The sequence below is a fragment of the Dreissena polymorpha genome, chromosome 16, assembly GCF_020536995.1.
Source record: "Dreissena polymorpha isolate Duluth1 chromosome 16, UMN_Dpol_1.0, whole genome shotgun sequence".
Classification (NCBI taxonomy): Eukaryota; Metazoa; Mollusca; class Bivalvia; order Myida; family Dreissenidae; genus Dreissena; species Dreissena polymorpha.
Window position 1 is genome coordinate 20295809 of NC_068370.1, and position 72089 is coordinate 20367897.

Below are 72089 nucleotides of genomic sequence, written 5' to 3' on the forward strand. Positions count from 1 at the left end.
GGGGAAAATCTAGATTTGATAATAAGAGAGTTGTAGCATTGATAAATAAGTTTAAAATAAAAAATAAAAATAAAGTGAAACAAGATGTGTTTGAGAAACACAATGTCCCCTATATATGACCTTGACCTTGTGAAGGATGACCTTGACCTTGTGGATGACCTTGACCTTTCACCACTCAAAATGTGCAGCTCCATGAGATACACATGCATGCCAAATATCAAGTTGCTATCTTCAATATTGCAAAAGTATTCATAAAATAAGCGATTTGGGCCACATATATTTGACCTCTGACCTTGAAAGATGACCTTGACCTTGACCTTTCACCACTCAAAATGTGCAGCTCCATGAGATACACATGCATGCCAAATATCAAGTTGCTATCTTCAATATTGCAAAAGTATTCATACAATAAGCGATTTCAGCCACATATATTTGACCTCTGACCTTGAAGGATGACCTTGACCTTAACCTTTCACCACTCAAAATGTGCAGCTCCATGAGATGCACATGCATGCCAAATATCAAGTTGCTATCTTCAATATTGCAAAAGTATTTATAAAATAAGCGATTTGGGCCACATATATTTGACCTCTGACCTTGAAGGATGACCTTGACCTTGACCTTTCACCACTCAAAATGTGCAGCTCCATGAGATACATATGCATGCCAAATATCAAGTTGCTATCTTCAATATTTCAAAAGTATTCATAAAATGAGCGATTTTGGCCACATATATTTGACCTCTGACCTTGAAGGATGACCTTGACCTTTCACCACTCAAAATGTGCAGCTTCATGAGATACACATGCATGCCAAATATGAAGTTGATATCTTCATTATAGCAAAAGTTATTGCAAAATGTTAAAGTTGGCACAAACAGACAAACAGACAGACAGGGCAAAAACAATATGTCCCCCACTACTATAGTGGGGGACATAAAAATTTTAAATATATATCAATGAAAGTGTTTAGAGTTATCATTTGAAAACCAATTTTTGTATTTTGAATCACTGTGACTGTCACCTTTGACCTAGTGACGAGAAGATCAATAGGGGTCATTGGTGAGTCATGATCAATGTAGTACAGTTAGCAATTTACATTCCAAACCTAAATTTGGTACATGTAGCTGTATATTTTAGAACCCTTTATCAGCAGTAGCATATATCCATTGTTAATGTCTTCTTTAAACACAGCCTGTTGACCAGAGCTCACACACCAACAAATTACAGCAAAATCTTATTCCTGATCCCATACATTAACGTCTTAAACAATCAATGCGTGTATCCTTCAGCATGACTCATTCCTTCCTCTCTCTCATAATCAATGTTAGGCATCAATGGGTTAATATCAAATTGAGTTGTGTGTGTTTGTTCATGTGTACTTGTAGATTTTAGAGCACATATGAACTGTAGTGTCCTAGTCTGATAACAAAATAATAATTGTATAGTGTTTTCATAGTTGACATGTTAAGATTTTAAATTACAAAACAAACAAATGAATTACATTCCATCTTGCATCGTTTCAAGGTCAGCCCACTGTTAGTCTGTCTGGAAATTGTCAATTTAGTGCTTTGTGTTTAATTACCAAAACAAACAAAAACTTTAAACCACAAACATCTTAAAAAAGATGCAATGATTATAATGCACACATGTCAGATGGATCACAAAGTTATAAGATGTTCAAAACATCTACATGATAAATTCCATTTTTGATTGATTTAATAAGAAAATTCTATCAACTTGACCATTATATTGTTTCATGATCCTAGGCGTAAGCTTTCTTAAATTATCATCCAAAAACCATTTTACTGTGTCAAGTAACCGTGACCTTGACCTAGTGACCTGAAAGTCAATACGGGTCATCTGCAAGTCATGATCAATGTACCTATGAAGTTTCATGATCCTAGGCATAGGCCTTCTTGAGTTATCATCTGGAAACCATTTTTCTAAGTTGAAACATCGTGACCTTGACCTTTGACCTAGTGACCTGAAAATCAATAGGGGTCATCTGCGAGTCATGATCAATATACCTATGAAGTTTCATCATCCTAGGCATAAGCGTTCTTGAGTAAAACAATTTTACTATTTTAGGTCACCTCAATGTACCTATGAAGTTTCATGATCCTAGGCGTAAGCGTTCTTGAGTTATCATCCGGAAACCATTTTTCTAAGTTGAGTCACTGTGACCTTGACCTTTGACCTAGTGACCTGTAAATCAATAGGGGTCATCTGCAAGTCATGATCAATATACCTATGAAGTTTCATGATCCTAAGCATAAGCGTTCTTGAGTTATCATCCGGAAACCATTTTACTATTTCGGGTCACCTTGACCTTTGACCTAGTGACCTGAAAATCAATAGGGGTCATCTGCAAGTCATGATCAATGTACCTATGAACTTTCATGATCTTAGGCATAAGCGTTCTTGAGCTTTCATCTGGAAACCATTTTACTGTTTCGGATCACCGTGACCTTGACCTTTGATCTAGTGACCTGAAAATCAATAGGGGTCATCTGTGAGTCACCATCAATGTACCTATGAAGTTTCATGATCCTAGGCATAAGTTCTTGAGTTATCATCCAGAAACAATTTTACTATTTCGGGTCACCGTGACCTTGACCTCAAAATCAATAGGGGTCATCTGTGAGTCATGATCAATGTACCTATGAAGTTTCATGATCCTAGGCGTAAGAGTTCTTGAGTAATCATCCAGAAACCATTTTGCTATTTCGGGTCACCGTGACCTTGACCTTTGACCTAGTGACCTCAAAATCAATAGGGGTCATCTGCGAGTCATGATCAATGTACCTATGAATTTTTATGATCCTAGGCCTAAGCGTTCTTGACTTATCATTCGGAAACCATCTGGTTGACAGACATACGGACCAACATGAGCAAAACAATATACCCCCTCTTCTTTGAAGGGGGGCATAAAAATGTGACTTCCATAGTGTTCTATCACAAGGTTTGACCGAAACCATTTTTGAACTCATTTCTTGTATCAAAGAAACAAATTTCTGACCAAATTGCATGAAAATTGGGCCAAAAATGTGACTTCTAGAGTGTTAACGTTTTCACTATATACATATAGAGAAAAATGCCCCGCCCACTGGCGGCCATGTTTTTTCACCGATCCGAACCATTGTCGAACTCGTCAAAGATATCAATTGAACCAATGTTTTGACCAACTTTCATGATGATTGGGCAAACATTTTGACTTCTAGAGTGTTTACAAGGTTTCTCTATAGCCAAATTGGGAAAACTGCCACTATATACATATAAAGAAAAATGCCCCGCCGACTGGCGGCCATGTTTTTTCACCGATCTGGACCAATTTCGAACTCGTCCGAGATATCAATAAAACCAATGTTTTGACCAACTTTCATGATGATTGGACAAAAATTGTGACTTCTAGAGTGTTTACAAGGTTTCTCTATAGCCAAATAAGGAAAACTGCCCCGCCCACTGGCGGCCATGTTTTTCAACAGACCGGAACCACTTTTGTACTCAATCAAGATATCATTAAGACAAACATTTTGACAAATTAACATGAAGATTGAACATAAAATGTGACTTCTACAGTGTTTACAAGGTTTTTCATTTTTTTGACCTAGTGACCTAGTTTTTGACCCGGCACAATCCAGTTTCGAACTCGGCCGAGATTTTATTGGGGCAAAGCTTCTGAACAAGTTTCATGAAGATGGGACAAGAAATGTGGCCTCTAGAGTGTTTACGAGCAAATGTTAACGGACGGACGACGGAAAAAGATCGGTCAAAAAAGCTCACCTGAGCAATCAGGTGAGCTAAAAAGCCATGTGGGAGTATCACATTTGTGTCAAATCCAAGTGTGAGTATTACATCACGTTTGTTTCAAAGCCATGTGGGTGTATTACATCACATTTGTGCCAAAGCCATGTGGGAGTATTACATCACATTTGTGCCAAAGCCAAGTGGGAGTATTACATCACGTTTGTAACAAAGCCATGTGTTTGTATTACATCACATTTGTGACAAAGCCATGTGGGTGTTTTACATCACATTTGTGTCAAAGCCATGTGGAAGTATTACATCACATTTGTTACAAATCAATGTGGGTGTACTACAACACATTGGTATCAAAGCCATGTGGGTGTACTACATCACATTTGTATCAAAACCATGTGTGTGTATTACATCACATTTGTATAAAAGCCAAGTGGGTGTACTACATCAGATTTGTATCAAAGCCTTGTGGGTGTACTACATCGAATTTATGTCAAAGCAATGTGGTAGTATTACATCACATTTGTGACAAAGCCATGTGGGGTAATTTTATCACATTTGTTACAAAGCCATGTATGTTGGTCATATACCATTGGGAAAAAGCCATGTGGGTATATTTCATCATGTTTTAGTCAAAGACATGTGGTTGTAAAAGCCACAAGAGTGTACTGTTTTACATAACGTTTGTTACAAATCCAATTTTTGTCAAGCCATTTGGAAATATGACATCGCATTTGTTACAAAGCCATTTGAGTGTACTACATCACATTTGTATCAAAACCAAGTGGGTGTACTTCATGACATTTGTATCAAAGCCATGTTTGTGTATTACATCACATTTGTTATAAAGCTATGTGGGTGTACTACATCACATTTGTATCAAAGCCATGCGGGTGTACTACATCACATTTGTGTCAAAGCCATGTGGGGTTATTTCATCAAATTTGTTTCAAAGCCATGTGGGTGTTTTACATCGAGTTTGTATCAAAGCCATGTTGGTGTATAACATCACATATGCCCCAAAGCCATGCAGGTGTATTACATCACATTTGTGACAAAGCCATGTTGCTACATCACATTATAACAAAGCAATGTGAGTGTACTACATCACATTTGTTTTAAATCGATGTTGGTATATAACATCAAATTTGTTTCAAAGCCATGTGGGTGTTTTACATCGAGTTTGTATCTAAGCCATGTTGGTGTATAACATCACATTTGCGCCAAAGCCATGCGGGTGTATTACATCACATTTGTGACAAAGCCATGTTGCGTTGGTGTATTACATCACGTTTGTGACAAAGCCATGTTGGTGTATTACATCACATTTGCGGCAAAGCCATGCAGGTGTATTACATCACATTTGCGTCAAAGCCATGCAGGTGTATTACATGACATGTGTATCAAAGCCATGCGGGTATAAAAAGCCTGACATTTGTTTCAAAGCCAAGTAGGTGTACTACATCACATTTGTAAGAAAGCCATCTGGGTGTATTACATCATATTTGTGACAAATCCATGTGGGATATTACATAAAATGTGTGTCAAACCATGTGGATGTATTTTCTTAAGTTTGTTTCAAAGCCATGTGGGTGTATTACATCACATTTGTATCAAAGCCATGTGGCAGTATTACATCACATTTGTTACAAAGCCATGTGGGGTAATTTTATCACATTTGTTACAAAGCCATGTATGTTGGTCATATACCATTGGGAAAAAGCCATGTGGGTATATTTCATCATGTTTTAGTGAAAGACATGTGGTTGTAAAAAGCCACAAGAGTGTATTGTTTTACATAACATTTTACAAATCCATATGGGTGTACCACATTTGTTACAAAGCCATGTGGGTATATTACATCACTTTTATTACAAAGCCATGTGGGTGTATTATACCACACTTGTGTAAAAGCCATATGGGTGTTACATAACGTTTGTTTCAAAGCAATATGGAATAATAACATCACATTTATGTCAAAGCAATGTGGGAGTATAACATCACGTTTGTGACAAAGCCATGCGTGTGTATTAAATCACACTTGTGTAAAAGCCATTTAGGTCTAACATCATATTTGTTTCAAAGCCATGAGGGAGTATTACATCAAGTTTGTTACAAAGACATGTGGGTGTATTAAATCACACTTGTGTCAAAGCCATTTAGGTCTAACATCATAGTTGTTTCAACGCCATGTGGGTGTATAACATCACATTTGTGTCAATGCCATGTGGGTGTATTACATCACATTTGTGTCAATGCCATGCAGGAGTATAAAATCACGTTTGTTACAAAGCAATGTGGGTGTATTACATCACATTTGTTTCAAAGCCATGTGGGAGTATTACATCACATTTGTGTCAAAGTCATGTGGGAGTACATGTACAACATCACGTTTGTGTTGTGACAAAGCCTTGTGGGGATATTACATCACGTTAAGACAAAGCCATGTGGGTGTATTGCATCACTTTTGTTACAAAGCCATGTGGGTGTATTACATCACGATTGTGACAAAGCCATGTGGATGTAATTCATCCCGTTTGTGACAAAGCCATGTGGGTGTATTACATCACATTTGGGACAAAGCAATGTGGGTGTACTACATCACATTTGTGTCAAGGCCATGTGAGAGTATTACATCTCGTTTATGACAAGGTATTGTATGAGTATTACATCACATTTGTGTAAAACCATGTGGAAATATTACATCCTTTTTGTGACAAAGCCATGTCGGTGTATTACATCAATTTTGTGACAAAGCCGTATGGTTGTATAACATCACGTTTGTGACAAAGCCATGTGGTTGGAGTACATCACCTTTTTGTCAATGCCATGTGGGTGTATTACATCAAGTTCATGTCAAAGCCATGTGGGAGAATAACATCACATTTGTGAAAAAGCCATTTTGGGTTTTTCCATCACATTTGTAAAAAGCCATGTGTGTTTCTCATATACCATTTGTGACAAAGTCGTGTGGGTATATTACATCACATTTGTGTCAAAGCCATGTGGGTGTATTACATCACATTTTTAACAAAGCCATTTGGGTTTGTTTCATCACATTTGTAAAAACCATGAGTGTTGCCCATATACCATTTGTGACAAAGCCTTAATGCTATTTTACATCACATTTGTTTGAAAGCAATGTGGGTGTATTACATTACGTTTGTACCAAAGCCACGTGGAAGTGTTACATCACATTTGTGACAAAGACATGTGGGGTTATTTCATCACATTTGTTACAAAGCCACGTGTGTTGATGATATACCATTTGTGACAAAGCTGTGTTGGTATATTACATCACATTGGTGTCAAAGCCATGTGGGTATTACATCACGTTTGTGTCAAAGCCATGTGGATGTATTACATCATGTTTCTTACAAAGACCTGTGGGTATATAACATCATGATTGTTACAAAGGTATGTTGTAGTATTACATGTACTTCACAGTTGTATCAAAGCCATGTGGGTTTTGCATCAGGCTTATGACAAAGCAATGTTGGAGTATTACATCACCTTTGCGAAAAAGCCATGTGAGTGTATTTCATCACGTTTGTGACAAAGCCATATGGTTGTATTAAATCACGTTTATGACAAACCAATGTGGTTGTATAAAATTATGTTTATGACAAAGCCATGTTTGAGTATTACATCACGTTTGTGAAAAAGCCATGAGTATGTATTACATCATATTCGCGTCAAAGCCATGTGAGTGTATTACATCATGTTTGTGTGAAAGCCATGCAGGTTTATCGCCTAACATGTGTATCAAAGCAATGTGGGTGTATTACATCACATCGTGGGTGTATTACATCACATTTGTGTCAAAGTCATGTGGGTATATTGCCTCACATTTGTATCAAAGCCGTGTGGGTGTATTGTGTCACATTTGCGTCAAAGCCATGCGGGTATATTGCCTCACATTTGTATCGAAGTCATGTAGGTGTATTACATCAAGTTTGTGTCAAAGCCATGCGGTAAATTGCCTCACATTTGTATCAAACCTTGTGGGTGTATTGCATCACATTTGCGTGAAAGCCATGCGGGTATATTGCCTCACATTTGTATGGAAGCCATGTGGGTGTATTAAATCACATTTGTTTCTAAGCCATGTGGGTGTATTACATCACGTTTGTATCAAAGCCATGTTGGAGTATTACATCGCATTTGTGACAAAGTCATATGGGGTTATTTCATTACATTAGTCAAAAAAGTCATGTGTGTTGATGGTATACTATTTGTGACAAAGCCGTGTTGTTATATTACATCACATTGGTATCAAAGCCAATTTGGTATTACATCATGTTTGTGTCAAAGCAGTGTGAGTGTATAACATCACGTTTGTGACAAAGCCATGTGGGTGTATTACACCACATATATGACACAGCCATGCGGTTGTATTACATCACGTACGTTACAATGTCATGTTTGAGTATTATATCACATTTGTGACAAACCATGTGTTTGTATTACATCACATTCTTGTCAAAGCCATAAGGGTGTATTACATCACGTTTGTGTCAAATACATGCGGGTGTATGGCCACACATGTCTATCAAAGCCATGTTGGTGTATTACCTTACATTTGTATCAAAGCCTTCTGGTTGTATTACATCACATTTGTTTCTAAGCCATGTGGAAGTATTACATCACATTTGTGACAAGTACATATGGGGTTATTTCATCACATTTGTTAGAAAGCCATGTGTGTTGATGATATACCATTTGTGACAAAGCTGTGTTGGTATATAACATCACATTGGTGTAAAAGCCATGTTGGTATTACATCATGTTTGTGTCAAAGCAATGTGGGTGTATAACATCACGTTTGTAACAAAGCCATGTGGTTGTATTACATCATGCTTGTTACAAAGCCATGTGGGTGAATTACATCACGTTTGGGACAAAGCCATTTGGGAGTATTGTATCATGTGTTTGACAAAGCCATGTGGTTGTATTACATCACGTTTGTGACAAAGTCATGTGGGAGCATAACATCTCCTTTGTGACAAAGCCATGTAAGAGTATGACATCACATTTGTGACAAAGCCATGTAAGAGTATTACATCACGTTTGTGACAAAGCCATGTTGGTGTTACATCACGTTTGTGTCAAAGCAATGTGGGTGTATTACATCACATTTGTTACAAAGCCATGTGTGTCTGTATTGCATCACATTTGTGTCAAAGCCATGTGGGTGTTACATAACATTTGTGTACAAGCTATGTTGGAGTATTACATTACATTTGTATCAAAGCCATGTGGGAGTATTACATTACGTTTGCGACAAAGCCATGTGGGAGTATTACATCACGTTTGTGACAAAGCCATGTGGGTGCATTACATATCGTTTGGGGCAAGGCCATGAGGGAGTATTACATCATATATGTGACAAAGCCATGCGGGTGTATTACATCACGTTTGTGACAAATCCATGTGAGTGTATTACATCACGTTTGTGACAAAGCCATGTGGGTGTATTACATCCATCACGTTTTTGACAAAGCCATTTGTGTGTATTACATCACCTTTGTGACAAAGCCATGTGGGTATATTACAACATGTTTGTGACAAAGTCATGTGGGTGTATTACATCACATTTGTGACAAAGCCATGTGGGTGTATTACAACATGTATGTGACAAAGTCATGTGGGTGTATTACATCACATTCATGTCAAATCCATTTGGGAGTATTATATCATGTTTTTGACAAAACCATGTGGGAGTATTACATCACATTTGTGTCAAAGCCATATGGAAGTATAACATCACGTTTGTGACAAAGCCATGTGGGAGTATTACATAATTGTTGTGACAAAGCAATGTGGGTTTATAACATCACATTTTTGTCAAAGCCATTTAGGAGTATTTCATCATATTTTTGACAAAACCATGTGGGAGTATTACATCGCATTTGTGTCAAAGCCATGTGAAAATATAACATCACCTTTGTGACAAAGCCATGTGTGTGTGTATTACATCCCATTTGTGTAAAAGCCATGTGGTTGTATTACAACACATTTGTGTTAAAGCCACGTGAGATTATTACATCTTGTTTGTGAAAAAGCCATGTGGGAGTATTGCACCACATTCGTGTCAAAGCCATGGGGAAGTATTACATCACGTTTGTGACAAAGCCATGTGAGTGTATTACATCACATTTGTGTCAAAGCCATGTGGGAGTATTACATCATGTTTGTTACAAAGCTGTGTGGGAGTATTACAACACATTTGTGTCAAAGCCATGTGGAACTATTACATCACGTTTAAGACAATCAATGTGGGTGTATTACATCACGTTTTGTGACAAAGACATGTGGGAGTATTACATCATGTTTGTGACAAAACAATGTGGTTGTATTACATCACGTTTGTTAAAAAGCCATGTGGATGTATAACATCATGTTTTCCTCAAAGCCATGTAGGTGTATAAAATCACGCTTGTTTCAAAGCCATGTGGGTGTATTACATACTTTTTGTGTCAAACCCATGTGGGTGTATTACATCACATTTGTGTAAAAGCCATGTGGAATATGTTAATGAAAAAGCCCTGTAGGGTATTACATCATGTGCCTTGTGGATGTATTACATCACGTTTGTGTCAAAGTCATGTGGCAGTATTCCTTGAGAACTACATATATCTTAACATATAATAAAAAGACAAAATGTATTAGTACACATATCTGACACAATAATTCTTAGAACAAATTGATTGATAAAAAAAATAAAGTTTGTGACAAAAATGTGTCAAAATTAGAACACCAAGCAATTCAAATAAAGTGCCCACATAATATAAAATATTTACAACTTTCCATGTGACAATTCAGTAGTTACAAAAATGAGGACATACAGCTGATATTGTCATCTCAACGTCATTTAAAAATAATTTCTACAAAAGTGGAGAACAATTCCTGACTGTCACTCTTCTTACTTTATTTAAATAGCTTCAGACTTTACACAAAATTGTTTGATAAACGATTAAATACTGATATCATCTTTATTTTAATGACAATCTTAGCATTGAAAATTAGTTAAAATATATAAATTTTACAAAAACTACTTTAATATTACACGTTATTGCGTTCCCATTAACTTTAAGATAACGAGGTTCACATGTGTATAGGATCTGACAAAAGTCGTCATTTCATACCAGATCTAATTCCTTAAGTACAGAAATGTCAGTAGTAAGCAAGTTTTATTACACACCTTCTGGTCGGTGTACGGAAGAAACCCCCTCCGGAAGAAACACCCTTCCCTAAAAACAGCATAGCGGAAGAAACCCTCTTTCACATTTTGCAGCCTCGGAAGAAACACCCTCGCTAGTTTTTCATATGTGGAATAAACCCCCTTCCATTGCAGAACAAACCCCCTTCCATAGCGGAATAAACCCCCTTCCATAGGGGAACAATCCCCCTTCCATAATGACATCAGAGGCAAAAACACAGTGCCTGCAGGAAGCCATGATGTACAATGCAAGTGAAAGAAAGTAATTTTGAGTGTTTAACAAGTGCAAGACAAGTTCCAAATACTTCTAACTAATGAAAATGTTCAAAATTTATCTTAGATGGGTACAACTTCATTTGTAAGAGCAGTAGTAAATAAAAAACATTATAGAATATAATAAAATGAAATCACTCATTTCTTTCTCAGAACTCAATTATTTTTTAATGACTTTCAAAATAAAATGAGATAATGTTTTCATAAACAATAGATTGATGTAAACATACTTAAACCTTTCCCACTTAGAAGCAAAGTGAAAATGGCTATATGCAAACAGCATAAAACCAGAACAACCTGCAAGTAACTCGCAGTCTGTTCAGGTTTTATGCTGTTTGGTGCTCATCAGTATCTAAGGTTTGGAGATGAAGCCTTAAAAGCTTGAATCTAGTAAGAAAGGTCTAAAATTAAAAATAACTTTCCTAGGGACTACAAATGCGTGAAAATATGTATCTAAGTGGTAAAGGGTTAAACATCATTTCTAGCACCTGCACTGGGAGATTTCTTGTAATTCCTGTCACACATGGAGTTTCAGTGTGTATGTCCATACACTTGCAGTCAACCACAAGAAATGTATAAAAGACAAGAATCAAGTAGATTAAAGTTTATTAACCAAATAGAGTGCAAAAGGCACAATTAATACACACGTTTCCTCAGCAACTGTATTTAAGGAAACTGTATTAAAGGAAAATTAAGTTATAATTTAACATTTTGCGTACAAAATACATGAGAAATAAATACATCCAATTGTATATTAAAAAGATATGTATTATTACAAATATCCAACAGAAAATTCTAAGAACAAAATGATTAATGATATATAAAGTTTGAACATGCCTCAGAATAAGAACACCAAGCAAGTCAAATTAAAACCCAAATTATATTATGTATATATATATATATTCACAACTTTCCATGTGCAAATTAAATGGTTACATGGTGGAGAACAATTCCTGACTGTCGCTCTTCTTATTTTATTATAATAGCTTCAGACTTTACACATCATTATTTGATAAACGGAACTGACTTTTTATTCATCGAACGTTTTTTGCCCATACTTATTGTTTATCTTGAAGTGACATGTTCACTGCTAAATTTCTATGATGGCCTTTTGTTCAAGTTGTGAACACACTACAAACAGTATCACCAACATTCTATATGTAAGTCACTGATCAGGATTGCACGCTCTTCAATTGTAAAATTTATTATAATTTAGTTAAAAAAAATGATGACATACGTGGAAGTATGGACATGATGTGGAACTTCACTTCAATAGAAAAGCTGTGCAACTTGCAGATCTCCAAATAAAAAGACATACATTTATTTATCTTTTGTTATTACACATGATATCATTTTGCAATGATTCATATGTTTGATGTGAAGGTATGCTTTATTTGTGCTGAAATCCAAATAAGTGAATATGTATCAATGTTATTCAAAGAACGAACATTGAATAATTAGGGACCAATATCATCTTTATTTTAATGATATTAGTATTATATATGGTGACAAACAGTTACCTTATGTAAATTTTACAACTACTTTTATATTACAGATGTTTGTGCATTCCCATTGACTTTAAGATAACGATGTTCGACTGAGTACAGGATCTGACGCAAGACGTCATTTCATACCAGATCTAATTCCTTAAGTACAGAAATGTCAGTAGTAAGAAAGTGTTATTACACACTTTCTGGTCTCCTTAAATAAAACATGTCATGTGTTTAAATAAAACAATGCGTTCTTCTTTTAATTTCCAATTGTTTGTGAATATTGGCAGTTGTGTACCGAGATGATGCCATTTGTTTAAAATAATGTCAGTTAAAAACATGTAGCTAATGAAAATGCTCAAAATATATTCTATATATGTAGGCCAACTTTATTTGTAATGAAAGTTTAACATGGAAAAAGTATAGAATATGATAACATGAAATCACACATCACAAGACACTATTTTCTTATGCCTTTACTGATAAAGTGTGAGGTTTTCATGGTAACATAAGCAACAGATTGATGTAAAAATATTTACAACAATTTTTGGCATTATGAAAATGAGAAAAGAAATGCCTTTGTTCTCTAAAATAATTTTATATCCTAATCGTGGAATCATTAATTTCTTTTAATGGCACCATTGACATGGGGATGATCTTTCAAATTGCCATTTATATGTCCATTACTACCATTTGCTACATGTTCGCTGCCATTTGCATATCTTGTGGAAAGGCTATCAGTCTTTTTCCTGTGCTGACAATGGCTCTTCTTCTTGATGTAGGACTGAACATAGAAGTTGCCGAAGAGGACCAGCATGAGCACCATGTATCCCATGAGCATGTACTGACCCCACAGGGGGAAGTCACAGCCTGACATGTACGTGTACACAGTATGGGACAACGTGATCACAAACTGAACCTGCAATACAAAGGTAAATCACGTAAAACTAAAGCTATTGATACATAGGATTACTACCCCCTATACCCCTTTGACCAGATGTACACAAATACATATTGTGTGCAAATTTGCAAATTACTACAATTCATGTGGGAGATCAATTTAGAGAGGTACAAAGGTATTTAATGTGATGAACACACAAACTCTTCACTCACGTTTACTCCTTTCAAATATGAAATATAAAATGTCTTAAAAACTGAAACAATAACATTTTAGTTCAAAAGACAAAGATAATTTCCACAAGACTGTTTAAATTTTTATATTGACAAAAAGTTATATAATATTCCATATAGCTCAACCTGACTTAGCAGTCACCCATGAGCAACGGCCACCTGCCTACAGCCGTCAATCTTGATACCCCATCTCCCTGGCAAAACTGAGAATAACGGTCACCTGCATATAAGGGCTAACCGCCCATTCTGACACAATAGCAATTGTTACTAGCAGTTCTGACACTAAAGCAAACATTGCTATCAGTTTCAGACACTATAGAAAGTGCTCCTAGAAGTTCTACGTTATATATCTAATAATGCTAGAAATTATTTCACTACAGAAATGTTCCTTAGCTAGTGTTAATAGCAGTTCTTTCAAGTGTTGCTAGAGGTTTTGACACTGTAACGAGTGTTGCTAGAGGTTTTGACACTGTAACGAGTGTTGCTAGAGGTTTTGACACTGTAACGAGTGTTGCTAGAGGTTTTGACACTGTAACGAGTGTTGCTAGAGGTTTTGACACTGTAACGAGTGTTGCTAGAGGTTTTGACACTGTAACGAGTGTTGCTAGAGGTTTTGACACTGTAACGAGTGTTGCTAGAGGTTTTGACACTGTAACGAGTGTTGCTAGAGGTTTTGACACTGTAACGAGTGTTGCTAGAGGTTTTGACACTGTAACGAGTGTTGCTAGAGGTTTTGACACTGTAACGAGTGTTGCTAGAGGTTTTGACACTGTAACGAGTGTTGCTAGAGGTTTTGACACTGTAACGAGTGTTGCTAGAGGTTTTGACACTGTCACGAGTGTTGCTAGAGGTTTTGACACTGTAACGAGTGTTGCTAGAGGTTTTGACACTGTAACGAGTGTTGCTAGAGGTTTTGACACTGTAACGAGTGTTGCTAGAGGTTTTGACACTGTAACGAGTGTTGCTAGAGGTTTTGACACTGTAACGAGTGTTGCTAGAGGTTTTGACACTGTAACGAGTGTTGCTAGAGGTTTTGACACTGTAACGAGTGTTGCTAGAGGTTTTGACACTGTAACGAGTGTTGCTAGAGGTTTTGACACTGTAACGAGTGTTGCTAGAGGTTTTGACACTGTAACGAGTGTTGCTAGAGGTTTTGACACTGTAACGAGTGTTGCTAGAGGTTTTGACACTGTAACGAGTGTTGCTAGAGGTTTTGACACTGTAACGAGTGTTGCTAGAGGTTTTGACACTGTAACGAGTGTTGCTAGAGGTTTTGACACTGTAACGAGTGTTGCTAGAGGTTTTGACACTGTAACGAGTGTTGCTAGAGGTTTTGACACTGTAACGAGTGTTGCTAGAGGTTTTGACACTGTAACGAGTGTTGCTAGAGGTTTTGACACTGTAACGAGTGTTGCTAGAGGTTTTGACACTGTAACGAGTGTTGCTAGAGGTTTTGACACTGTAACGAGTGTTGCTAGAGGTTTTGACACTGTAACGAGTGTTGCTAGAGGTTTTGACACTGTAACGAGTGTTGCTAGAGGTTTTGACACTGTAACGAGTGTTGCTAGAGGTTTTGACACTGTAACGAGTGTTGCTAGAGGTTTTGACACTGTAACGAGTGTTGCTAGAGGTTTTGACACTGTAACGAGTGTTGCTAGAGGTTTTGACACTGTAACGAGTGTTGCTAGAGGTTTTGACACTGTAACGAGTGTTGCTAGAGGTTTTGACACTGTAACGAGTGTTGCTAGAGGTTTTGACACTGTAACGAGTGTTGCTAGAGGTTTTGACACTGTAACGAGTGTTGCTAGAGGTTTTGACACTGTAACGAGTGTTGCTAGAGGTTTTGACACTGTAACGAGTGTTGCTAGAGGTTTTGACACTGTAACGAGTGTTGCTAGAGGTTTTGACACTGTAACGAGTGTTGCTAGAGGTTTTGACACTGTAACGAGTGTTGCTAGAGGTTTTGACACTGTAACGAGTGTTGCTAGAGGTTTTGACACTGTAACGAGTGTTGCTAGAGGTTTTGACACTGTAACGAGTGTTGCTAGAGGTTTTGACACTGTAACGAGTGTTGCTAGAGGTTTTGACACTGTAACGAGTGTTGCTAGAGGTTTTGACACTGTAACGAGTGTTGCTAGAGGTTTTGACACTGTAACGAGTGTTGCTAGAGGTTTTGACACTGTAACGAGTGTTGCTAGAGGTTTTGACACTGTAACGAGTGTTGCTAGAGGTTTTGACACTGTAACGAGTGTTGCTAGAGGTTTTGACACTGTAACGAGTGTTGCTAGAGGTTTTGACACTGTAACGAGTGTTGCTAGCACATCTGGCACTATAGCAATTGTTGCAAGCAGTTCAAAGAATATAGCAAGAGTTGCTAGCAGTTATGATACTATTTACTATACTATTGATACTATTTAAGTGTTAATTGCAGTTTCATACGCTATTGAAAGTGTTTCTTGCAGTTCTGACACAAAAGCAAGTCTTGCTCGCAGTACTGACACTATAGCTATTGGTGCTCCCAATTCTGAAACTAATGCAAGTGATGCTAGCAGTTCTGACACAATTGCAAGTGATGCAATCAGTTCAAACACTATATTTAATGTTGCTTGCAGATCTGATACTTAAGTAAGTGTTGCTAAACGTTCTGACATAATAACAAGTGTTGCTAGCAGTTCTGACACTAAAGAAAGTGTTGCTAGCAGTTCAGACACCGTGGCAAGCATTGCTAGCAGTTCTGAACTTATAGCAAGTGTTGCTAGCAGTACTAACACTATAGCAATTGATGCTCACAGTTCTGACACTTTAGCAAGTCTTGCTAGCTGTTCTGACAATAATGCGAGTGATGCTAAAAGTTCTGACACTATACCAAGTTGCTCAAAGTTATGGCTCTATAGCAAGTGCTGATTGCATTTCTTACTCTATAGCAACTGTTGCTAGCAGGTCTAACGCTTAATTAAGCGTTCCTAGCAATTCTGAAATTATAGCAAGTTTTGCTAGCAGTTCTGATGTTATAAGAATTGTTGCAAGTTGTCGGACACAAAAGCAAGTATTTCTAAAAGTTCTGACCCTATTACAAGCATTTCTAGCAGTTCTTACACTATAGGAAGTGTTGCTAGCAGTAATGACACTATATCACATTTAGCTAGCAGTTCTGACAATATAGCAAGTGTTCCTAGCAGTTCTTACACTATCGCAAGAGTTGCAAGCAGTTCTGACACTGCAGCAAGAGTTGATAGAAGTTCTGGACACTTAAGAAAATGTTGCTAGCAGTTTCAGCCATAATTGCAAGTGTTGCTAGCAGTTCTGACACTAAAGCAAGTGTTGCTAGCAATGTCTGACACTATTGCAAGAGTTGCTAGCAGCTCTAACACTATAGCAACAGTTTCTAGCAGTTCTGAAACAATAGCAAGTGTTTCTAGCAGTTCTGACACTATAGCAACACACATTTTTAGATGTTAACGGACGACTTATAACCCAGTGATCAGGGAAAAAATGAAAAGCGCCTTTGAGCGCACATCTCGAGTATGAAAAGGGCGCTATATAAATGTGGTATAAATAAATAAAAAAAATTAGCAGTTCTGATACTATAGCAAGTGTTGCTAGCAGTTGCAGACTGACCCTATAATGAGTGTTCCTAGTTGTTGCTAGCAGTTCTAACACTACAGCAAGATTTGCTACCAGTATAGGCACTAAAGCAAGTATTGGTAGCAGTAATAACACTATAGGAAGTGTTGCTAGCACTTCAGACACTATAGCAAGAGTAGCTCAGGGCTCGAATTTAACTTTATTTTCTACTTGCAAAATATTGCGAGCAGCTTTAATACTAACTCGCAAAATCAAAAACATTCTCGCAAATTTTAGATTTATATTGAGTTCTTTTTCCCACTTTACTGTTTTCATAGAAGGATTTAATTTCCGTTTTTTTTCTAACTCAACGGTTGACTTTGCTTTATCTTTCGTATTGTTATGTTGGTCTGTGGGCAAAAAGAAACTAGTTATTTTTCGCATCGATGCCATGTCTGTTCAAGTTCAATGAACACGTGTGAATAATCGACTGTTTCAGTTCTGTGTAACAATGCCGGCCGCGTATCTGTACTATAAGGGTGTCCAGTCATTACACCCCCTGGACGTTACACCCCTGGTCTTTACACCCTCTAAGCCTGGACGTTACACCTCCCAAGATATTGATTAGATTAGAAAGGTGTAATCAACTTATGAACCACTAATTGGATTTGTCATGTAAGATGACACTGATGAGATTAATCGTTGCTCAAATTATTTAATTGAGCAGCCATCATCTAAAACATTAATTTTTATTTCACCAGAATGACTGTAATAATATGCATCTAAATCATAAATACTTTTTTTCAAGAATATACAGACGAAAAAACTTTAAGAAATAAAAATAATGATAAATAAAATACATATTTAGGATAAACAAAACACAATCTTAATTCATATACATTTATTTTTATTTCACCATAATGTAATAATATGCATCTAAATCATAAATAATTTTTTTCAAGAATAAACTGACAGAAAAAACTTTGAAAACAAAATAAAAATAATGATAAATACAATAATTATTTAGAATAAACAAAACACAATCTTAATTTATAAACATTTCTTTTTATTTCACCATAATGTTATAATATGCATCTAAACAAAGACCTATCAATATACAAAGATTGGTAACATCCATCAGACCAATAGAAATTATCGGAAATTCGAGCGGCGGAATCGAGATCTAGATCACGTGACATCAATCGAGCAGACGACGCCATTTAGAAGCCGAGTCGTTTAAACAATTGCCATCATCGTTATCGTTTTCACACCTGTCTTTATTGACTTTAAGGTTAGTATTATCGAATATCAATTAACCACCCATCGCTGTATTGTATCAATAAGTGTAAACGTCAATAATTAATCTAATTACGATGTAACTGTGCAGATAATTTGGTTATTATATCGCTATATTGAAATACAACGTAGTGGCAAGCGGGTGGGGGAAGGTTTCGCAAATCAGCTTCTTTCGACTAGTTTCCATAGTCATTTACGAGTAAGCTTAAAACAACTGAAAACTAAATAATGTCTTGAATGTATTTAACTTAATGTCTTCGCCATAAAAAGCCTTTGTTATAAATTTATATAATGTTCGTTTTTCAACTTTTTGTGAAAGAGTATTTAATATAAAAAAAACACACACACACAGTACATATCTGTTGAGTGTAAATAGAAATTAAACAAATTGCAATATTCAGTTATTTTTTGGATAACAGACAGTAATTTCAAGCATAGATATATTGAGAATGATTTATTTTTTGTTGTAAAACATATACTTGAAATTTAAGTTAATGTTCTGAAAGTTTTTTTGTAGTTGCAGTTTTGCATGCAAATACCTCAGAAATATATTTGCCGCCTTTTTGTATAACTTTGCTGTTTATGGATAGATTTGGTTCATTTTGGACTTATTTCGTTTCATGTTCATATTGCTACATTGGTAGACTAAACTCATAGCACTATATTTAGTACACACTTGAATATCTCTTCTTGTAAGACATATACTTAAATGTTTCGGACATTGAAACATTGAGACGGGAAGACTTCAAAAATAGCTTGGAAGCCTTTTTGTATAACTCTGCTATTTGTGGATAGATTTGTTTCATTTTGGACTTATTTTGTTTCATTTTCATATTGCTACATTGGTAGACTGAACTCTTAGCACTATATTTAGTACACACTTGAATATCTCTTCTTGAAAGACATATACTTAAATGTTTCGGACATGTACACATTGAGAAGGGAAGACTTCAAAATTAGCTTGGACGCCTTTTTGTATAGCTTTGCTATTTGTGGATAGATTTGGTTAATTGTAGACTTATTTTGTTTCATTTTCATATTGCTACATTGGTAGACTAAACTCATAGCACTATATTAAGTACACACTTGAATATCTCTTCTTGAAAGACATATACTTAAATGTTTCGGACATTGAAACATTGAGAAAGGAAGATTTCAAAAAAAGCATGGACGCCTTTTTGTATAACTCTGCTATTTGTGGATAGATTTGTTTCATTTTGGACTTATTTTGTTTCATTTTCATATTGCTACATTGGTAGACTGAACTCTTAGCACTATATTTAGTACACACTTGAATATCTCTTCTTGAAAGACATATACTTAAATGTTTCGGACATGTACACATTGAGAAGGGAAGACTTCAAAATTAGCTTGGACGCCTTTTTGTATAGCTTTGCTATTTGTGGATAGATTTGGTTAATTGTAGACTTATTTTGTTTCATTTTCATATTGCTACATTGTTTGACTAAACTCATAGCACTATATTTAGTACAGACTTGAATATCTCTTCTTGTAAGACATATACTTATATGTTTCGGACATTGAAACATTAAGAAGGGAAGATTTCAAAAATAGCATGGACGCCTTTTTGTATAACTCTGCTATTTGTGGATAGATTTGTTTTATTTTGAACTTATTTTGTTTCATTTTCATATTGCTACATTGGTAGACTAAACTCTTAGCACTATATTTAGTACACACTTGAATATCTCTTCTTGAAAGACATATACTTAAATGTTTCGGACATGTACACATTGAGAAGGGAAGACTTCAAAATTAGCTTGGACACCTTTTTGTATAGCTTTGCTATTTGTGGATAGATTTGGTTAATTGTAGACATATTTTGTTTCATTTTCATATTGCTACAGTGGAAGACTAAACTCGTAGCACTATATTTAGTACACACTTGAATATCTCTTTGTGTAAGACATACACTTACATGTTTCATACATTTACACATTGAGAAGGGAAGACTTCAAAAATAGCTTGGACGCCTTTTTGAATAACTTTGCTATTTGTGAATAGATTTGGTTAATTGTAGCCTTTTTTTGTTTCAGTTTCATATTGCTACATTGGTAGACTTAACTCATAGCACTTAATTTAGTGAACACTTGGATATCTCTTCTTGTATTACATATACTTAAATGTTTCGGACATGCATGCGTGTAGTGTCATCCCAGATAAGAATGGTCAGTCCGACAGGCCAATTAGGGGTGACCATTTTCGCTTTAAAACAATATTTCGATTATAAAGGACCACACTTAACGCACACGCATTAATCTCATTTTTCCCAGAGGTTTCTCTGATATTGTCATAATAAGATTGTTTTGAGCTTGTAAAATGTTTGTTTTACTTCAATATGTTTTGCTTATTAAGGACTGAAGGACTTATTTCAATAAAATCGTCTTGAGAATTTTGCGAGTATATTTTGAATAAATGTGCACTTTTACACTCTTTTTAAAGTAAACAAATAACTAAATTAAAAAAAAAAATCATTTGGCTTTGATCATTGAACCGGAAAAAAACACATCGCGTCTAATGCATAATCAGATAAATAAAACAAACGTCAGCATATGCATGTAACAACATTCGATATGGAGATAAAAAGTGGATTTAACAGGACACAATAAGAAAGATGGTCTCGCTGGTTCAGTGAACTCTGATCTTCACAAAGGTTGTAATAAAACCTTTCCAATCAAATACGCCTATTGAAGGTTTTCTTACATTGGCAATCAGCGATTAAAACGAATTTAGTCAAATAAGAAAATAAAATGTCTCTTTAAAAGTATTGTTAACAATACCAATACTAAAGTTTTATGGTGCTAAGTGAATAACAATGCATGCGTAATTTTAAATGTCGATTCAGCAGACGGTTCATCCAGTGGGTATATTTCCGATAATTTCCGATCAAACAGATATTACATGTAAATGAACTATAAAACATAAGTTTCGGACCAGGATAAAAGATCGGCCTTTGAAATGTTTACACTTTATAACAATGTTGATTTTAAATTATATGTAGTGGTTGATCCTCGTAGATTGCATTTTATGATACAATTTACTCTTTATTAAAAGCAACGCTTTGTTATATGGTACGAGCGAATCGGAGCGATAGGTCTTTGCCAAACACCGTTATGGTTTATTGAAATCTGTGTTATATTGTTTTAACCTTGGTCAATAGTAAGTTGTGTCAATTGCTTATTCATCAATAATTTAAAAGCGCAGGCCTAACCATTAAGTATTTAATAAGTAACCTTTGCTAAAAATCATGAATCGTCAGAATTTCTTCTACAATTATTACTGCAAATGTTTCTTCTGCTACTGCTGCTTTGCTGCTACAACTACTACTTCTACTATTTATAAATATTTCTTCTTATGCTTCTGCTAAACATGAAAAACAAAACTGTTTATTGTGAATAAATGAATAAGTTCTGTTCTCATTTTTGTTTAAGAGGATACTAATGTTATTATTACGATTAGTATGTGGACAATTATTATTACATGTTCATACTTCAATATCTCTCACGCATACTTTATGTTGATGAAACCATATCTGCACATATAATATGTACATTTATATGAACATTTATTTTTTGCAGGATGCCGCGGAAGAAACGCAGTAAGGGCTTTTGTACACAGAAGTACCTATGGAAAATACCTGCTCTATCGAAGAAAAAAACCCTGCTCTATCGGGATTGTCAAATGATTCATGTTCTGGCAACAGTCCAACATGTAGTAATGTTTATGTCCAAACCTGTGATGAGGGGAATACTGTGTTCGTTTAGATGATGATTCAGGGTTGCTGAATACAGGATTCATTGATAATGGTCCAGACATAATGAACCTGGAAGATGAGACGGACATTTTGAATTGTGGATTTTTGGAAGACTTTGAACAGAATGCAAATGGGAGAACGACACTAAATCATCAGGAATGTATATTGATAGGTCTTTGATCTAAATCATAAATACTTTTTTCAAGAATAAACAGACAGAAAAAGCATTGAAAATAAAATAAAAATAATGATAAATAAAAAAATATTTAGTATAAACAAAACACAACCTTAAATTTATACATTTATTTTCATTTTACCATAATGTAATAACATGCATCTAATTCATTAATACTTTTTTTTCAGCAATATCTTTATCTCAGTGTATCACATCTGTTACTTAAGTATTTTTACTATTGTAGAAACCATAGTATTTCACTTATCTATTGATATATCTATTTGATTAGCAGTGCATAAAATGCATGCAGTGTTATGTCTCTGATATTGACAATGAAGCTAATCTGCCCTTAGGCAATTTCATATCACTCAAACAAAAGGAGGTAACTTGCTATTAATTTAATAGTTACTTGTCTCCTTTCAGAGTATTAAGAGGTTTTTTTTTTCCTTTCATATTTAAAAGTTCAATTGGTCTTTAAATGAATAAGCAATCAAAGTTCTTGATTTTGCCAACAAATAATGTTTTTCAATTGTGGGTCTACTCTATAATCTTCTTTTCAATTATTTTTTTGTTTTAATAATTTTTTCTTATTATGTTTTTTATTTTTATAACAATTGAAAATAAAATATTTTTTCACTATCTTGTTTAAAAAGAATTTAAAAAATCTAGGCAAGAATACATGACAGGTAAGGTGTGACAGTTCAACAAAACACATTTTGACCAGAAAAATCCAATTTACCAACTCTGACTTATGAAATTTAATAATAATGGTGTGCAAAAACTCCTTTAATTTTAGGTGTTATTATTACACTTTGATAATTAACAAATTATTTGAAAAGATCAAAGAACAATGTTTTTCACACCAAAAAATTGTTATTTCCTTAATAAAACTATAAGTATACCAGTCTACATACAAGGTGTGCGCTTAAGCATACGGGTATTCGAACATTCTATAAATTGACCTACAGTTTAGCGTTCACGATGTCGAGCGCATTTAGCAATATTACACTTTTTTTCACTATTTCTTTACTCGCAAAAAATACTAGTGGCTTAAAACTTAACTCGCAATCAGTATTTTTCACTCGCATTTTGCGAGTGTGCTAGTGTTAATTTCGAGCCCTGTAGCTAGCTGAACAGACACTATATCAAGTGTTGCTAGCATTTCCAACAATATAGCAAGTGTTGCTAGCAGTTCTGACACTATAGCAAGTGTTGCTAGCAGTTCTGACACTATAACAAGTGCTCCTAGCTGTTCTGACACTAAAGCAAGTGTTGCTAGCACTACATACCCTATAAAAAGTGTTGCTAGCAGTTCTGACATTATATCAAGTGTTGTTAGCAGTTGCGACCCTATAGAAAGTGTTGCTAGCAGTTCTGACACTAAAGCAAGTGTTGCTAGCAGTTCTGACACTCAAGCAAGTTTTGCTAATGTTCCCCACACTAGAACAAGAGTTTAAGTCAGGCAGACACTATTCCAAGTGTTCCTAGCATTTCTGACACTATAGCAAAAGTTTCTAGCATTTCTGACACTATGGCATATTTTGCTTGCTGTCCCAGACACTAAAGCAATTGTCAATAGCAGTTTGGAGTCTTTAGCAAGTGTTGCTACAGGTTCAAGACATTTTAGCATTTGTTGCTTGCAGTTTCAGACACTAAAACAAGTGTTGCTACCAGTTTAAGACATTAAAGCAATTGTTGCCAGCAGTTTCAGACACTATACGGTTCTGACACTATAGCAAGTGTCACTGGCAACCAACCGGGACATTGCATATCACCTCTACAACTGTACTCACCAACTGAAAAGTGGTGATGTATTTCTTCCACCAAAGTTTGTCCCGCAGTGCAGGTATGACAGCAAGACCGTAGTACAAGTACATCACTACGTGCACCAGACAGTTGAGACAGGCACTAAACCAGGCTGCATTAAAAAAAACATTCCTCACAACTCTAAAATGGCTTCAACTGAAAAGTAAGCATGTTATCCTTCACAAGCAAATTGTATAGATATTTATTATGTTACTTTATATAATATTTAAAACATGTTAAATCATGTTAACATGAATATCTTCACAAATCTCCTTTGGAAAAGCTGAACATTGGCTGTCCATTAAAACCTGTCTTGACTGATTGGCATAGGGGCAGTCCAATGATATGGTTTTTATAGGTGTTTGCTTTACACTGTAACATATTATGTTTGCAAGACCATTCCTGATCTTCTGCACTGTTGTGCTATGAACATTTATAAGCAGGTGTCAATCAACATGCTTACATAAATCAAGTGGGATGTTAATCTGTACAAGGTCCTCACTGGTGTTCCTTGTATTAGAATTTTACATAAAAAGCTTTCATTTACCAACAAATAACTTAATAAATAATTTTGACAAATAGTTATACATATTGTTCGTAAAACAAGGCCATGGTGCCCTAAATCACTCACTTGAAAAGGTACATCAAATTGCTCCCAAGTGTGAGTGTGAGCTGGTACTTACTATGGCACCAAAGTCAGAGTGTGTGCTGGTACTTACTGTGACCCCCAAGTGTGAGTGTGTGCTGGTACTTACTATGGCCCCAAAGTTGGATTGCGTACTGGTACTTACTGTGGCTTCCAAGTGTGTGTGTGTGATTGTACTTACTGTGGCCTCCAATTGTGAGTGTGTGCTGGTACTTACTGTGGCTCCCAAGTGTGAGTGTGTGCTGGTACTTACTGTGGCTCCCAAGTGTGAGAGTGTGCTTGTACTTACTGTCGCTCCCAATTATTAGTGTGAGCTTGTACCTACTATGGCCCCAAAGTGTGTATGCTGGCACTTACTGTGACCCCCAAGTGTAAGTGTGTGCTTGTACTTACTTTGGCCCCCAAGTGTGAAAGTGTGCTGGTACTTACTGTGGGCTCAAAGTGTGTGTGCTGGTAATTACTGTGGCCCCAAATTGTCACTGTGTGCTTGTGGTTACTGTGGCTCCCAAGTGTGAGTGTGTACAAATACTTACTGTGGTTCTGACTGTGGTCCCCAACCCTGAGTGCCTGTTGGTACTTACTGCTGCACTTAGTTGAGATTGTGTGCTGGTACTTACTGTGAGTGTGTGCTATAAACTGTGGTCTCAAAGTCTGAGTAGTTGCTGGTACTTACATTGGCCCCCAGGGATAAAGGTCTGGACCCACCACCAGATGTTGAGCATTGTGGAGTGATGGAACAAATGCAGAAAGGTCACCTGGCTGTCTTTCTTGCGCATAATCATAAGCACTGTGTCCAGAAGCTCTATGGCCTTGGAGATGGTATAGTACCATAGTATATTTGCCACCTGTCAACAGAGATGGCATAGTATAACAGCACATTTGCCATCTGATAACTGAGATCACATAGTACCACATCAAATGGGCCACCTGTCAACTGATATCTCATAATACCACAGCACATTGGTCACCTGTCAACAGAGATTGCATTGTGTCACAGTCATTGGCCACCTGTTAACAGAGATTGCATAGTACCATAGCACATTGGCAACCTGTCAAAAGAGAGATTGCATAGTACCACAGCACATTGGCCACCTATCAACAGAGATCCCATACTACAGCACATTGGCAACCTGTCAACAGAGATCGCAAAGTACCACAGCACATCGTCCACCTGTCAACAAAGATCGCATAGTACCACAGAACATTGGCCACAAGTCAACGGAGAGTGCACAGCACATTGGCCAGCTGTCAAAAAGATCACATAGTACCACGGCACATTGGTAACCTGTCAACAGGCAAGAGATTGCATAGTACCACAGCACATTGGCCACCCTTCAACAGAGATTGCATAGCACCACAGCATATTGCCTACCTGTCAAAAGGCAAGAGATTAAATAGTACCACAACACATCCGTCACCTGTCAACAGAGATTGCATAGTACCACAGCACATTGGCAACCTGTCATCAGAGATTGAATTGTTCTACATTTCATTGGCCACCTGTCAACAAAGATCACATAGTATCACAGCATTGTGTCTACCTGTCACAGGGTTGTCATTATGATTGTAAACAAAGGATTTTTTTGGAAAAGTAACCGATTCGGCCGGGTGTCAAGGGGGCCACCTAGGCCCCCTTGTAGGTCCAGGGCAAGGCCCTGGTAGGGAGGTCAGGTGGGCGAAGCCCTCCGACCGAAAACGAATTATAGACATTTTAGGGACAAAATACTGCTATTCTCAGAGCATAAAAAGTTAAAATGAGGTCTAAAAAGAATAGCGAATTTTAAGATTTTCACATTTTTAGTATACTGTACAATGTAAAAACATATTATATTGATAGATCTTTGCATGTTCCAATAATATCCATTACCCGATAATCCAGTATTATTACGATTTCTTTTTTTAAAACCAAATTACGCCCAATGTTGACGATGAATGTCGTCCGCCATTTAGTGCAAGTGCATATACAAATTGAATTGTGGGATTAGGAAATTCCGATTGAACATGCGTGAATCACGTGACGCGATTTGAGAGCATTGAGAACCGTTTATATTTAGTAATAACGACAAGTCAAACAGTCAATCTAAACTGTTACATGTACGGTACCTCCTTTCAGAAAAGTTTGCGAAAGTGAAAGTGGATTTCTGAAAATAAAAACGCGCCTTTCTTTAAATTTTACCGAGTACTTTTCATTCCGGATCGTGGTATAACTTGTCAGATCATTCATGCATGTAGACCTATATGTATGCATAGTTTGGCAATCTCAAAACACGTTAGTTACCTACTTATTACATTATGTGTTATGACCATTTGTATAACAAAATGCATTATTTAATTAAAGTATTTTCAAATGCGTATAATTAAATGTGTTATCCGAAATCATTTTCAGATTTCATTATTCATGGAAAATTAAGAAAATTCTAGCAACAGAGACACATTTCTCGTGTTTTTCATGTACAGATTAAAATCATGCCAAAGTTAGACTTCATGTATAACATCACGTCATTCTTCCTTGGAGAAAGCGTGGACTTTAATATTTAGATGCTGAATAACAACTTCGTAGCGCAGAGGTCGCATGGTAGAAAATCAGAGAGCATTTTTTAATATGATTTTTTTAATATGTGGAAACTTTTTCTCTAACTAAAAAAACTAGTTAATTACGCTCTACAGTGCAGCATTTGTTGAGATACGGTCAGTAATAATCTGTCAAATGTACAGCTATTTGATACAATTTCACGTGGAGTCGGCGTGTATTCGGCTGCCCGAGCGCTGATTGGTTGACGTTCTTACCAAGAAGAATTTGATTGACAGCTGAAAAAAATCAATATTGGCCACTCGCTGAGAAATTCATTGAAAACAGTAGCTCTTAGGCGGAGTTAATGGACTGACTGAATGACCGGGCGTCGCTCTACTATAGTACGTTTATTCCTCGTCAATTATTTTAGGTTTGCATGATACAAACTTCCGATCGCAATTTTAAAGATTCGGGAAAAACAACCGATTTTCTGGCGATTTTAACCGATGAGTTCGATCGGCAATCGGTTAATAATGACAACCCTGTGTCAACAGGCAAGAGAGTGCATAGTACCATAGCACATTGGCCATCTGTCAACAGAGATTGCATAGTACCACATCACAATGGCCACCTGTCAACAGAGATCGCATAGTACCACAGCACATTGGCCACCTGTCAAAAGAGATCACATATTACTACAACACAATGGCCACCTGTCAACAGAGATCGCATAGTACCACAGCACATTAACCACCTTTCAACAGAGATCACACGGTACCACAGCATATTGGCCATCTGTCAAAAGAGATCACATATTAGAACATCACAATGGCCACCTGTCAACAGAGATCGCATAGTACCACAGCACAATGGCCATCTTTCAACAGAGATCACACAGAACCACAGCATATTGGCCACCTGTCAAAAGAGATCACATATTAGAACATCACCATGGCCACCTGTCAACAGAGATCGCAAAGTACCACAGCACAATGGCCACCTTTCAACAGAGGTCACACAGAACCACAGCACATTGGCCACCTGTCAAAAGAGATCACATATTACCACAGCACAACGGCCACCTGTCAACAGAGATTGCATAGTACCACAGCACATTAACCACCTTTCAACAGAGATCACACAGAACCACAGCACATTGGCCACCTGTCAAAAGAGATCACATAGTACCATAGCACAATGGCCAACTGTCAACAGCCAATCAGGTTGTTACCTCTGCTGACTCTAGAGCAGTCTAGAGTACCCGCCTCAGTATGTAACCTAAAACTCTTGTGGGAAGCATATTAATTAAACAATCAAAACACACTTTAAATGCATGAGTGTTATTGTAAACCCTTACCCTTTGTTCAAGAGGGTTCTTCCAAGTATTTTCATTGTATGGAGAACAGAGCCATTTATAGCCGGCAGCAGAAGTACTCAACAGTAACTGCAATAGATTTGGTACATTCACAACAATAATGACAAATCATTATTATGTCATATTTTTATAACCAGTAAAATTTTAAGTTACTAAAGACTGAAGTTCAAGCCCTAAGTCAGATCAGAAACAATGTTTTTTTTCATCTTAATTAATGTTTATTCTTGTATAGCATTTTCACTCTTGTCGTCTCTGCTTTATCATGATGAATGTACAGACAATAAGCCTAGGTATTACCAACCTGAACACAATAAGCATTGATAAAACATGAACTGTTCTTAACTGTGAACATGATTGTGATAAGAAATCTTGGCCAACCACAAGACATCCCATGTAACACTTTAAAATGAAAATACATACAAACAAAAGGTTAAAATGAACCAGCACGTAAGAAGGTAAATAAACTAGAGCTTTGTCACAGACGTGACGAATACCCCCACATGAAGAGCGGATGAAAAGTACTTGAAATAGGGAACACCATGCTGAATGTGTAAAACGCACTAAGTGACCCTGTGACCTAGTTTTTGGCCCGGCATGGCCCATGTTCGAACATGGCATAGAGATCATCTAGATAAAACTTCTGAACAAGTTTGGTGAAGAGCGGATGATAAGTACTTGAAATAGAGAGCGGACACCATACTGAATGTGTAAAATCTATATAAAACTTCTGACCAACTTTGGTGAAGATCGGAAGTAAACTACTTCAATTAGAGAGCAGTCACCATGCTCAATGTTTAAAACACACTAAGTGATCCCGTGACCTAGCTTTTGACCTGGCAAGGCCCATGTTTGAACTTGGCCTTAAGATCATCTGGATAAAACTTCTGACCAAGTTGGGTGAAGATTGGATGAAAACTACTTGAAGTAGAGAGCCGACAACATGCTGAATGTTTAAAACGCACTAAGTGACCCCGTGATCTAGTTTTTGACCCATCATGACCCATATTCAAACTTGACCTAGACTTGACCTAGACTTCTGACCAAGTTTGGTTTAGATCAGATGAAAACAACTTGAATTAGAGAGTGGACACTTAATACCCACCGACCAAAAGACAGACAGACCGACAGACAAGTTCACTCCTATATACCCCCCTAAACTTTGTTTGTGGGGGTAAATAAATGTAACTCAGAATGAATATAGAGGATAATAGGTCGGTGCCAAATAAAGCGAAGTTTATTTTGCAAGGCTTAGAAAATCTGAACCAGGAGCTTTGGCGATTAGTTCAGATTTTCGGGCCAAGCAAAATAAACTTCGCTTTTTTCGGCACCGACCTAGTATTCGATTTATCCCATCAATTTTTTTAGTCATCAATTATTTCTTTACAAATAGAATAGGAAAGTAGAACTACATGGATAATCCCAAAGTTATTTTAAGCAAACATTGTTTTATTATTTTATTCGTCCTGAGTCTAATATATTACAAAAAGATCAGTCACTAACCTGTTTTTCTATTTATCATACCTCTATGTCCCCGATTTTAAAGAAATAATGAAAAAAAATACTAAAAAACTGCAGCTTTAGCAGGAAAGAATATGACTTTTGTCGTTTGACTTGTTAATAATGACATCATGAGTACGGGCACTTAATATTTGTAAAAAATGTTTTTTTGCTTTTTGTGTTGCATTTTGTGTTTAAAATATATTACATCTTGGTATCAAATTGTTTGTTTTGTTGAATCTGATTCGATTTTACTAAAATGATTACTTTACAGTTGATTCCGAGTAATATGACTATAAGAGTCCGCCGCGCGTGACAGCTATACATAAAAAAAAAAAGCGTATGATGTGCATCAGACATATTGACTTAGCTGATTACGTCATTTGCTGTAAACAGCGGCGTGTGAAGTGGTTCATGTGCCATTTACCAACCGAAAATTTGCTTTACATGATTCTCCTTGGGGTGAAATATTTACTCTACCCCTCGACTTTTACTGTTATTGTTTGCATATACTGTTATCATAATTTCAGATAATTTTTATAAATACTAAACGTTTTGACATCATCTATTTCAATTTACTTGAAACACATGATGTCATTTCTAATAAAGCACATTAGAAAGGAACTCAAACATATTTAAAGCTGTCCATCTACCAGTTATTGATAATCAACAAGATTAAGTGCCCACATGAATGCATGGATACCAATTGCTGAAAACTTGACCAGATGATCTAGTTTTTTACCACACTTGACCCAGATTCAAACCTGATTTTTATATTTTCAAGATAAACACTCTTTAAGCAAGTTTCATCAAACGAGTCAAAATTTTGACCCTAGAGTGGTAACAATTTTTTCAGGTTTGACATTGTGACTTTGTGATGAAATGTTTTTGACCCAGATTCAAAATTTGGTCTAGAAATTGTCATGATAAACATTCTGACATTTTTGAAAGGCCTGACCGAGGTTCAACTGCGGTCTAGAAAATGTCAAGATAAATATTCTGACAATGTTTTAGCATGATTGAGTCAAAACTATGGACTATAGAGTGGTAAAAGGTTTATCTAACATTTGACATGGTGACTTGGCCTGCATATAGTCCAGATAAACATTTTTGCCCATTTTAGTCAATATTGGAATACAAATTTGGCCTATAGAATGGTAAAAAGCTAAAAGTTGACGACGCACACCACATACTGCATTTAGATGGACGCTGACACAATAGCTAACATTTAGCTTTTCATTCTCACGTGAACTAAAAACCTAAAACAACATCAGAAAGTGAAGATGAATAACCTTTGATTCACACCGGTTTTGAAATCTATGTAAATTTCAAGATTTTGCATTTCATTTGATTCAGTTTATAATGTTAAATCAAAATCTTTAACCATCTTATGATAACCTATAGAATGAAGCTTAAAGCTTTAAAAAAAATTGATCTGTTTATCCAAGTGTTATGGAAATGTCAACAATGTCTGTGCAAATATTTGCCCAGCAATTAATCCATGCATACACCTACGCAGTCAATGAGTGCTTGATAAGGTTTTGACAGGTTATCACACATTTTATAAAGGCATTGAATACCAACAAAAAATAAATCTATGATCTAAACAGACATCACATGGATTTGGCAATTTTTATGAACATTTAATGTTATTATGTGTTCTGTTTGTGCATTTTTATATAAGACCCTACAACATTTTAAATAAATGCCATTGCCCACTATATTTATTGTAAATGAATGCTACAACATAAAATGGGCTTCCTAGCTGCTCAGACTGGTGTGCCTTAGTCAATGACCTAACATCAGGCATCATGTGCCTTAGTCAATGACTTACCAACAGGCATCATGTGCCTTAGTCAATGACCTACCAACAGGCATCAAGTGCCTTAGTCAATGACCTACCAACAGGCATCATGTGCCTTAGTCAATGGCCTAACAACAGGCATCATGTGCCTTAGTCAATGACCTACCAACAGGCATCATGTGCCTTAGTCAATGACCTACCAACAGGCATCATGTGCCTTAGTCAATGACCTACCAACAGGCATCATGTGCCTAAGTCAATGACCTACCAACAGGCATCATGTGCCTTAGTCAATGACCTACCAACAGGCATCATGTGCCTTAGTCAATGACCTACCAACAGGCATCGTGTGCCTTAGTCAATGACCTACCAACAGGCATCATGTGCCTTAGTCAATGACCTACCAACAGGCATCATGTGCCTTAGTCAATGACCTACCAACAGGCATCATGTGCCTTAGTCAATGACCTACAAACAGGCATTAAGTGCCTTAGTCAATGACCTACCAACAGGCATCATGTGCCTTAGTCAATGACCTACCAACAGGCATCAAGTGCCTTAGTCAATGACCTACCAACAGGCATCATGTGCCTTAGTCAATGACCTACCAACAGGCATCAAGTGCCTTAGTCAATGACCTACCAACAGGCATCATGTGCCTTAGTCAATGACCTACCAACAGGCATCATGTGCCTTAGTCAATGACCTACCAACAGGCATCATGTGCCTTAGTCAATGACCTACCAACAGGCATAAAGTGCCTTAGTCAATGACCTACCAACAGGCATCAAGTGCCTTAGTCAATGACCTACCAACAGGCATCATGTGCCTTAGTCAATGACCTACCAACAGGCATCATGTGCCTTAGTCAATGACCTACCAGGCATCAAGTGCTCATCTGTTGTAGTTACCAATTACGTATTCTTGCACACACATCTTTATTTAAAAATTCAATTTATTAAAAACAAGAGCTGTGTTCGTGAAACACAATGCCCCCTACTGCGCCGCTTCGAAGCCATATATTTGACCTTTGACCCTGAAGGATGACCTTGACCTTTAACCACTCAAAATGTGCAGCTCCATGAGATACACATGCGTGCAAAATATCAAGTTGCTATCTTCAATATTGCAAAATTTGACCTTGACCTTGAAGGATGACCTTGACCTTTCACCACTCAAAATGTGCAGCTCCATGAGATACGCATGCATGCCAAATATCGAGATGCTATCTTCAATATTGCAATATTTGACCTTTGACCTTGAAGGATGACCTTGGCCTTTCACCACTCAAAATCTGCAGGTCCATGAGATACACATGAATGCCAAATATCAAGTTGCTATCTTCAATATTGAAAATTTTTGACCTTTGACCTTGACCTTGAAGGATGTCATTGACTTTGACATTTCACCACTCAAAATGTGCAGCTCCATGAGATACGCATGCATGCCAAATATCTAGTTGCTATCTTCAATATTGCAAAATTTGACCTTTGACCTTGACCTTGAAGGATGACCTTGACCCATCACCACTCAAAATGTGCAGCTCCATGAGAAATGCATGAATGCCAAATATTGAGTTGCTATTTTCAATATTGCAATATTTGACCTTTGACCTTGACCTTGAAGGATGACCTTGACCTTTCACCACTCAAAATGTGCAGCTCCATGAGATACACATGCATGCCAAATATCAAGTTGCTATCTTCAATATTGCAAAAGTTATGGGCAATGTTAAAGTTTTCGGACAGACGGACTGACGGACGGACAGACTGACTGACAATCAGACAGACGGACAGACTGACAGACAGTTCAAAAACTATATGCCACCCTTCGGAGGCATAAAAAAGTTATGGCGAATGTTCGTTTTCGGACGGATGGATGCCATATATTTGACCTTTGACCTTGAAGGATGACCTTGACCTTGACCTTTCACCTTTCAAAATGTGCAGCTCCATGAGATACACATGCATGCCAAATATCAAGTTGCTATCTTCAATATTGAACAAGTTATGGCCAATGTAAAAGTTTTTGGACGGACAGACAGACCCCATATATTTGACATATGACCTTGAAGGATGACCATGACCTTCATCTTTCACCACTGAAAATGTGCAGCTCCATGAGATACACATGCATGCCAAATATCAAGTTGCTATCTTCAATATTGAAAAAGTTATGGCCAATGTTAAAGTTTTCGGACGGATGGACAGACGCCATATATTAGACATTTGACCTTGAAGGATGACCTTGACCTTCACCTTTCACCACTCAAAATGTCCATGAGATACACATGCATGCCAAATATCAAGTTGCTATCTTCAATATTGAAAAAGTTATGGCCAATGTTAAAGTTTTCAGACAGACGGACAGACGCCATATATTTGACATTTGACCTTAGAGGATGACCTTGACCTTCACCTTTCACCACTCAAAATGTGCAGCTCCATGAGATGCACATGCATGCCAAATATCAAGTTGCTATCTTCAATATTGAAAAAGTTATGATCATTAAAGTTTTCGGACGGACGGACAGACTGACATACTGACGGACAGTTCAACTGCTATATGCCACCCTACCGGGGGCATAAAAATGAAATCATCCTGCTAAATTGCAATTGCTTGTTATAGGGTTTGGAAAGTGGTCTTAATTTATGAAATTGAATACAAGTTGAATATTCTGTAAAAGTTACAGAGATATTTACTTGTTGCACACAATCCTGACTTTCATAATGATGCTAAATTGCAGAACACAGGAATTGTTCTTGAGCTGTGAAAGTTTATACAGTTTATAAAAACAATCGAACACATATAGTTTTTTTTAATGTCAATGGTATTGTTGCACTCACAATCAACCTGAATTTGCTTTTGCTAAGTAACAAAAGCATAAAAGCATAATTCTGCTAAATTGCAGGTCAAAGTTATAGGCCTTGGTCAGGGACCACCTTCAATGACCACAAACACACGTGTTATTTTTTTTTTGAATACATGTATCTGTAGTAGAAACAGAGATATCCATATAAAGTTATAGCAAACATACCTTAACAAAAAAGTGAGTATTACAGCTCAAACTATTTGATGATACTATGGTTTGTATTTTCGACATTGTTTGGAGATAAATACAAGTACAGACAAAATATATAGTCAAGTATTATTAAACTAAATATGCAAATCTGTCTGTCTCAGTTCCTCCAAGCCTATCGAGTCACCTGTACGGGTCTTACCTCTACAAACATGTACACTGACATGATGACAAGGCCGATGTTGTACACAACCATGAAAGTCTGCAGGGAGAAGGGTTTGCGGTCACGCATCAAGCGAGGCCCCAACCACATCACAAAGCCCAGGTAGGCGGCAGTGAGCAACCAGACTGGCACAGGGTTACTGAACAGCATGAACCAGTCCTTGGTACGCGGATCTAAAACACACACATCAAAATCAAGTTAACATTTAAGGTTCAATTCATGTTACATATCATTATATTAACTAATTAAAAGGTGCGAAAAAAGATATACCTTTGGCTTTTTTTAAAGCCTTTGTAAAACATGTTCGATTCTACTAACAGTCTAACAATATGTAGATAAAAAGACCATCACCTGTCAACAGTAAAATATGCAAACAATCATATGTCTACAGTCATATAGTATACATACTATCACATGTCTACAGTTATATAGTATACAGACTAAAACCTGTCTACAGTCATATAGTATACAGACTAAAACCTGTCTACAGTCATAAAGTATACAGACTATCACCTGTCTACGGCCATATAGTATACAGACTATCATCTGTCTACAGTCATATAGTATACAGACTATCACCTGTCTAAAGTTTTATAGTATACAGACTATCATCTGTCTACAGTCATATAGCATACAGACTATCATCTGTCTACGGCTATATAGTATACATACTATCATCTGTCTAAGGTCATATATTATATACACTATCATCTGTATACGGCCATATAGTATACAGACTATCATCTGTCTACAGTCATAAAGTATATAGACTATCACCTGTCTACAGTCATATAGTATACAGACTATCAACTGTCTACAGTCATATAGTATATAGACTATCACCTGTCTACAGTTATATAGTATACAGACTATCACCTGTCTACAGTCATATAGTATACAGACTATCATCTGTCTACAGTCATATAGTATATAGACTATCACCTGTCTACAGTCATACAGTATACAGACTATCACCTGTCTACAGTCATATAGTATTATATACAGACAATCACCTGTGTACGGCCATATAGTATACAGACTGTCACATGTCTAAAGTTATAAAGTATACAGACTAAAACCTGTCTACAGTCATATAGTATACAGACTATCTATCACCTGTCTACGGACATATAGTATACAGATAAAGACTATAACATGTCTACAGTCATATACTATACAGAAAATCACAGGTCTACAGTCATATAGTATACAAACTATCATCTGTCTACAGTCATATGGTATACAGACTATCAGCTGTCTACAGTCATATGGTATACAAACTATCATCTGTCTACAGTCATATAGTATACAGACTATCACCTGTCCACAGTCATATGGTATACAGTCTATCATATGTCTACAGTCATATGGTATATAGACTACCATATTTCTACAGTCATAAAGTACTAGTATACAGTCTATCACCTGTCTACAGTCATATGGTATATAGACTATCATATGTCTACAGTCATATAGTATACAGACTATCACCTGTCTACAGTCATTAAGTACATAGACTATCACATGTCGACTGTCATATGGTATATAGACTATCACATGTCTACAGTCATATAGTATATAGACTATCACCTGTCTACAGTCATATAGTATTATATACAGACTATCATATGTCTACAGTCATATAGTATACAGACAATCACCTGTATACAGTCATACAGAATACAGACTTTAAACTTGTATAGACAAATTCTCTGACTTTTTCTTCCCTACAGGTATATTTTCACACATGTGAAATTGTTTGTTTGAATATGAAAAAGTTATTCAGTGTTTTTTTATTGATGCACACTATGATTGTCTGAAGATTTTTTGTTTGGTAACAGTTAAAGATTGTGAAACATCAAGGCCGGTTTAAATAGACAGATATTTACAGTTTTCATCATATCACCATTCTTACTTTCTATTATAAAAGTATTTAGTGAACACACACTGTATTGTGTCCTAAGAATTTACAATGAAAAGTTCTGGTATTAAAATATTACTTTAACACAACACCTTTGAACAATATTGTTGTCATCATGAAAATATATATGTAGGTTACAAATGATGGTAGTTACCTGCATATTTGCGGTGAACATCATTAATTACTTCCATCACTTCAGTGAGTCCTGGCACACCCATGTCTGCTGAAATGAGCAACTTTATAGTTGAGCATAAGCTATTGTGGTACGGGAGGCGGAAAACGACAACGGGCGAGGCATGGTATGGTATTGCGCAAGGGGGGGTTAGAGGGTTAAGGTTAGGGTTAGGGTTAGTGTTAGGGGTCGGGTTAGGGTTTGGGTTAGCCTAAACCCAACCCTAACTCTAACCCGACCCCTAATCCTAACCCTTACCCTAACCCTTTTTTGGGGTTATCACCCCTGACCATGCCTCGCCCGTTGTAGTTTTCCGCCTCCCATTGTGGTACACTCTGTATCAATTTCAACACAAGGTGCAGGATCAACTGGGTTCAAAGGGGTTTACAGACGGGCTGGACAGAATGAAAAAAGTGCATAAAAGACAGTTTTTCTTGCAATTTGTGTTGTTATATTAAGATTTAAGAATACATATTATTGAATAGCCCTGAAATCGGTGCAAAAATTTACGTTGCGCGCAGCATAACCGTGTTTATGAATTAATTTCATTTCACATTTTCAGCCAAGAACACAGGCTTAATAAATAAAGTCATTTTGATGTTTTCACATTGCCATAAGCCACATAAAAAATGTCTTTTATTGAATAGTTGAAACTCTTCGGATATATTGTTTTAAAAAGTTATTTGAAAAAAGCTCAACTTACAAGTGTGTTTACATACATGAACACCCATTTGTGAACCCCATAAAGTAATGCGATCATGCACCCTGCATCAGCAATATGAACAAGCACTACCAAAGGATTTCAAGATCTCAAGTCAAACAGAAGTGAATAACATACTGTCCTAGTTAAATTTCCACTAAGGCCCATCTGGCTTTTGTAAAACATGGAATGATTGTTAAAATAAGCATTTTACCAAATAATTGACAATAACAGGTTGCATGTGCATAGGAACTGTCAAGGATGAACATGAGTACCACTGAAACACTAAATTAAGGTAGCGCACCTCTAATGATTTCCCGCGATTTCTTCGAAGGTTGAAGAGCCTACTATTAGGTGCCGTAGCCTAGTGGTTAAGGCGATAGACTAGAAATCTTTTGGGATATTCCCGCGCAGGTTCGAATCCTGCCGACGACGTATACTTTTTTGCGACGCGTTTTATTTAATTTCTAACGTAATTTGATTTAATATGGCATATAAGCTATATTTTTTGTTAAATATGTTGCAATTTTTATGCACATTCTTCAATTATTAAAATTAAAACAACGTTATGGCGAAATTGGGTGATTTACTGTTGAAAATATGAACCATGCATGTTGCATTTTTATTTTTATTTCAAAAAGTAAACGGTAAATCTGTCTAGTTCTTGGTATTTTTGCTGTATATAGTGTTTCTATAAAAACTAAGTTTAAAATATGACTTAATTGATACTATTTTGAATTTTATGACACTTTGTTTTTAACCGACCCAATTTTTACTTGGCTGAAATCACTTACATTTCATGGCGCTCTTCCATAGATAAAAATTTGTAAAAAATAAATGTCTGTAAAAGAATACTTATTTCATCTTGTTTAAACTTTAAACACCTTTACAACATCTGTACACACCAACTGCATGCCCATATTTGGAAATTTGAATGAATTATGGAACTTTTATATACCCCAGGGGTGAAAATAAACTGGACAAAAGCCGAGCGTGGGGGTGGTTTTGAAAAAATCTGTATATTTTTTTTAAAAGCATGGAAAGCCTACCTACAAATGTGCATGTAGTTCAGTGAAATGATGCTGATTAAGAAAATAATTAATTAGATTATATTTGGATATGTGCCCATTAGAGGTGCGCTACCTTAAGCAAAACATCTGAAAATGTCAAAAGATAAATCGATGGCTTTTTTTGGTCAAATTTGGAGCAAAATTGTGTCTTTTTTTCCAAATATATTTAAGTATGTTTTTAACAAATTACTACCTAAAATTCCCAAATTTAAGTTTGTTTGTTTTTTATAAATCATAATGTTCAGTATAATTATGTACAACAACACATTGATACACATGAAAAATAGCACACTGATTGACATGTACTACAACACATTGATTGACATGTACTACAACACATTGATTGACGTGTAATACTGCACATTGATTGACATGTACTAAAAACATTGATTGACATGTCCTACAACATGTTGATTGACATGTCCTACAACACATTGATTGACATGTACTATCGCACATTGATTGAAATGTACTACAACACATTGATATACATGTACTACAACACATTGATTGACATGTACTACAACATATTGATGGACATGTATTACACACATTGATTGAAATGTACTACAACACATTGATTGACATGTACTAAAACACATTGATTGACATGTACTACAACACTTTGATTGACATGTACTATGACACATTGATTGACATGTATTATTGCACATTAGGGCTGTCACGATTCACCGGTATACCGGTATATCGCGGTGCATGTTGTGAAAAAAATCGCACCGCGGTACGGCGTTGCCGCACCGGTTTTTTTTTTAAATATTATTATTATATTAGCACAGATATAAATACATTACATACTTATTTTGATATAGATATCGTTTTGAAAAATGTAGAAGCGGTTCAAAAGGGCTAAATAAATAATCCGTTAATATCCAGGTCAAGCAAGCGCTTCCACTTGTAGATGTTTAACTTTCACGTTTAAAATACGGCGATGTATGGGTCCGTACCTTTTTTGGAATTAGGGACAGATTTCCTTTGCAAATAAGTTCATAATTATCCAAAAGATGTTTATTCTATTTCTTATTTTCTTTCTTTAGTATATCGATCGTTCAAAGCATGGCACTTCCGAATCATGTTATCTTAAGATTCTGAATAAGTCGAGGAAGAGTCAGAACACTACGGATTTTCAATACTGGGCCCGCTGACTCCGCATTTTGAACATGCCCATGAAGCGTTCGATTTACACAGATCGTAGTCACAGCTATTGTAAACAACATGGCGGACATTTTAGAAAAAGACGCGAACAATAACAATGACTACTTCTATCAAGTTTATTACAGTTTCTTTTACAGTTTGTAGTCATACTATGATACTAGTGTTTTCTGATTATTGAGTTTAATAAAGTTTGTAAAACTTGTTATTCTGCTGTTTTCTTCACAGATACATATTCTGTAAAATATCGCGGTACGTACCGCGATACAGTGTTGCCGTACCACGATATACCGCGGTACGCTCACGGCGTATCGTGACAGCCCTATTGCACATTGATTGAAATGTACTACAACACATTGATAGACATGTACTACAACATATTGATAGACATGTACTATAACATTGATTGACATGTACTACAGCACATTGATTGACATGTACTACAACACATTGATTGACATGTACTACAGCACATTGATTCACATGTACAATGTAGGCTTGTACTTTAGAACATGGATTCACATTTACTAAAGAAAATGAATTGTCAAGGACTACATCAAATTGATACTATAGCATATTTATAGATCTGTATTCTAGCACAATCATTGACAGATACTTTATTAAATTGTTTCACATTTAATAAAACACACTTAGTCATTGACTTGCACTGTAGCACAATAATTCTCATTTACTATAGCAACTTGATTGACATTTTGTCTAGAACAGTGTTGCACATTTACAATAGGACAGTGATTGACATGTCCTCTAACAAAGTGATTTAGAGTACTCTAAAATAATAATTTACATATACACTAGCACATTGATTAACATGCATGCAAGTACAGTGATTGATATGTACATTTAGTAACATAAGCACAGTGATTTACATATACCTTATCACAGTAATGTACTTGTTTACTAGAACAGTGATTGGTATTCAATACTAGCACAGTGATTTAAATATCACTATAAATAAGTGATTATTTACATGCATGCTAGTACAGTGATTGATATGTACACTAGCACGGTGATTTACTTGTTTACTAGAACAGTGACTGTGATTGATATGTACTAGCACAGTGATTTACATATCACTATAGACAAGTGATTTACATGCATGAAAGTACAGTGATTGGTATGTACACTAGCACAGTGATTTACATAAAGGCTAGCACAGTTATTTACTTTTGTACTAGAACAGTGATTGGTATGTACACTAGCACAGTGATTTACATATCACTACAGACAAGTGATTTACATGCATGCTAGTACAGTGATTGATATGTAAACTAGCACAGTGATTTACATATACGCTAGCACAGTAATAAACTTGTTTACTAGAAAAGTGATTGGTATGTACACTAGTACATTGATTTACATATATGATAGTACTGCAATTTTCTTGTTTACTAGAACAGTGATTGGTATGTACACTAGCACAGTGATTTTCATATTCGCTAGCACAGTAATAAACTTGTTTACTAGAACAGTGATTGCTATGTACACTAGCACAGTGATTTAAATATATCTTAGCACAGTAATTTACTTGTTTACTAGAACAGTGATTGGTATGTAAACTAGCACAGTGATTTACATATCACTATAGACAAGTCATTTACATGCATGCTAGTACAGTGATTGATATGTGTACACTAGCACAGTGATTTACATATCACTTACAAAAGCTAGTCAAGGAATTAATGCCAGTCGCAGGCTGATAGATATTCTAAATGGAGTCCATGTCTAGTTACCAGTTACTGCTACCAATGAACATTACATATTACATGAATTGATCATAGATAATATAAAGTAATGTCTTTATCAGGCATCTGGCCCATAGTTCGCCTTAAAGTATATCATCAATGCAGGCTGGTACGTACGTAAAATATAGCCAATGTAATAACAACTATCCCATTTACAAACATTTAATAAAAATTGACGAGTTTACAATTTACTCAAATTGTGCTTTTATTGAGTGATCAAATCTAATACCCCGCAAGTGTGATACGAATGTCGCTAAAGTGTACGCTACATGCATGACATGACCAGTGTATTCAGTGTCACTAAATAAATACTCTCCCACACTCTCCGTTTAAATTTGTTAAACAGACCATGGGTATTTGGTTCAATTTAAATTAAACCCGAAATTACACACACACAATTTACATAGCGCAATATTGTACATAGTAACGTAAAACAATACGAATCGGGATGGCTAGTTACATGTATGAACAAGGGACAAAATTGTCACAAAACCAGGTTTTCATTGTGAAAAAAAAATCTGATAAAGGGAGAAAACTCAAACTGAACTTTTGAAATGACCAAAAAAAATTAACCCCCTTTGTAATTTTTTTTTTTTTAAATCTATTTTTAGTCGTGGCGACCTTGACATTGGAGATATTGACGTGATTCTTTCGTGGGACACACCGTCCCATGATGGTGAACAAATGTGCCAAATGATTTTAAAATCTCACAATGAATGACATAGTTATGGCCAGGACAAGCTCATTTATGGCCATTTTTGACCTTTGAACTCAAAATGTGACCTTGACCTTGGAGATATCGACGTAATTATTTCGCGCGACACACCGTCCAATGATGGTGAACAAATGTGCCAAATGATTTTAAAATCTGACAATGAACGACATAGTTATGGCCCGGACAAGCTTATTCCGCCAGCCCGCCAGCCCGCCCGCATTCGCCAATCTAATAACCAGTTTTTTCCTTCGGAAAACCTGGTTAAAAAAGGGTTTCCTGCCAACAGTAGCTATAGTGGTTAAAATACTAACTTCAACTCGAATAGTAAATAGTTTATGGATACTTCTATGTTTCTTCGCTTGTATATAGCTTTGACACCAAAATGTACTCGCAATATTCAAGATACATCGCCATGAGTCATGACGTTGGATTTTCTTCATGTCACCACTGTGCCTCTAATAAATGTTTTGTCATGAAACAATTCAAATGGATTTATTAGTTCTATTACGGGCCCTTATTTTTTATCGTCGATAAAAAGTAGGGCATTGTAAAGTACAACAATGCATATAAAGTGTTAATGTATCCAAGCTGGAGAGTGGTGTCACGGTTTAAACATAAGCAATCTGACGTAAAGCCGTATTTCTTAAAATACCCGGTATTGTAGTGATCGGACACTGTGATTTCAGCACAACATAGCACATACATGTGTTGTGAAAACAATTAGACGATAAAGGTGGATTCTGCACAAAGGTACAAATGAAAAGGTTTATGAAACGTATTAATTATATTAAAGCTTGAAGTTAGATCTAGATGAGTCACGATGTATTCCAATAAAACCTGCAAACTCCAATCATAATATTAATACATAATGTATACATAGCAACACACAGACTGCATTTACATCCGAGATACCGGTAGATTGATTCATTCACAACATGCTGACTACTCGGATCACCACAGTCTAGTCAGACGATATCGATCTACCAACTAACATTCCCCTTCCCCATCATCGATAACAACGATCATATACGGACTAATATTTTCACACAATTAATACATACAGTTCAACTGCTCAGTCTTTAAAAATAAGTAAAGAGAATACTTAACCAATTATAAATATCCCTGTATTTCAGACTGTAACACACGATTTTCACAGACACACTACCGGCATACAGCCCACATGTGTTTAACATGCACATCGACCGACAGTTATAAACCAATGAAAGCCGCACAGTGGTATTGACTTTCGCTTTGCGATCTAATTTTGTACTCTATGCAGGTTAAAAGGTCGTGCCCAAGTCGACAGGGGAACAAGTTGGTACATGTGGTATGTGATGTGAACCACAGGTGATTAACGTGAGGCTATGAAATTGAAAACCTCATTTTGAATGATCAATTATCATATCATAACGAAAAATAAACTATATATATATATTTGATAGTGAACTTTTTTTTCAGAAAAGTTGATTTTTCGTTATAATATTATTATTTATCATTCAAAATGATGTTTTCACTAATTAATATCATAGCCACACGCTAACCACCTGTGCTTCGAACGGACATTGCCAAAATGCGTTAAATTCTGCTGTTAAAAAATGCTCGTTTAAAGAAATTTAATTTATTTATAGATGATATTGGCCTTTAAACCTATTTATTTTGGCTTGATTCCACCGAAAGCCTCTGGCTTATTTTAGACGCTCTCGAGTCCGTTTCCTGGACATAGAACCAGTTCTTGGTGCCTTTGGGGGAAATCTAAAGAACGCCCCCACAGTGGGAACGAATCCGTGCCCTCCCGGTCGCTAGGCGGACACCATATCCATTACGCCACGGCCACGGCCTTTGCTGTAGGGAGACCGATGCTACACGTGACACTTCGTCATTTAAAGCGAGATTCTACGATTTTTTTATATGTGTTAAATTGTTATATATTAATAAAATAGGTTACAATAACACAAAATAGGCAAGAAAAATTATATATTGAAGACGAATTTCATAAAATGCAGCAAAGATAAATTAGCGCCCCGGGCCGATTGTGACGAAGATATTTCGTACATATTTTCCTTCAATAACCGAAGCATTCGACGTTTTAGTTAGTGTTCGTGTGTCGTATGAATAGATATTATTGCAGGAATTTTAAATGAACCGTTAAATTAAATTTAGATTCACATCGTACATGCATGATTTACATGCTGGCGAATTCGACTGTACAGACATTATCGATTTCAGAATTAAATATCTGGCTTATTTCGCATTTTTGGACACATGTTCTTCTTAACTTGTATGTTAATTTATATTGAAATATATGTTTACTAAGTTTTTCACACATTTTATATACATTAATAAATATTTGACAAAATCGTATAATCTGGTTTACATTTGTGTAAGGTTATTTTGAAGTTATTTTTAGACAGGTAACTTCAAGCCGGTTTATGGCCAAATTCACGGTGTATATGCATATCGGTGGCCTCTCTGTCAATATGCAGCCTCTCTGTTCATTCACGGCTGCCTCTCTGTTATATACAAGAAAACGGATGATCGACATTCACAAAACAGGTAAGAAAATATATAATTAAAACCCGTAAACACATTTGTGCATAAAAAGAGAAGATCCATGAGTTGAAGCATATATCCAGCTAAATGTTCACAGTATTCCGCAAGTCAAAACACTTATCACAACCTCTATCGAAGATGGAATGATGACGAGGCTGGTGGAACAATCGTGCATACATGCCACTTTGATGACTTTTTAACATAGCTTTTCCCTAATATGTCAAATATCTAGTGTCATTGATAGCATCTTTATGATCAAATCCTTACGTTCAATGTACGCTATATAGTAATTTTCATCAATTTTACTTAAAAAATGCCTACTTTCGCTTTCGTTGTTGCACGGGAAGCCTCTCGATCGGCTCACTTTTCTGGCACGGGTAGCCTATCAAGTCGTCGATTGGCACTGGCATGGGAACACTCGCCATTACATTTTTAGGCCGAATAGCCGTTCCCTGCAACAATGGGAATGGTGTATTTTAAGCGTCGCAATGATAAAATGATTATCTTTATCATTAAATAAATTTATTTAAACTGTCATAATATTCAAGTTCAATATTTTGACACCAGAATTGTCAGTTTCACAATAGTTAAAAGAAATATGCCATGTGTAGGCAATATTATCTGCAGTATTTTGTTCTTCTAAAATCCAGCGCGATATGCGACACTCAAATCTTGATTGTCGCATGTCGACTTTAAATGTCGAATGTCATATCGTGCGTCGCTTAAATGTCGTGCGTCAACCATGAATGTCGACACGCGACAATCTACTTGGCACTATCCGGATTCCGTTTTTAACACGTGTTAAAATTATTGATAGTAAAAATTTAAAATGCCAGAATATTGTATGTAAATATCACTTTTAACGTAATTATTTGGACTAACGCTATCGGCTTCATATTTGTGGTATCTTTATGTACATGTATAAATCCGTCAGTAATGAAAATCGCGTTGATAAATTGCTGAAATAATGAACACATATTGGTGCCACGTGTTTACAGTACATAATGCAAAAACCAAATATTCGTTAAAGGGGCCTTTTCACAGATTTTGGCATTTTTTAACTTATTCATTAAATGCTTTATATCGATAAATGTAAACATTGGATCGTAAAAGCTCCAGTAAAAAATCAAGAATAAAATTTAAAAAAGGAAAAGAACATTGCCCGGACCAGGTTTCGAACCAGTGACCCCTGGAGTCCTGCCAGAGTCCTGAAGTAAAAACGCTTTAGCCTACTGAGCTATTCCGCCGAGTACACATATGTGTAGTATTTTATACCTTATATAAGCAATCTTCGTAGTTTCACAAAATTTAACGACAAAAACAGAACTCTCCAAATTATTCAATCGTTTCGCGTTGCAACGCTTTATAATTTTTAGGTTTTAAAATCGTCAAAACATGCATATAATTGCTATATTAGACCATGGTTAATGTTCAGCATTACTGTTTCCTCACAAATATCATAACTAAAACGAAAATTTGCGAATCTGAAACAACTTTTTTCAATTTTGTCAATTTACCAAAGCGTGAAAAGATCCCTTTAAAATGCCACGAGTTCATGGATTTTCTCGTCCAAGTCAAGTAACTTGTCGCCGGCTAGCCTCAGATTTTCAAAAGGGCCCATTTTAAAACTTCCTTTTAAAACGGCTTTTTACAAGTTGATGAACCAGTCAATAAGTATCCCTGTCGATTGACTCGGACTAGTTGCTTCCTGGTTCACTGAGCCCTGGTATCAACGTTAATTCATTTGATATCAATGTTATCTTTCAATTTTGGCCAATAGCCAAAAGCACAAAATTGTGTTCATAAATATTCAAAAATGAAATATTTACAGCTAAAAAAGGGCACAATAAAAGATTAATTTTTGTAAAAGTCTAGCCTATAATAAGTCATATCCACTCGAGAAGAGAACTTTGATATATCATGCGGTTTAGTTTGATCTAATTTGCAATACTTGTTCAAATATTGACGTTTATTAACAAGAAATGCAATGGAGAGGGTTCCCATGCCAGTGTCAATCGACGACTAGATAGGCTACCCGTGCCAGAAAAGTGAGCCGATCGAGAGGCTTCCCGTGCCACAACGAAAGCGAAAGTAGGCATTTTTTAAGTAAAATTGATGAAAATTACTATATAGCGTACATTGAACGTAAGGATTTGATCATAAAGCTGCTATCAATGACACTAGATATTTGACATATTAGGGAAAAGCTATGTTAAAAAGTCATCAAAGTGGCATGTATGCACGATTGTTCCACCAACCTCGTCATCATTCCATCATCGATAGAGGTTGTGATATGTGTTTGGACCTGCGAAATACTGTGAACATCTAGCTTCAACTCATGGACCTCCTCTTTTTATGCACAAATGTGTTTACGGGTTTCAATTTTATATTTTCTTACCTGTTTTGTGAATGCCGATCGTCCATTTTCTTGTATATAACAGAGAGGCAGCCGAGAATGAACAGAGAGGCAGCATTTTGACAGAGAGGCCACCGATATGAATCTACACCGTGAAATTTGACATTCTACCTGTTAATGCAACAATGACATTTGAAGCACACGTGGCACGTCGTCCTTTGATGGTTTTTATTTTTGACAGATAAAAAAACCATCCAAGTATGGAACAGTTAAGGATAAAACATGATTTTTAAAGCTGTTAATGGCAAAGTGTTACACGCGACACATCGTCTTAAAGGGATCTTTTCACGCTTTGGTAAATTGACAAAATTGAAAAAAGTTGTTTCAGATTCGTAAGTTTTCGTTTTAGTTATGATATTTGTGAGGAAACAGTAATACTGAACATTAACCATGCTCTAATATAGCCATTATATGCATCTTTTGACGATTTTAAAACCTAAAAATTATAAAGCGTTGCAACGCGAAACGATTGAATAATTTGGAGAGTTCTGTTTTTGTCGTTAAATTTTGTGAAACTACGAAGATTGCCTATATAAGGTATAAAATACGTCAATAATGTGTACTCGGCGGAATAGCTCAGTAGGTCAAAGCGTTTTTACTTCAGGACTCTGGCAGGACTCCAGAGGTCACTGGTTCGAAACCTGCTCCGGGCAATGTTCTTTTCCTTTTTTTAATTTTTTTCTTGATTTTTTACTGGAGCTTTTATGATCCAATGTTTACATTTATCAATATAAAGCATTTAATGAATAAGTTAAAAAATGCCAAAATCTGTGAAAAGGCCCCTTTAAGGTTATTATCATTTGTGCCAGGTTATTTAAACAAGAAATATCTATATAAAAAGATATTCGGCGTTTATCCTGACTTTAAAATAAACGTAGAAAAAATACTTTTCTAACTTATTAAATAAAATAACAAAGGTTTAAGTATTGTTGTGTGTATTTTTCACTAAAAACCGCATGCCCACCGCATCAAATGGCTGATATGAAGTGCGCGTATATATAAAACCACATAATATTTTTTAGATACAAATTTACTATTTATATTTGATTAATACGCAGTTTTCTTTCCACACATGCAAATAACACTGTTACACCCGAGATATGCGATCATTGGTCTTAATGCATATGTGGCCAGCGAAATACAAGCCCAGCATAAGCACTGGCGCAGTCTGATCATGGGCTACGCTATCCGTATAAAAAAAACAGCACGCAAGGTTTCGTTGTATCTCCCGGGTATCATTTCAAGTGTCCATATCCTGTTCAGACTGCGCTGATGCGCCGGCTGAACTAGAGCTACGCTGGCAGCATATTGTATAAGTACAATTTTCGCATTGCGCAGGTCTTTAAAAATCTTATTGCGTCTTGTAAATGGAACATCAAACCACAATACTTTCTTGTAGAAAATTAAAGTCACATTGTATTAATTATAGCAAACTGGCAAATGACGGTAGCCTGTCATCGCAGAAAAGACTTTAAGACAGACTGACACATGTGTGTCTAGATAATTAAATGATTTCCCTTCTATCATGGACACTAAACTATTTCGGTAGTTTTGTCTCACAATGAACACAAATGACATTAACCGATAGGTTTATTCATTTTTCCCTAAAATTCGTGGTATTTGATATCTTTGAAGCAATACTGTATTATCAACATAAGGAGTTTATTGATATAGAGAATACTAGGTTAGCGTTGAATACAGAGAAGTTGAGGCTCTGTTGCGAGGCTTAGAACGCCGGAAGCGCGAGCCTTGGCGAGCGCTTTCGGTGTTCGAGCCGAGCAACATAAACTTCTCTGTATTCAACGCTAATCCTAGTATTCTATTTATCCCATTTGATTTTTTTCAACGTGACATTTAACATAAATATATCTAATAACCTTAACAATAATTTTAATTCAGTCATAAAAGCGCTTAAAATCTAACAAATACATGTAGCCATGCGTAGTGATATACATGTATTTGTTCTGGTACGCAAAATAGTCTTTAAAAAATTCACACACAAACTGTAAAACAAGTAAAAATATCACCATATGCCTACAATCAATTTTACGCAGTATGCGAATTTTAACACATTACGACCGCGAAAAGAAGATTTTACTTTACTATAATTCATTTTATTTTCGAAAGAAAATGATCAAAATCCAATATGGCGGCGATTGCTCCTGACAAAATGCTGTCGATGTCAACATACATGTACACCATTGACGACCTAGTTCTGGCTAACATAACTTTAAATGTCGCTTTTTATGATTTTTGACTGGCGCGATTTTGTACAGGTCTGTCAATACTAAATAAACTGTACGCTGAAGTTTCTTTAGCTATCGAAGACCTTGACAATTTTGACGAGTAAACAGACAATTGCAGCGACTGACACTTTATTTGACAAAATATACAGCATAATGAGGACAGACTATTTTTGAATTTGCAATAAAGTACAAGAAGATGAATGCTTTTTATTTCATCTTGATATCATGCGTTATAACAGAGTTATGGCACTTTGAAATATCCAATTTTTGTAAATTTTCCGGACAACAGTCTTTTACCACTTTTTAGCTCATAAGCTATAAAAATTGAGTGCTAAAATGAGCAAAATTCTTTGGAAAACCCAATATTATTCATTTAAAATGATATAAATGATGCAATATATTGTTAATATTATATACAGACAATAAAACAAATACTGATGACTAGATTTGTCTGTTTAACCTAAGGCTGAAACACGGGCTGTTTGTAAAACACGCATGTTTCAAAAATGGGCTGTCAGTTGTAGTGGCAGCCATTGTGTGAATACGTTCTTGAGTTATCATCCAGAAACCATTTGACTGTTTTGAGTCACTGTGACCTTAAACTTTGTACTAGTGACCTGAAAGTCAAAAGGTGTCATCTGCCGGTCATGGCTAATGTCCATATGAACTTTCCTGATTCCAGGCTTAAGCGTGCTTGAGTTATCATCTGGAAACTTTTTTCGGCGTAAGCTGTATTAAGCAAGCTTTTCACCCTGACTTGACCTTTGTAAGTGTCCAATAATACTCAAATAAAATTTCCCGCGGCTAGGTACGAATGAATACACTTCATTTATTCCATTGGCTGATTTGAGTATAACACCAGAACATTGGAAACATATCCGCGTCTTTGTAACACTGTTTTACTGCATGAAACAATTTTATCTCTAATGAAAAGGCTCAATAGATAGAACAGTTTTACAATCAATTTTTGACATAAATACAGTTTGTGCGTTCACCTTTTATTTTCAGAGAATTAACAGCGCAAAAGCGTTTATACTAAAGGCTATGTTGTCATATTTAGTAATTACTTGCATTGCATTTCAACCCGCGAGGTTTCGGGTCATTTCGCGGCCATTTGTGAAAGTCAGAGTTTATATACAGTTCATCACCGGAGTTCGCAGAAGGGGTTGCGATCATTGTGTTACACCGGTCTTACTGACAATAACGTAGTGACTGTAATGCATTGCATTCCAATCCGCAAGGTATCAAGGTCAGTTTGCGGTCAGTTGCAGAAATCTTTATATAAACGCCGTCTCGTAAACTTTGTGCACTTGAAGTCTGTTTTGATCAGAGAGATACTAAATAAAGATATTCGGCGATATTATTGTGGTATGTCAATCATCGATTTTTAATATGGTTTCAACATTTGCATGATAAGGACCAATTTTGATAAAATTAATTAGAAATATTTATCCATTTGGACCAGTTTATTAAGCATGAGCAGTCTTCGAATTAGCCTATAAGCCCGAAGCCCGAGTCGATTCTTGGGCCGGTCGGTCGATCCTAAATGCTAATAAAATAGCCCGATCGGTCGATTAAATATTTGAGCGTCATATCAATAACCTGATTTATACGCGTTTTTAAGAAGCACGTTTAAATTTGCTATTTAAATGCCTAAAATGACGTTTTAAAGCATGCGGCCGCCATTTTTCTAAACTGTCGTGTAAGCATCCGGGTATGTTGCTATTTAAAGTAATGATGCAATTGACGCCCAACCAAGATGAGGTTATTCAAACTGAACATGTGTAGATCACGTTCCGGGATGTTCGCGCATCGGGCACTTCGTAATGTTTTAAAATAATGACCAATCTAGAAGCGTATTTAATTTGAGAAGCGTTTTCCGAAAATGTATTTATAATTCATGAAAAATGGACAAGTAATTTTTTCAATAAAAATTAAAGAGTCTGTAAGGGATATTGTACGCATTGGGTTAAAACAAATTGATACTTATTACAGGTAGGTTTCCATGTGTTTTAATCAATTATTTTTGCGCATTAGAATAAGTTTTTTTAATGTATTATTAATAATTGTAGTACTTTCGTTTATTCTGTAATCTCGTTCTGCTACGTGACCTATTTTGCTACTTATAATCTGTTTACAAATATACAATACTTTTCACGGTTGACACATGCTTATCAAAACATCGGGAGTAAATTAAAGAAGCAGACATTGTCACTTGTAGATTGGGCAATTAACACACCCAGTGGCCTTTTGTTCTGAAGTCACATGCCGACAATTCAGAAATTCACCGGCGATTGTCCTAGTAATAATACGATAATAATCTGTTATTTTAATAGGCTGATGTATTTTTGAAGTTTTTCGGATATTTTTTAAACATGATAATAATTCGCTTTAAAATAAAACAAAACACCGGTCAAACTGATTAATGGAATCATTGAATGAGAACATGTGTAATAATAAAGTTACAATAAACAGCATAATTATCTGGTGCATTTTGTATAAAATGCATTTCAAAAGGAAACATTATACCCTTTATTACTGTAATCACATGCATCTGTTTTTACTAATGGAAGTAGATTTTCTGATTGTTAATAACTATTTTGGTGTTCCTGGCCAAAAAAGTCATAAGATTTAAATTGACCTCCTCGGGCTATTGAACATGTCTTCGGGCTATTCAAAATTCCATCGTATTAGCCCGAAGGGCTATTTGGCTAAAATATTTAGCGTGAAGACTGAGCATGAGCACAATAATTCACTATACTATAATTATGCAATTAAATAAGATTCGAGTATTGCCGGCTGACCTATATGCACTCGTTTATTTTCATGTTTCTTGTGTTTTTCTATTCTGTAAATATAGATATCTGAGTAATAATATCACATAAAGCAAAATAAGCCACGAAATCTGGCGCAACACCCCGTAATTGATTTGCTTATGATGTAGCTAAGAACTGCGCAGAAAAAAGGCATCCGCTACTTTTTATCTCATAGAGATAACTTTTGATCGTTCATAAACATCGACCACAATCAACGCCGTATATCTTTTTTAAAGATATTTCTTGTTACTGATTGAGTAACTGAGACCTTGACCTTTGACCTAGTGACAGTCATCTGCAAGTCATGATCAATGTACCTATGAACTTTCATGATCCCTAAGTGTTCTTGAGTTATCATCCGGAAATCAAGCAGCCGCTTGTTGATAGTTTCTTAATGTAAATTGGTAAAATAGATCTTTCTCCAGTTATGCTTTTGTCAAAATTGGGCATGTTTTCAAAAGGTTTAATACATTTATTTATTATGTTAAGTAATCCTTAATTGGTACAATTGGAAATTTAACTTGTTCCATCACATGTATCCAAAGATTCTTTCAAAATATAACAATTTCTTTCTATTATGATATTACTCACAAAATGAGTAACCCATTCATGTAGTCTCAGACTTTTAATCTAAATACAGCTATTCTTAATTTTAAATTTATAATAAAATAGAGGCATATCCAGAATATCATCACACTTTATTATTTGAAGGATTTTAATGTACAATATATAGTTGTTCAAGATGTTGAGCCAAAATGTATTTTTCAAGTGTAAACATATATTGTCTGCAAAGATTTTACCAGTATTAAATAAAAAGTTATTTAGAGCTCATGACAGAGGTGATTCAAAAATTTTCAATGATAACTTTTTCAATTTTAACACTCCTCCATGTTTTGGGTGCTAATTAGAATGTTGGTTTACTAAAAGATTGTAATTAATACAATCAATACAGGTTTAATTAACCTTAACATCATACCAGTTGTTTACTTGTTAAGATCCCTTTAAATAATTACCTAACAACAACATGATTTAACGCATTTTTGCAGAAATTCTTAAACATGCGGGATAAAGAGATTTTGCTCTTTTTGAGAATGTTCCCCTTTAAGACAATTAATTTATTCCACCCATATGTAAGCTATTTCTTCTTAGTATTGTTAATAGTTCAAGAATATTATCTAGACATCTGTTACTTTTGTTGTGCAGTCATCAGTTTAACCATATTGCTGAATGAAAATTTTAATCATAAAAAGTAATGACTTCTTTTGTTACAAAGTTGACAATACAAACATGAGATCAGAAAGAATTGAAATAAATAAAACTTCCCCCAGATTTGTTAAAATGTAATAACTTCTTCAACTGAAAAAAACAACATTTACACACATCCCTATTACAAATTTAATAAATTGCAAATACCATTTGCATTAATATCAAGACTCAAAATGAGTATTTACTTCGAAATACAATATATATCTGCTAATTACAAGTCTGTTCTATATTCATCTTTCAATCTAGGTTACGCATGCGCAATTAATTTCCTTCTACATTACATATAAAATAGTTCAAGTTTGATATCAATTTTTACCATTATCAAGCAATGACCCACTATATCATCATACATCATTGGAAAGATAAATGCATAGTCTTTTTAACATATGGATGTCATTAAATTCTATACGTTGTAACTCAAAATATTCACCTTAGAATAGGCACACCGGCGGTTTTGACAGCTGTGCAGGCGACCATTTTGGGCTCAAATAGTATGTCCTACTTTCATAGCCGGGAACCATCAACAGGAAAGTAGAGCACAAACATGGCTTTTTTTCTTATTGCTTACAAATATACCTTCAAATTTAAACAAAAACATTCCATTTGCAATGCATTTTACAAATCCTATGCAGCATGCACTGAACAATGTGTGCTAAGTATCAAACTGACTGCATGTAACCCTTCAAACAGGAGATATGTAACCGTGCAAACAGAAGATCCGGTTTGGGGTTATGTGACCTCTAACATTACTTCCGGGTCGCGAAATTATGTGACGCGGTGAACAAATATGGCGGCTGGCTAGAAAATGCAACATTTCGACGGACTGAGCAAAAATGAGCGAACTTTTCTACATGAACCAAGCACATCATCTGATCAATTAATGAATAATTATTCAAATGGTATATCTTCTGTGATCTTCTATCAGCATTTTACTGTAAAATTGCCGTCCAGAAAAATGAGCAAATTTTCGACGTCTGCAAGCGCCAAAATAACTGCACTTTTCTTTGTTTTCATATGCTGTAGCATGACCAACAATTTCCCTACAAAATGATACCATAATCTCATGAAAACGAGGAGAGGAACAAGAGAAAATGAATATTAAAAACCACCTCGCGGAGGTCAAAAGTCAAACGTTCAGCTTAACACGCAAAAAAGCGCCAGTTTTTGCTATCTTTCTATGCCAATTACTAAATCATAAAATTGAATTTTCATCTGATTTTTTCACCAAATGCAAGATAAATTATTTATTAAGTAAACACTATTGTGTTTATTGAAAGATACTTTGATAAATATCCATTTGTTTCACAAAGTTTAAACTACATGTTTACATTAGGTCAGAAGGGAAAACCAATATGGCGGCTATCGCTGACCTTACTAAATTACAGGGCAATACGTTTTCCGACTTCGGACGACGAATTTAAGGACGCGCAGAACGTGTTTTTTATATAATGTTATGGGTATGCCGTGTGTGATCCGATGCATCAATGGCGCCCATGCTAAAATCATTTCCCCGAGAACAGGGAACGACAAAAGTACAAACAAAACACGTAAGAACTAGTATCTTACCTTTAATTATCCTTTAAAATCCATCTTATAATCCATTTAACTCAATAATTGACGATTTTGCATCTAGGGTCTTTAATAATTATTTTAGCATAGTTAAATAAAGACCCTTATGCCATTCTATCACTTTATTCAAATGAGTTTATGAACGCGATAAACTTTCTTCGTCGTCACACGCTACGTCATGTAGACCTCTACTCTACATTACTGCTGTTCAAATGAACCGGGGCAGTTTATCTAATAATAGCCGTTGGTAAACACATTTGCAGATTTCTGCATACAAACATAATTATGTTTAAACTTGCACAATGTTTTATTTATCTATGGTAAATGCCCTTATTGTACGAGAAAATAATTTAATACATAAATACACAAAGAATGGAAAACATTCCAGTACACACCAGATAAATGAGTAGAAAATATCCGTGTACAAAATGGGACGTTCCCAATTCCAGTGTGGTGCTATTTTTACCATCTTATACTTTACACAGCTCTATGCCTAACGTGAATTAAATAGGAAAGCAAACATAGCAGATTATTCATGAACTTTGCGATATGTGTATGGCTTGTTGTACATTGTTAATATTTAAGTTAAATGTCAAAAGTATATGCTTTGGTTATAAACAATGCACATTACACGAAATAAGGAAAATGTGATCAATTGACAAATCAGATATGTCGACATACAGTACATGTAGAAAACATGTGAAATAAGTCGCGTTTATAATAAATCGTCAAAAAAATGGGGAAAATGACGCAATAAGTATGTCATTTTATGACGCCATCAATCAGCTGATTCATTATACGGATGGCGAAAAATTATGTCATATGACTAGATTTAAAGGTTGAAGGTCGTATAATTTTGAAGCTTAAGTTTTGTCGCCTTTGTTTCTTATGAAAAATCATTCAGTGGTAAAGACTAAAGTAAATATAAATAAAAAAATTACAAAACAAAAATCGTGTAATTTTATATTTTATTTCAACAGTTCTTTTGGTGAATATGTCATATATATATTTTTCTGCAAAATATGCACAATTTCTTCTAATGGGTGACCTTAAAATTCGATCTATAAACCAAACATTATCGACCTAATTTTAGCGCATATCGCATGACGTCATTTAAAAAGTAGTCCGTGCACGCGACAGGTATATTCCTCAGTGTTGAATACAAGCAAGTATATTCCACAACGTGTTATACCGTCAATGTTGCGGTGAAAATGGGATAAAATTGATTACGTCTTCTCCTGATGATTTACTGACTCAGCGTAATTGTAGCTTGGCCAAATTGTTTGTCTATGTTTTCGTATGAACATGCAGAGAGTAGTCCGCATTTATCTCCATTTAACGTGGCACATCCTATTTTACAATGTCCCGTGGATTATGCTTAAATATGCAAATGGAAATGGAGTGTTTTCATTCGCACCCCAGGAAATCTTATACTCTGTGAGCAGTGTAATACCATTGGAGCAGTGCTCGTTATTTAAGCATGAACTAACATAGGGTAAGTAAATTGGAAAAAAATAAATTGTCGAAGTCCAATTTGAAACAACTGTGTATTAACATTGATAACAAAGTAATTGGCCTACATGTAAACACATTCTTGACAAATTTTCTTAAAAGAAATAGCGAAATGTGGCTCCCTGGAGTAGAAGATCGGGCAAAATGGGCCATGTTCAGGCATTAAGTGGAAAAAAAACTGCTTTAATTTGCAAGCCACTACAAAAATTAAAGGGTTTATACAAACTTACACATGTCTGCCATAACCTCTCAGCATGGTTTATCCAGAAAACTTTTTCTTGTGGAGAAATTTGCGTTTTTAATGACCATGTTGGGAAAACATATATACCATCTGGAGAAGACCAGGAAACCTTATGTGAGCATTGACTTTATATTTTTTTGGTGACAAAATCCTAATTTCCAGCCATTTTGTTGCAATTTCTTTGCTTTGTAGAGGCATATAATAAGTGTATGTGGGCATATATAATACAAATGTACTTGTAATGCCTTATGTATTATCAATAGTGCCTTTTAAACACTCTCGTGTTTTATTTCTTTTTGCCAACACTATTTTGAAAAGAAATACTTGACTGCTTTGTCACATAAATTAATTGGTTAGGTACATAGACTGATGTCTTAATAAGTGTATATGGGGGTTGTATATATACTATTTAATTAGTCACAGTTTTAAGGTAGGTGGTAGTGATGATCGCAATCCTTACTTCATTGATTCACTTTTTAAGAGCCTTAAAAACTTGTCATTACTTAAATTATTTCAACCAGCTGACAACAACCAACTGTCATAGATAGGAGTTGGGTGGTGTAGATAGGTGGCTGTTGTTTTCAGATGGTTTGAGTAACAGGTGTTTAACTGACTACACATGAAATTTGAAGGCTGTAGGTGGAAGCAATTCAATTCTGGAGCCTATGTTAAAGTTTTCTATTAGATATCACAGTGACCTTGACCTCTGACCTAGTGACCTAAAAGACGGCGTAGTGTATATATAAAGCTCATAAGGGTGCATCAACATATGAAGTTTGAAGGTTGTATGTTCATTTGTTCAAAAGTTATTTGATAAAAATAAATCGGGACGGATAGACGGACAAACAATCGGGACGGACGTGACGTACTGGGACAGGGACGGACGGGACAAACTGCTTCCTATATAGCCCCCGAACAGAGTTTGTGGGGGTATAATAAAGGGGTGGGGCAACACTTGCATTGTGATACAATGTAATTTTAGCACAAACTGGCAAACGAGTCAGCTTTACATATCTAAAGTGGACATAACCACATTATATATCAGACAAAGGATTCAAGTTTCTGAAATGATGTTGGATGAAATGCAAATAAAATCATAGCATAAAAGTACATTTGTATGCATGTGTGCCCTAATACACTTACTATTGCCTCTACAAGCAAAGAAATTGCAACAAAATGGCTGGAAATTAGGGGTTTTGTCACTACAAAGAATAAAGTCACTGCTAAGGTGCGTTTGCTTTGATAGGTTGGTGAAAAAAACACGGTATTTCTATTTTACCAAAAAACATCTTTAACGCTAGTGATAACCCAGGAATCTATACAAACGCCGTTCGTGTGTTTACCTTGATAACTACACAGAGTGCGTTATTTACATTTGCGATTATTTACAGAATGTAAATATGAGATCCATTTTATATAAGGGATGCTATTGTATGGTTAGCACCTTCTTTTATTACTCACGAGTTCGCGTCCCTGCTAAAAAGAGTGTTTCAGCCCAGCGGAATCATAGCGAATTTAAGCAATTAGTATTCATGAGCTTGGGCAGGAGGAATTGAAAAAAATAACATGACATAGCGGGTAAACAACAAAACAAACACGCACGAGAAAATTGTATAGTTTATGTATCATGACCTATCAACAGGGGACGGGCGGTGCGTACCTTTGCCAGCTTCTTTCGGTATTAATTTATGGTGTTTGTGTGGGGTGGTACGTTAAAATGATCAGTGTGTTGGTGTGCATTTTGTTTATTAAACTGTTTGATAGATGAACAATAAGTTTAAAATGAGCTTCTTATATTAAAGCGCAAATGGGTAACTTATATTCTATGCTCGAGTGTTCGCACATGTTTTTGATTGTGTTCGCCCTAGCTACGCCCCTGTAATTCACTTACACAGTGACGGACTGGAACTTTGATCTGAATCGTCGCTTCATCATGAATTATTTATTAGTTGCCACCCATAAAATTGTCTCACTTATGTTTTTGGCGTAGCTAACCCATGTTTTCACCTTAATTGACATTTATAAATAGCCAAGAAAATGTAGAAATTTCCTGCCAGTAGGCCCGAATAAATAACTGGAATTTTCGTATTTGTCAAAAAACACATTAACTAAGCTAATTATAAAATGGTCTGCAATAACGTTAACAAGTATACAATAATTATATGAAGAACTGGTTGACTATGTTTGTTTTGTATTGTAGCGCCAATTATGGACGCTGTTGGGATAGATTAACATTTGTTCTAATATTTCCTGTCGGTATCCATGCCTGTGTGGTGTATAGTATACGTATGCACATTTGCATCGAGAGGTCCAGGATTTGATTTATGCGAGAGTAACTATTATTGTCAAAGTTTTTCGCTAGTATATATAATTTAGACTATTTCGGAAATTAAAGTGTTGCAAGTAAGTATATGTAATGAGATTAATTAATTCCCACAGTGTTAAACGCGAACCGAAGAAACGTGATTGAGGACTCAGCGTTCATGTTCGCATATATATGATTATTGATTCCTCGCTGAGAAAAATCGCAAATTAAAGAATACGATTCCGTGTCACATTCCGCACAGAAATCAACCATTGAAACGACGCGTTATTTAAATTAGTTCGCTGTCATATTTGCCGTACTTGCCGGTCACTCGACACCTTTGTCGCAATAATCGTTATCCATAATCGCGGACTGCACAGGCTAATCTGGGACTACACTTTACGCACATGCATTATGCCCAGTTTTTTCAGAACAAGACACAAATATTTATTTTACTTGTGGTTATACAAAGTTTATTTTCACCAGTAGCGAGAACATATGGTGAACATATGATTTTTCTGCAACCACTCTTTATATAAAATTCAATCATACAAAAAATCAACACATATCCTCTATATATTTCATAAAGTGACATCGTTAAAACACAAAGCCACGTCAGGCGAATACCAGATTTGTTTCTCGACAATGTTTCTTCTTACAATGATTATAAGTCAATATTCTGACAGACGTATTGTTTCCGATGTTTTGAACTCGTCGTGTAACGATCCCTTTATTACGGGAATCGTCCAAATGTAATTGGTTTCTGACCAATTACGACACACTCGGCTCTGGTGACGGGATAATGCAGACACATTTGCATGGATAATGTGCCAGACATTCTGCCGTTGAATTGGCGATCGTTTTCCTTTGTGTTATGTTCTCACGACGTTACGAATATCCAGTGTTGTACACCAAGACACAATTCATAAGAAAGATCGTTAACATGGTTCATTATTTACCAGAAAATATATTTCAAAAAGATATAAGATGGACCGGTATATCCTGACTTTCAGAGCCGCGTCATGGGAAAATGAGTATTATGGCGTTGTGGCCAGCGTAGCTCAAGCCCAATCTGCGCAAGTGTACAGCCTGATCAGGAGCTACGCTGGCCGCTATAACATCACGCAAGGCTTCAGGTCAGGGTATACTTTAAGATTTCCGTAACAAAGTCAATGTAAAAGTAATAACTTTAACACAAAATAATGTCAAACTTTTAAGCATAGAGACCCTCATAAACATATATGTTCTTAAAGAGCATTCCAAGCCGCAATAATTTAAACAATGAAAGAGAAAGGTCATGCAATAAGTAGGAAAGAATTCAACGCATCAACAGTCACTGTTTTTTCGGCCATCTTTTTACCGGCTCAGTGGTTAAACTACGGGATAGAGGTTATTAATATACTTCAAAATGTGAAAAAAACTGGAAACTTGACAGTTTTTAATGCAACATGCAATTAATTATAAGCCCATATTCACAATTTATAAACCCAAACTATAAGAGGAATTAAGTTCAGACTTTTTTTAACAAATGTCGATAAATAAATACAAACCATATTTATCTTGCGACAGATTTCAACAGAGTTAAACGCAGCGGTTCACGCACGTTCTGTGAACAAATTACATGCAACGAAATATTATAATATTTTTAATTAAGTATATTATGGAACATGTATGCTTTTCTTTTTAATATACTGACATAAAAAGACAAAGGTAAACTACTGCTACATATGCTCCTCGTTATTTATATGTTAACCTTAGCCATGATAAGCATGTTAAAACTTAAAATGCCACTTCTAAATTTGGCTACATGACAATTCTATTCAAGATTATAGTACCATAAGTCCTAATTGATCAACAACATCATAAAAACATTAAAGCTATCATACTTCTAATGCGTAATCAAAGTAGCTCCATTTTTAAGATTCGGCATAAACTAAACCTAAACGGACATAAGGGCTATTGCACAAAATTTGGAAATTATTAGTCAGTGAAAAGAGCAGCATAGTAAAAAAAGCAAGTTTGTATGTGATCTTTATTTAGTTATTATATTAATTAAATGACAAAAATCAACAAGCAAGTGCATTTGGTAAAACAATAGTTGGACATATTATACCACACTCACTCACAGACTTCCGTTGCATTATCTATTTTTCGCAGTTTGCGATTCACAAATGTTTAGTATGCACTTTATCCACACATTTGAATATAGTTCCGCTTTATCCATAAATGGATATATCTTTCGGCGATATAATTATTTTTAATCCAGAAACCCATGCGGTATCAAATACTAGTAATAAATGTTTGACGTTGAACGATCTTCCAAATAGATTATGTTCTTTCATCGAAACATTTTACTTCAAGCATTAACAATAAAGATGACGCAATCCACTAATAACGCTCGATTGGTCATTGTCGGCTCGGGTACTACTTACATGTACCCCGGGTACTCTTAAGTATACTTACATGTACCCCGGGTACGGTAAATATACTAAAACGTACCCGGAAATTTTAACGCTCAATCGGTCTTTGTCTGCTATTATTTTGAAATTAAATATGTTCACATTTATGTCAATTTTCTGTTTAATGGTCTCCATATTATCATAACTCATACTCAAACAGCATGTTGATGCAGTTTTTTTTCAAAGAGAAGTTTGTTTAAGATAAACAATACTGTTTAACGGTAATCGGTAGCGCGTTTTACGACATCGGATTTTGGGCGGGAATACAACTAGGGTACAGTCTAATATCGACCGGGTGCGTTTAAGTACGTTTACCCGTTGTACATGTAAGTATACTTAAGAGAACCCGGGGTACATGTAAGTAGTACCCGAGCCGACAATGACCAATCGAGCACTAATAACAGCTCTTTTTAACTGTTATAAAAAATAAAAGATTTTAAATATATTATTCTTGGAAATACATGGATTTATTTAAATTCACGTTGTTTATTTCAGAGATGACTTTATGTGTAAATGCGCTCATCAAAATCGCGCAATTAAATAAAAATGCACCTCCCTGCTCACTGCAGATGCCATTTTTGTCTGAAGTTTGGTTGATCTGCTTCAAATTTACTACTTACAGCGGTTTCAGGAGTGTTAGCAGTGAACGGTTATGAATGTCCGAATGCAGATCGACGCAAATGTCTTTTTTGCGAAGTTATTAGCATATTGGTGTTCTGTAACAATCACTATATGTAAATATCGTAGCGTCATTAGCAATCTATTAAGCTGCCATCACGGCAAAGGCAACGCAAATTACCATATTTATTTTTTCCGATTTTTCGCTTCGATTATCAATCCCAGTTATAAAGCGACCTACTACAAATGCTGTATTATAATACTCGATATCGTCCGACTTCGTATTTCAACACTAGCTCAGTTCATGTATCATTACTTCGTAATAAACGAGCGCCGACGGCGTTGAAAGTCTATTGGCAAGATACAGGGTAATTTCTGCTGAAGTCAATGTTATAAGAACAGTTTACTGAATAAAAGTCTAAAAGTCTATCAAAAAGAAAAGAGTTTTTCGGCATAGCTGTTAAACCCAGCTTTTTACCTGAGCTGACCATTGTATATACACATGTGTGATCAATGTGTATATACAATTTCCCGCCGGTATGTCTGAAACTTTTCGCAATAGAAAGCGTGCAATCTACATTAGTTTTCACATCAACGTTAATATGTTATTCAATTTTCTTTTTATTTTTGGGAAGTATAGGGTTTGAAAAGGGATACTACAGTGCGTGCTGCGTGTTGAGCATGAAACAATTGTATCTCTAATGATAATGATTGAGAGTTAGAACAGTTTCACACTCAACTCTTGACATCAATACAGTTTGTGTGTGCCCCTTTATATTTAGAAGATTGTCAGCGCCAGAGCGCTTGTACTTAAAGAATGCGATATCATATTTAGTAATTAATACCATATTACATTCTATGCACTCGTGTATTTTAGATTATAAGTATTGTTGTTCAACAACCTGATATACGCATTGACGAAAATACATTAAATTGTTTTCGAAATAAACCGTTAAACATGTAAATGTATAAAGCTTTAAACAAGCCGTCGTTCCAGCAGTGGAGTAGTTACCTCACTTTAATGCATTGCATTCCAACCCGCAAGGTATCAATGTCAGTATGCGGTCAGTAACATAATCGTATAAACACGGCCGTTAATCACGCGCGCTACCTCTTTTTCGGCATAGAGCTCTGTATACGCCAGCTTTTCACATGCACCTGACCTTTGTAAGTGTCCAATCAATTTGAATATAAAATTTCCCGCCGGTAGGCCTGAAACGTTTCGCAGCAGAAAACGTGCTATCTACAAACAGTTTTCACATTTACATTAAAATGTTATTCAATCAACTTTCTATTTTTGGGAAGTATATGGTATGAAAAGGGATACTGCAGATCGTTTAGCGATGTTAACTGCATATTCAGCATGAAACAATTGTATCTCTTATAATAAAGCTTGAGAGATAGAGCAGTTTCAAACTCAAATCTCGACATCAATACAGTTTGTGCGTGCCCCTTTATATTTAGAAGATTGTCAGCGACAGAGCGTTTGTACTTAAAGGCTGTTTTCTCATATTTGGTAATTACTACGATATAGAATTCTGTGCACTCATAAATTTTATATCAAATAGGTATTGTTGTTCAATAACCTGATATACGCTTTAACGAAAATATTTAAAATTGTTTCGAAATTGACCGTTAAACACGAAAATGTATAAAGCTTTAAACCAGCCGTCGTTCCAGCAGTAGAATCGTTACCACACCTTAATGCATTGCATTCCAACCCGCAAGGTATCAAGTTCAGTTCGCGGTCAGTTACAGAAAGCGTTATATAAACGCTATCGGGTAAACTAAAAAGAAAGATATTAAATGAAGATATTCGGCGATATTATTATGGTATGTCAATCATAGATTCTTCATGTGTTTTCAACAATTGCATGATAAGTACCAGTTTTGATTAATTTAATTAGAAATATTCAACCATATAGACCAATTTATTCAGCATGAGCGCGATGATTCACGATACTATTTTAATAATGGAATCAAATAACAATGTCCGACAAACCACAAAAACAGGTATGTTCGAAGAACGCGCGTATAAATATTTCAAATATGTACGACTGATTCGTGTGTTGCCGGCTGACCTTTAAGCTTTCATATATTTTCATTCTTCTTGTGTTTTTCTATTCTGTAAATATAGATATCTGATCAATGTATCTAATGAAGCGAAATAAGCCACGATATCTTGCGCAACACCCCGTAATTGATTTGCGTGCAATGCAGCTAAGAACTGCGCAGAATAAAAGCATTTTTGATCTCATATATACAACTTTTGATCGTTCATCAACGCGGACCACAATCAACGCCGTATCTTTTTTAACGATATTTCTTGTTTGAAATGCATTGATAAATGAGCCAATGCTACTTCCGAGGTGGCGCTCAGGCCCGGATGTTTTGAAATTTAACGGATAATTTTACAGGATGATAAGGTTTTTTTTAATGTTTTTTCAACATAGTTCGCATTATTTTAAAAAATCGGCCAATGCAGTGCGATTCAGCGATTATATATTCATCCAAAGATGTACAGAAACATACAATCACAACCAATTTGGAAAGGTGAGGACCTTCATAAGTTGTGGCATGGTAAAAGCAATTCGTAAATTCGTAAAAGAAAATCGATGTCTTTTGTCTGTGTGACGAGCAAATTCCCAGCCAATTGAATCGCTCATTAGACTCATTGCATAAAACGATTGCTTTGAACCTGTACAAGTGAATGCGTGCACACAAACATCGGCTTGTAGCCGATCTAATAGATAAATTTGCATTTTTCAAAAAGAGATGGAGCCAATGCCAAGGAGGTGGCGCTCAGATTAGGAGGTGGCGCCTATGCACATTTATAGCTATTTTAAATTGAAATATTTAATGTTATGGTTTCTATTATGTTTACTGGACTTACATTATTTTGTTGAGTTCTTCAGCACATTTGAGTCGCGTGCGTTTTTAATAAGAAAAAGTAGTTTTCTAATAATGCCTTGATGGATTTAAACATTCGTCTTTATAAGATAAGAACATTAAACATGTATTATACAAATATGTTAACGGAAAAAGACCGAGCTATCTTCATTTTTTTGGAGTTGATAGTGGGAAAAACAACATATATGAGCCTAATTTAGATTAGTCGACCTTGGCCTTTTAGTAAATTAAGCATTTGGATTAAGGGACACAAATCATCGTTTCAAGAATAAGTATTATCTTATATTTATTTCGTGAATTATCATATTGTATACAAATATTGCTGTCGATGAATTATTTTGATAATGTTGAACATTAAGTTATTGGTTTTATTGAGTACTACACATTTTTGGTATATATCGCACAATATGTTTTATTCATGTTGGTGACTTCTTCATTGAGTTGATCACTTATATATTTAACAAACTACATCTTATTTATTATAGAATGTGTTTATGTTCTATATAAATTTGGGCCTTCGTATGCACTTTGAAGAATGAATGAAATATAACAAATAACATTATTTATAAATGTACGTCATGTGATAATGTCATTGCGATACGACTGTTCATTGATACATCTTGCATTGGCGCCACCTCCTATCATTAGCGCCATCTCATAAGCATTGTCTCCATCTCCTTTGGAAAAATGCAAAATTAACTTCTACGTCGGAAAGAAGCCAATATTTGTGTGCACGCAGCGATTTAATTGGGTGGAAATTTTCTCGCCACACAGGAAAAACTCATCTAAATGCTTTTTAAAACTCCACCATGCCACAATTTATAAATGTTCTCAAGTTTTTCAATGGGTTGAGAATGTACACAGTATGTTTCTGTACATTTTTTTATGAATTAATTTTCGCTGAATCGCACTACATTGCCCGATTTTTAAAATAATGCGAAATATGTTGAAAAAACATAAAAAACCTAATCACCCTGTAAAATTATTCATGAAATTTCAAAACATCCGGGCCTGAGCGCCACCTCGGAAGTTATATTGGCTCATATATAAATGCATCTAAAAAAAGAGGTGGCGCGCGTGATAAACGGTCGTGATAAACAAGGGTGCTGAATCGACGTTTTTTTTCAGGGGTTTACACACGGGCTGGACAGAATGTAAACACGCCGTTAAGGACTTGATTCGTTTTAATATATAAAGTTATTATTCTTTTTAATATCTAAAGTTATTGAAATTCATTTGCAAAAATCTTTAGTGCATAACAGACAGTTTTTCATGCAATTCGTGTCGATGTCTTAAGATTTAAGAATAGATCCTTTTGATACGACTGTAATCGGTGCCGAAATTTTACATTGTCTGCTGCATAACCGTGATGATGTATGCTTTCACATCGAACTTTTGGCAAAGAACACAGGCTTATTAAATAAAGTAATTCTGATGTATTCCACATTGCCATAATCAGCATACAAAACTGTATTTTATTCATGACTTGAAATTCTTAAGAAAAAAATGTTTAAAAAAGTTATTTGAAAAAAGGACCACTTACCGGTGTGTTAACATCAATTGATGTTCAATTGTGAACCCCACAAAGTCACGTGATGTTTATTTTGATTCTAAAGATATTAAATGAAGATATTCGGCGATATTATTATGGTATGTCAATCAAAGATTCTTAATGTGTTTTCAACAATTACATGATAATTACCAGTTTTGATTAGTTGTATTAGAAATATTCCACCATATAGACCAATTTATTAAGCATGAGCGCTATGATTCACGATACTATTGGCTATCAATTAAAAAAACAATGTCCGACAAACCACTAAAACAGGTATGTTCGAAGAACGCGCGTATATAAGTATTCAAATATGTATACGGATGATTCGTGTGTTGCCGGTTGATCTATATGCTTTCATTTATTTCCATTCTTCTTTTATATTTCTGTTCTGTATTTGTAGATGTATGATCAATAGTATCTAAAATGCAAGATAGGCCACGAAATCTGTAGCGACACCCCGTATTTGATTTGCGAGTGATGCAGCTAAGAACTGCGCAGAAAAAAAGGCATTCGCTATCTTGGATCTCATAGATATAACTTTTGATCGTTCATCAACACCGACCATAATCAACGCCGTATATAATTTTTTTCGGCGTAATCTGTATTAAGCCAGCTTTTCACCTTAGCCTGACCTTTGTTAGCGTCCAATAGAATTCAAATAAAACTTCCCGCGGCCAAGTACAGATGAATACACTTCATTGACTGCATTGGCTGATTTGAGAATACGACCAGAACATTGGAAACATGTCCGCGTCTTTGTAACACTGTTTTACTGCGTGTTCAGCATGAAACAATTTTATATCTAATGAAAAGGCTTAATAGATAGAACAGTTTTACACTCAATCTCGACATCAATACAGTTTGTGCGTCCACCTTTTATTTTCAGAAGATTTTCAGCGCGAGAACGTTTGCACTAAAAGGAATTTTATCATATTTATTACTAACTTCCATATTCCTGTCAACATGTTAACATGTTAAAGTATAAAGAGCAGTGGAAGCGAAGACTCACTTTAATGCATTGCATTTCAACTCGCGAGGTATATCGGGTCAATTTGCGGCCACTGTGTGTGAATGTCAGAGTTTACATACAGGTCATCGCTGCGTCTCTACCCTATGTGCTGATCGGAGTTCACGGCCAGGAAAATAATCGTTACATAATAAAGACGCTATTGCGTGAACTAGGTGAACTGGAATTTTCTTTTAGACCAGACAGATGTTAAATGAAGATATCCAGCGATATCATATGGTATGTCAATAATAGATTCTTAATGTGTTTTACAACGATACCATGATAAATATTATTTTTAATTAATTTAACAAGAATTATGCCATCATATTGACTAATGAATTAAGCATGAGCGCAATGATTCTCGATACTGTTAAAAATCGAATCAAATAGCAACGCCAGACAAACCACTAAAACAGGTTTGTTCGAAGAACGCGCGTATAAATATTTAAAATATATACGGATACTTCGCGTGTGGCCGGTTGACTCATATGTTTTAATTTCACTTCCATTCTTCTTTTGGTTTTCTGTTTTGTATCTATACGTTTATGACCAGCAATATGTAATAATGTAAAATAAGCCGCGAAAACTCCGCGTATCATCCCGTACTGCGTTTGCTGCAGCTAAGAACTGCACAGAAAAAGACATTCGCTATCTTTGATCTCATTCATTGAAGTCTTTACCTTTCATTAACTGCAACCACAATCAACGCCGTATATCTTTTTTAAAGATATTTCTTGTTTAAAGATATTTCTTGTTTGAAATAAGTACAAATAAATGAAACAAGAAGTGGTTAAATATAGTACCATCCTTTATCAATCGGAAAATCATAAATATTTATAAAGGGAGCTTGATATTTTGCGATCAAGTAGAGGCCCGGATATAAATGTTATTTTTGATTTGCTATACGTTTATTAATGATATTGTTTTAATTAACGTTACCGTTACATCATTACTGTTTACGAGACTTAACAACTTTTTTATTCGGAGTTATATCTTTTTTATTGTTTTGTTTGTTACTTTTTATTATACTGTTACGATCGCTTAATTTTCAGAAAGGTACAATTCGTCGATGTTGTTGTTGTGTTGTTGTTGTTGTTGTTTTTATATTTACCCACTTCGTTACAGACAAAAAATATTACATGCACGATGTATTTGAGAGCACGCGTTCTGAAGTTTTTAATCCGTATTCAAATTATTCAAATAATTACAAATAATATGCAACATAATGTTTATATTAATATCAAAATACTGTAATTTGATCCCAAAAATCGAAAGGTAAATGTTTGCCGTCACAAAGTTTAACGATAGTAGAGCCTTAAAAAACTCAACAGTTTTCTACAAGAAACAAGACAATTATTTATCCGTTAAAACTATTTTAAGTAATGGGTACCCATTAATAAATACATTTTAAATGAATGTTATCAAAATATAATCAAATACGACGAGATTCACTTTGTATACAAACACATAACTGAGTATGCAAAAAGTAATCACATATTGTTAGGAACGTATTTATTGGAATGATAGCATAATATAAAACAAGTTGTGGAACTACGATAGTTTAATCAAAATCTCGATTCCATCCACAAATTGTAAACAGATCTGGACATTTTTCAAAAGTCATTAGATATAATTGCTTACAAATCTGTGATGCCCTTTTAAAGACTTAACGTATTTTTATAGTAAGAAAAATAGTTGAAAAAAACGACGATATCGGCATTCGAGCCCATGCCGTGAGGATTAGTTGGCGGATGCGCTACCACTGCGCCACGAAAACTTTTATAAACTGATGCGAAACGTCATACGTATTGTAAACGTTATCTACCTTTTGCCAATAACATAATTATTTTACGAACGAAATTTGTTTTATTTTCGAAGAACGTTTTTTCACTAAAAATGGTCTGAACAAATCACTAAAATGGTCATAGGTATAAAGCACACTCCTGCCCAAAGCTTTCGACACATGAGGCTGGCAAACAATCAATCGTCTCATATTCGGTGCCGTTCTTTAATCGATGTGACGATGTCCGCTTTGCTCAATTGTTTGATATAATTTATGCGAAAATCATTCGTTAACGTTGCGACGTTGAGTTCGAAAACTCTTATGGCTGGTGGAAAAAACATGACCGCAAGAGGGTGGGACATTCATCCTTATACGGCTATAGTGAAACCTTTAGAACACTCCATAAATTACATTTTAGTGCAATCTTCATGAGACTTAGTCAGATAATTTTGTCATACAGACTTGTCGGTCGAGTTCGAATATTCGTATCGTTTGTTGAAAAACATGACCGATGGGGAGGGAGGGGGGGCGGGGCAGTTTTCCTTATATGGCTTTAGTAAAAACTTGTCCACGTCACATTTATTGGCCAATCTTTATGAAACTTGGTCAGAATATTTGACCCAATTAAGTATCTGCTGAGCTTGGTCGTGTAAGCTATAAAAAAAACTAGGTCACTTGGTCAAATTGAATCATTTTAATACTCTTGAAGTCACTTTTTAAGTCCAATCTTCATGAATCAGTTTTTTTTCAGAATAGCCTGGTTCAGTTGAGTCTCAGGTGAGCGCTGTAAACAAATATGCGATCGAGCATGTTAACAAGGATCCAGGATTACTTGAACTCCGTTTCAAAAGCTTCACAAAGACCTACTAATAATTCATAGAAATCATAAAATAAACGTGTTAACATAAGAATCATAGAATACGAAATGAAAGCGTGACCAATAACTCTTCGGTTCTTCATGTGTTCCAGTTAAACCCCACTCCAAGTGAGGCTCTTATCGTACCTTAGTACGAGAAGTTGCATGAAGGCATAACAAGAATGGATTTGTGGAACGAATGAATTACGTCAAAAATTGTCAAATTAAATTACTTGAACTAATAAAATCTTCAGTGCGATTAAGCATTTGTGTCGCCTGAATGATAGGGCATAACTTAGGAAGGACAAGATATAATGTGACATCTGGCATGAAATAACTTTGGTAGGATAAGAAATAATGTAAAACCTGACGTTGTATAACTTAGGTAGGATAAGAAATAATGTGAAATCTGACGGGGCATACCTTTGGTAGGAAAAGAAATAATGTGACATCTGACGGGGTATACCTTCGGTAGGATAAGAAATACTGTGACATCTGACGGGGTATAACTTTGGTTGGATAAGAAATAATGTGACATCTGACGGGGTATTACTTTGGAAGGATGAGAAATAATGTGAAATCTGGCGGGGTATAACTTTGGTAGGATAAGAAATACTGTGACATCTGACGGGGAATAACTTTGGTGTATAAGAAATAATGTGACATCTGACGGGGTATAACTTTGAAAGTATAAGAAATAATGTGAAATCTGTCGGGGTATATCTTTGGTAGGATAAAAAATTATGTACCGTCTGACGGGGTATAACTTTGGTAGGATAAGAAATAATGTGACATCTGACGGGATATATACTTGGTAGGATAAGAAATAATGTGACATCTAACGGGGTATAACTTTGGTAGGATAAGAAATAACGTGACATCTGACGTGGTATAAAAT

At 35.6% G+C, this 72089-nt stretch overlaps 1 protein-coding gene and 2 long non-coding RNA genes across 10 annotated transcripts; 1 reads left to right on the top strand and 2 right to left on the bottom strand.

The window, feature by feature from the left end:
* Positions 1 to 11847: 11847 nt before the first annotated feature.
* Positions 11848 to 45824, bottom strand: LOC127862921 (elongation of very long chain fatty acids protein 5-like). Of its 5 annotated transcripts, none has more exons than XM_052402196.1 (7): positions 45758 to 45824; positions 37645 to 37713; positions 35549 to 35742; positions 29009 to 29095; positions 25813 to 25984; positions 24481 to 24605; positions 11848 to 13665 (listed from the first exon to the last, which is right to left on the bottom strand). In XM_052402196.1, exons 1-7 carry the CDS (start codon positions 45807 to 45809, stop codon positions 13366 to 13368), a joined length of 999 nt encoding a protein of 332 aa, XP_052258156.1. In that variant the 5' UTR covers positions 45810 to 45824; the 3' UTR covers positions 11848 to 13365. The 5 variants fall into 5 exon arrangements, with proteins under 5 accessions (XP_052258156.1, XP_052258159.1, XP_052258158.1 ...); XM_052402199.1 differs by lacking the exon at positions 45758 to 45824 and adding an exon at positions 44188 to 44329; XM_052402198.1 differs by lacking the exon at positions 45758 to 45824 and adding an exon at positions 44188 to 44321 and having other exon boundaries at positions 37645 to 37710.
* LOC127862930 (uncharacterized) lies at positions 30933 to 35528 on the bottom strand. Of its 4 annotated transcripts, XR_008040862.1 has the most exons (5): positions 33941 to 35528; positions 33136 to 33467; positions 32966 to 33067; positions 32694 to 32795; positions 30933 to 32659 (listed from the first exon to the last, which is right to left on the bottom strand). It is a non-coding gene; the product is annotated as an uncharacterized LOC127862930 (long non-coding RNA). The 4 variants fall into 4 exon arrangements; XR_008040864.1 differs by having other exon boundaries at positions 32694 to 32761; positions 33136 to 35528; XR_008040861.1 differs by having other exon boundaries at positions 33136 to 35528.
* Positions 45549 to 48136, top strand: LOC127862936 (uncharacterized). The gene is made up of 3 exons (XR_008040869.1): positions 45549 to 45633; positions 47611 to 47721; positions 48072 to 48136. It is a non-coding gene; the product is annotated as an uncharacterized LOC127862936 (long non-coding RNA).
* The last annotated feature ends 23953 nt before the right edge of the window (positions 48137 to 72089 follow it).

Coding starts and splice junctions, on each gene's coding strand:
- LOC127862921 (XM_052402196.1), bottom strand. CDS start 45,809: ATGTATGCACGATTGTTCCACCAGCCTCGTCATCATTCCATCTTCGAT. Junction 37,714..45,757: donor TCATTCCATCTTCGATAGAG/GTTGTGATAAGT, acceptor TGCTCATTTCAG/CAGACATGGGTGTGCCAGGA. Junction 35,743..37,644: donor TGTTCACCGCAAATATGCAG/GTAACTACCATC, acceptor TGTGTGTTTTAG/ATCCGCGTACCAAGGACTGG.